Below are 72,089 nucleotides of genomic sequence, written 5' to 3'. Positions count from 1 at the left end.
TGTTAAAGGCTATACGGACGCAAGTTTCCAAACCGACAAAGATGATTTCAGATCACAGTCTGGGTTTGTCTTCTGCCTCAACGGAGGAGCAGTAAGCTGGAAAAGTGCTAAGCAAAGCACCATTGCGGATTCTACAACTGAAGCGGAGTACATTGCTGCACATGAAGCAGCAAAGGAAGCTATATGGCTAAGGAAGTTCATAGGAGAACTTGGTGTAGTCCCCTCCATTAAAGGACCAATAGCCCTGTATTGTGATAATAACGGAGCTATTGCACAGGCAAAAGAGCCTAGACACCACCAGAGAGTCAAGCATGTACTTCGTAGATTTCACCTTCTACGAGAGTTCGTTGAAAGAAAAGAAGTCGAGATAAGCAAAATTGGAACTGATGACAACATATCAGATCCATTAACTAAACCTCTGCCGCAAGCGAAGCACAACTCGCACACTGCAGCTATGGGAATCAAGCATATTGGAGAATGGCTTTGATGTCTCTGTTTAATGTTTTAAAGTTTTAGAGTTTAAATCTTTGTAAAACATTATTGGTTAATCATTCACAATAAATGAAAGGAATTCATTTTTCCATTTAATTTGTGGTTTATTAAATGATGAGTCCCTTCAACTTGACGATATATTCAAGATAGACTGTCAGGACCAGTCCTGTGACTAAGAAATGTCTATCAAGTGAACTTGAATGTCAAAGGTTGAAAATGGTCCCTAATCGGAGTTTTCTATAAAATTGGACGCATAGAAAACGTTAGACGATTAGAGTGCAAGATGACTAGTAGTTCTGTTTCTTGAACTATGTGGACATGGCAATGTCATAATCATTTGCATAGATACTTACTTTGGGAAGACTAGTATCGGACAAGACCTATGAAACTTTACTGTAAGAGATGAAAGTCTGTCATAAGTAAATTTCATTAAATTATTAGACACTAAATCCTCAATACCTGAGTGATTTGAGATTACTTGTTTGAGAACTGGTTGCTTTGACGTTGACCAACCGTCGCACCGTAAAAGGAGGCTATAAAGGCAACGCTCAGGTAATCACCTATCAAACGAAGTCTAATCTCAAGATCGCAAGATTGGGATTGTCCTCCCATAAATCGGGATGAGATGCTTAAAAGTTGTACAAGGCCACTCGGAGAGCTAGAAACTGTGAAATGCATGGCCGTGCTCGGATGAATCATAGGCTATGATTATCTGTTTATTTGATCAGTTGAACTCTGAAACCGAGGAACACCTCTGGACATAATAAGGATGACAACTCTTACCTTATGTTCAAGAGCAAGCATCGAGCGACAAAGGAATTAGGAAATGCACACTTGTCCCTAAGGACAAGTGGGAGACTGAAGGAAATAATGCCCTTGGTCCAAGTATGCATTCTATGTTAAGTCTAATAAATGCGGTTCAGTATTAATTAAACAAGTTAATAATTCAGTGAGATCAAGTGAGCTGAATGCCTAGCTAGAGGCCGCTTCAGTTCAAGTGGAATTAATGATATTAATCCACAGCTTACTCTTGACTGAACCCGTAGGGTCACACAAATAGTACGTAAACGGATCAAGTATTTAATGGCATTAAATACTCCATCTATGAATATTCGGAACCGACGGATCTTGGTTTCAGTGGGAGCTGAGATCGTCACAGGCAAGAAATGAATACTCCGGAAACGATGATATTGCCGGAAACGGAAATATGGATCGTATCGGAAATATGAATATTATCCAAGTCGTAGATGTTGCCGGAAACGGAAACATGGTACGTATCGGAAAATATTATTGGAAATGGAAATATTACCAGAATCGGAAATATTGCCGGAAACGGAAATATTGTCAGAATCGGAAATATTGCCGGAATCGGAAAATAATTCCGGAAACGGAAATATTAAATATTTGTTCGAAACGGAAATTAATTCCGGAATCGGAAATATTAAATATTGTTCGTATCGGAAATAGATTCCGGAAATGGAAATTTAATCGGAAGCGTATCGTACGAATTAGCATCGGACGAGGCTTGCCGGACGAAGGCCCAGCACGAAGCCGGGGCCATCGCCCAGCAAGCGTGCGCGCCACAAGCCCAGCCAAGGCAGCGCCCAGGCCTACCACAAGGCAGGCCCAGCGCGCGCCAAGGGCCACGGCTGCGTGGGCCGTGCTGCGCGGGCTGCTGCTCGCACGCGCATGGGCAGCCCTTGTGGCTGCCGTGTGTGTGTGAGTTTGTGCTCATGCATGATTCCTGAATCTGCAAGAGTCAGTGTATGATTAAATGTCTATTCCTAAATGGATAAATTAATTAAATAGAATTCATGTAGGATTCTAATTCCAATTAATTCGCATCCTACTAGGATTACGATTCCTTTTCCATAACTCTATAAATAAAGGCCTAGGGGTCATAATTTATACATAAGTTTCAAAGTATTCAAAAGTGAGTTTTTTGAGAGAAAATTAAAACACATCTTGCTCATAAAAGTGCCGAATTTTCTAGTACCTTAAGGGCGATTCTAGTTGGTCAATCTTAAGGCGGATCCGGACGTGCTGTGGACTATCTACGGAGGGACGACACTTGGAGTCCTAAAAGACTTGTTCTTGTTCGGTTCGGGCGCAGCTAGGGAAGGCACGCAACAAAGAGTATGCATCTAAATTATGCTATATGATTATGTGTAAATAATATGTTGTCCTGGGTTAATGGTTGTTTCCGCATGATCTATGTAAATGTCATATGTATCATAACCTAACAGTCTCTTCCTGCCGTACTTCTCCGTTGGGGTTTGGTTGTTTCTCTTGGTAAGTTTCGAACTTGGTTTGGTTTTTTAGGTTGTCCGTTGTTTTATTAGGGTTTGGCTGTCTGACTTTCTCGTTTTGTTCTTTCAGTTGGGTTGTTTGAGGGACTTTGCAGCTGTTGAGAGTGAATTTCCAGAATTAGGTACGGTTTCTGGCCTTACTTTCTCTTTTTGTCGGGTGTTTCTGTTTTTGCTTGCATGCGTTTTGAGTGGGGGTAGCCAAAACATGACTAGTAGGGTTGGGGTTGGTAATGTGATAAACCTGTCAGACACAAGTAGCGATTCTGGCATAGAATTAAATATGGACGGGAATACGGCCGGTAGTAACGCTAAGAATACTGGGTGGGGGATAAAATCGAACACGCCACCTACTTTTGCGCAGTTTATGGGTGGGAATCCTGTTACCGACCCTTTTATACCCATGACTGCGGCTCAGTTTACTCGCTCACAACAGTTACATGGCCTGCGGGCACGAATGGAGAGAGAGCTTAGGCCGAATGAGCATAACGTGCCGGCTGGGGAGCCGATTTTAGACGTAGATCCGATTTCGGTTAGGTACCATTTGCGGGATTATCGGGAATTTACTCAGCCTGGCGGCTCTGGTCTTGGGGAGTACGGTACTAACATCGGCAATATATATGTTTCTAGGGCCATGCCGTCAGACGCCGAACCGTCTACAAGTAATCGACGGGCCGGGAAGGAGCCTGCCGTCCATGATGCGGGTGAGGCTAATTCCGCCGGTAGTGGTGATGTGCCTTCCACCCCTGGCGACTCCATACTGGAGTCTTCTGAATCTGGGTCTCCTGGGTTAAGGGCGCCGCCCATTGCCGACTCTGATGAAGATGAGGAGGATGCTGCGATCTTGCAGCAAGTGTTTGAAGAAGAGGCCTTGGACGCCGATGTGAATTTCGAAGGTGAGGCCGCTGCGTTCTTGGTTCCGGCCCCTCCCCCTAATGATTCTGCTGCCCTCACCACTGAGATAGATGGTGACTTTGTAAAAGAGGCCATTGCCAACCGGCATTCTGAGGTTGGTGGTCGTTTTTTGGGTCTACCTGAGGGCTACAGGCTGACTGTGCCGAAAGAAGAGCAAACGGTGGCCGACTGCCCTGAAGGCCATGTCGTTGTGTACACGAAAATGTTCGACTATGGGTTGCGCTTTCCCTTGCACCCATTCATTGAGAAGGTTCTGCGGGCCTGGAATGTCGGCCTCGTTCAGTTATCGCCCATAGTTATTCGCAATCTGGTTGCGTACACCTGGCTGTTTTCATTCAAACAGTGGCCCTTGACCCTTAACCTTTTCAAAAAACTGCACTGGCTGAAGCGTGATGGGAAAGATACCGGCTGGTGGACGATCTTTACCAAGAGTCAGCGTCAGAATGTAAGTCCCCGACTTTCCAGCTGCAAGGACTGGAAGGACCACTTCTATTTCATGGCTGTTCCCGAAGACTACCCCCTTCGGCGTACTTTCTACCAGCCTAAACCTAGGATGGAACAATTTGACCAAGCCGACCTTGGGCCCCGAGAGCAACGTGCGTACGACAGGCAGCTGGTTGATTATGTCGACGTTGGGCTGTCTAAGCCTAAAACCTTGCCGGCTTTCTGGCTTCCTCCTGTCGGTTATATTCTTAGTCCTGCCGCACTGGGTGCAGTCGGTCTTGCACCTACACATCCCCTTGGTAAATGCAGTCGTTTGCTTGCGCTCTTTATCTGTTGTACTTGTTTATATTTCTTGGATCTCTGTTGTGTCATTTTGCGTTTGTTAAATTTTTCCCTAACTTCCTCGTTCTTTTTTCTCAGGGCACCACCTTTTAAACAAGGCTTCACTCGGCCTTGATAAGAACTGGAGGGTTGTTGAAAAGTGTCCGGCGGCGCCTGCTGAGAAGTATTACACTGTTGCTACCTTCTGCGCGAAAGCTTGTCGTGGTCGGCCAGCCAGCTTTGTGACTCCTTCTGCCGTTGTGAACCGAGGTGAGGTTCCTCGCGTTGTTCGAACAAAGGTTCCGGCAGCTGAACAAGCTACATCCTCCGTCCAAGACGAAATGACTACTGGCAGGTTTGCTTCTCTTCCTACCGGTCGTGGGGGACATGCTACTCGGAAGAGGTCTTCCAGCCAAGCGAAGGCCAATTCTCCCAAACGGTCGAAAAATGACGATGCGAAGACAACGTAGGAGAAGGTGAAAGACGTCTACTCCAGCGTCGACAAGCCCGTGCAGACATCTGGCGCTGGAACGAAGGTCGCTGAACAGCCTGCTCAGTCGGTTGAGATTTTGGATGTCGACCTGATTTCCAAACTGAACCGGAAGCAGGTGTTGAGCGATTTGATTAGCGATCCGATCCACCCTGTGCCTGTGTCGAGGCATAGTCCTTCCATGAACCGGTCTGCCAGTTTGGCCTCTAAGTATGGGGTTATAGTTCGTTCTGGGGGGTTTATTGAGGACAAAACTGTTGTGCTGTCTCCGGATACTCTTGCCGGCTTAGCTGTTGCTCCCGGTCATGCTGAAGAGCACTGGCAGCCGCAGAGTGATGTTCTGAGGGGTGAGTCTATCCTTTTTGACCGTCCCAAAGACGGAGGTACACTGGGCTACCGGTCTCTGCACCAAGTTGTTACACCCGCCGACGGTATGCCCCAGGAGATTGAGACGCCGGCTGCACAGTTGATGCATGACATGTACTCGGTATTTTACTTCCCTCTTTGACTTGCTTTTTAATACTTGCTTTTATTTTTATACTTGGTTTTATTTTCAGTTCTGAGCGATTTTTTCTTTCAGGTGACGCAATCTGCTACCGAGCTTGTGGAGTGCTATCGGAGTTATCAGCGTCGTTTAAAACGATCGCAAGCTGAGAAAGAGAAGCTTCAGACTGACCTTGCTGAATCGGTCAAGACTGGAGGTGACTGCCGGAAGGAGATTGCGAGACTTGAGCTGGATGTTATTGCCGCAGGCAAGAGGAAGGCTGAACTAGAGCTTCTTCCAGCCAAGTTGACGGCCGAAGAGCAGAAGACGGCTGAGCTGCAGATTAAGCTGGATGCGGCGCTGCAGGCAGCTCAGGATGCTGAAAAAGCTTCTAAGGATGATCGCAAGGTTGTGGCGCTGAAGGCTGTGCAGAAGTTTATGAAATCTGACTTCTACTGCAAGGAAATGAAGGGGCGCTACAATGGTGGGTGGACTGCAGCCCATCGTTGTGCCGCCAAAGCCTTAACGCTGACTGAGGCTGCCTGGGGTAAGGTGGAGGGATCCTATGAAGAGGGTGGCCATTTTGATCCGACTGGCATGGAGACCCAGACCTTCCCAGACATCGTTATTCAAAATGATGACCCTCGCCTTCTGCCAGACAGAGAGATTCCTGAGTCTGCTTACTGGAGTGATGCAGACGGCTCAGCTTGACGGTCTTGGCAGTCATCACCAGGCTCTTCCTGTGGCTCTTCCAACAGTTTTTTCAGGCCTCATACTTGCTAATGTCTGTTGGTAGTTTTTGAATATCATTTAGCGGATGTAATTTATAAACAATTTCCTTTTTTGGTACCTTTTAGCTGTTTGTGGCACTTTGTCTTTTGCCGTGTATTAACTGTTTCAAGAACGTTATTTTCGTCTTGACTACGCCGTCTGTGGCGTATGTTTGTGCCTTTTAGCAGCTACTCACTCCGCATTTAGTTATTTTTGGGTGGTGGTTGTCGTCCCTGTGTTTGTTTTAACATTTATGTGATGCACTTGATGGATTACTCGCTTGTTTTATTTTATTCAATTTGCCACGTAGTGGCGTCTTCTTGCCTTTGATTTTATTATATATCGCATCTTGCTTCTTTGTCGACTGGGCATTGTGTTCAACCTTTGCATTTGTTTATGTCGTATTTTGCATCATTGCTGACTGAGCCAATGTACTCAACCTTAGATTTCATTTATATCGTATCGTGCATCATTGCTGACTGAGCCAATGTGCTCAACCTTCGATTTAGTTTATATCGTATCTTGCATCATTGCTGACAGAGCCAATGTGCTCAACCTTAGATTTAGTTTATATCGTATCTTGCATCATTGCTGACTGAGTCAATGTGCTCAACCTTCGATTTAGTTTTTTGTCGTATCTTGCCCCATTGCTTATTGAGCCAATGTGCTCAACCTTTTATGTCGTTTTGTCGTATCTTGCCCCATTGCTGACTGAGCCAATGTGCTCAACCTTTTATGTCGTTTTGTCGTATCTTGCCCCATTGCTGACTGAGCCAATGTGCTCAACCTTTTATTTCGTTTTGTCGTATCTTGCCCCATTGCTGACTGAGCCAATGTGCTCAACCTTTTATGTCGTTTTGTCGTATCTTGCAACATTGCTGACTGAGCCAATGTGCTCAACCTTTTATTTCGTTTTGTCGTATCTTGCAACATTGCTGACTGAGCCAATGTGCTCAACCTTTTATTTCGTTTTGTTTATGCCGTATAGTTTACCTGGAATATACTTGTAGCTCATATATTAGATTTCAAAATATGGCACTGTCGGCCCTACTACATCATTTTTTCATACAACTTCATACATGGAATTTTCTTAAAGTATCTGCGTTCCATGAGTTCTTCAGCGGTGTTCCATCCATCTCCATTAGTCTGTATGATCCAGCTACCACTTCTTCCCATATCTGGTAGGGCCCTTCCCAATTTGCAGTCAGTTTTCCTTGTTTTTGAGCTTTGCCGGTTGCTGCCGTCCGGCGAAGTACAAGGTCGCCTACCTCTAGATTCCTATGTTTTACTCGCTTGTTGTAGGCCCTGCTCATTCTGTTCTTGTATGCAGCCGACTTAATTTCTGCCTGCAGTCTGACCTCTGGTAAGAAATCTAGCTGGGGTCTGAGTAAGCTGTCGTTTCCCTGTTCTTCATAATGCTGGATGCGGAAGGTGGGTAGTGCTACTTCAGCCGGTATGACTGCTTCTCATCTGAAGCATAGTTTGAAAGGGCTCTCTCCCGTTGCTTCTTTAACCGTCGTTCTGTTACCCCATAGAACCTCTGGGACTGTGTCTGCCCACTTGCCTTTGAACTCATCCAGCTTTTTCTTATGGGCTACGAGTATTTGTTTGTTTGCAGCCTCGGCTTGCCCGTTGCTCTGTGGGTGGCAGACTGACGCGTATGCGAACTTGATCCGGTAGTCTGCCAAGAATGCTCGTATAGGTTCGCAGTCGAACTGGCATCCATGGTCGAATACTATTGCTGTAGGTATTCCAAACCTTGTTATGATGTTTTTCCAGATGAACTTCCGTACCTGGTTGGATGTTATCTTTGCTACTGGCTCGGCCTCAATCCATTTTGTGAAGTAATCGACGGCAACAATCAAGAACTTCCTGCCTGCTGAGGCTGTTGTGAAGGGTCCTACAATATCCATTTCCCACTGGGCGAATGGAATTGGATTCAGAATGGGTATCAAGTCGTTTGTTGGCATACGTATTACTGGGGCAAACAGCTGGCATTTTTCACATTTCTTGACGTAGCTCTGTGCATCTTCGAGCATGGTTGGCCAGTAGTAACCTTGTCTTTGGAAGATCAAGGCGAGTGTTTTTCCTCCTACATGGTTTCCGCATATTCCTTCATGCATTTCTTCTATTAACCTTGCGGATTCGTATGCCGTCAAACACCGCAGCAGGGGGAGGCTGAATGCTCTTTTATAGAGTTGTCCCTGATATATAACGTACCAGCAGACGTCTTTTTTGATTTTCTTTGCCTCCCTGATATCGGCCGGGAGCACTTCAGTCGTCTTGTACGTCCAGATATCGTCGTACCACTCTTTGTTTGTTGTGATGACCATTATTTCTTTTCCTTTTTCTTCCGTACTCCTTCTGTGCATGATTTCTATCATTACTGATCGACTGAGCTCGATTGCTTTCGAACTGGCCAGTTTTGCTAGGCTGTCTGCGGCAGTGTTCAACGCTCTAGGGACCAACTTGATCTCAAAAGCCTTTAATTTCGCTGTCAGCGTCTTCAGTTTTTCTTGATACCGTCGCATTGATGGCTCTTTTGTTTCATACTCTCCCGAAAACTGATTTGCCACCAACTGAGAATCTGTTGTCATTACTATCCTCTTGGCATTTGCCAACAAACATAGTTGTACCCCTGCAATGGCTGCTTCATATTCTGCTTCGTTGTTCGAAGCTGCAAAAGTGAATCTGATTGCGACTTCGAACTTATTTCCTGTCGGAGAGGTCATGACAACGCCGGCTCCCGCTCCCGACTGAGCGGCTGACCCGTCCACTGATACTTCCCAGGATTCTGCTTTGGTTTCATCCTCTTGATAAGATGCTTCAACTACGAAGTCGGCCAAGGCTTGTGCTTTTATTGCATTGCGCGGGTGAAACTCAAGATTGTACTCCGACAACTCTATTGCCCATCGCAACAGCCTGCCGGCTGTATCCATTTTTTGCAAAGCCTTCTCTAGTGGGAAGTTCGTCAGGATTTGTATGGTATGTGCATCAAAATATGGTCTGAGCTTTCTGGCGGCTATCAGGACTGCATAGGCAATTTTCTCTATCAGCGAGTATCTCGCTTCTGCCGGATTCAAAATGTGGCTGACAAAGTATATCGGCTGCTGAACTTTGTCTTTTTCACTGATTAGTACGGCAGCAACGGTTTGGGCTGAAGCGGACACATACAACTGTAGCTTGTCGCCCTCTTCCGGCCTGGCTATCGTCGGCAAAGCACGAAGATGGTCTTTTACCTTCTCAAAGGCCCTTTCCTCGGTTTCTCCCCACCGGAATTTTCCGTTCTGCTTAAGAGTGTTAAAAAATGGGATCGACCTGTCGGCTGATTTGCTAACAAATCTTGTCAGAGCTGCCATTCTTCCTGTCAGCCTTTGTACATCTTTGATGCTTTTTGGTTGGGGCAGACTGAGTATTGCTTCTACCTTATCTGGGTTTGCGTCTATGCCTCTCTCGCTGACAAGGAAACCCAAGAATTTCCCCGATTTCACTCCGAACACACATTTCTTGGGGTTCAGCTTCATTTGGTAACGGCGTAGAGTTTCAAACGTTTCCCTGAGGTCGTCTAAATGGTCGGTCTCCAATTTGCTTTTCACTATGGAGTCGTCGACGTATACTTCAATGTTGCGGCCCTTTTGGTTTGCGAACACTCTGTCGACCAGTTTTTGGTACGTTGCCCCAGCGTTCTTTAACCCAAACGGCATAGCCTTGTAACAGAATACTCCCCCCTCAGTGATGAATGCTGCTTTTCTCCTGTCGGCCTTTGCAAGGCTGACTTGGTGGTACCCGGAAAATGTGTCAAGGAAACTGAGCAGCGCATGGCCAGATGTGGAGTCGACTAGCCTGTCGATTCTTGGCAGTGGGTAGCAGTCCTTCGGGCATGCTCTATTAAGGTTTGTGAAATCTACGCACATTCTCCACGAGCCGTTTGACTTCTGAACCATTACGATGTTGGCCAACCACTCTGGGTAGTCGCATGGTTCAATAAATCCTGCTGCTAGCAACTTTTCTACCTCTTCCTGTATTGCTTGATTTTTTGCTGTTGAGAAGTTTCTTTTCTTTTGTTTTACCGGCCTGACTGCTCTGTCGACATTCAGTCGGTGCTCGATTACATCTGGGCTTATTCCTGGCATTTCGTATGCGGAAAATGCGAACACATCCGCGTGTTCTCTCAACAGATCGATCATGTTTACCCGCAACTGGGGGTCAATGTCAGTTCCTATCTTCACTGTTCTGCCAGTTTCTCCTTCTACCAGCTCGACTTCTTCCGACTCTCCTCCGGCCTCTACCCTAGGTAGAGTAGCCCCCTTTTCGATGCTTTCGATTGTGGGTGACTCCATTTTCTGCCTTTTCTCCTTCTTGGGCAACAGAGATTGCTCGCCCTCCGATTTTGGGGTTTGGCCTTTTGCCGGTCTTTTCATTGCTGCCTTTCTCGTTATATTCCTGGATGGGGTCAGTCGGCCTGGTGTTTTTAATGCCGTCAAGTAGCATGATCTTGCTGACTCTTGACTGCCTCGGATTCTCTCAGCCTTCTCAAAGTTAGACATGTATATCATGGTTAGATGGTATGTTGATACCACTGCCTGTGCATCGTGGATGAATGGCCGGCCCACTATGACGTTGTATGCGGCCGGCACTTTGATTACTAAGAAGTCTACCATTAGGTCCCTTGCGGTCCTTCCCTCTCCAATCTGCACTGGTAGCCTGATGCTACCTTCCGGGAAGACCGTGGCTCCGGAGAATCCTATCACAGGATTGTTGACTCGTGTGAGCTCTTTCTCGTCTATTTTCAGCTGAACGAAGGCTTCCCAAAAGATAATGTTCGCTAAACTCCCTCCATCCACCAGTATTCGTTTCACTGGGAAGTTTCTATTTCGAGGCCCAAAACCAGTGGGTCGTCGTGAGGGTATATAATTCCGCGACAGTCGGCTGGGGTGAATGAGATATTTGGCATGACTTGGGGTGCCGGCATTTTCTGGTGCTATGGTAGTTTATCAGGTGGCGGTGTTCGCCCAAACTTCTGCCGGCTCCACTGATTGTTCCTCCATGGCACGGTCCTCCGGATATGACCCATACTGTCGGCCCCTTCTGGCCATTGTTTCTAGCCTCCCCACTCCGACTGGTTTCTGGTGCCTTCTGCTCTATTCGGAGTGGTGTTTGGGTGGATGGTAATCTGTTGTTTGTGCTATTGCCTTGCCGGCTGTTATTCTGTTGGTTGTTGTTGTTCTGTCGGGCTTTATATTGTGTCAGGTAGCCTCTCCTGATCATATCCTCGATGTTATCCTTCAAGTCTCTGCAGTCTTCCGTATAGTGTCCACAGTCATCATGGAATGCACAGTACTTCGACTGTGGTCTGGGTTTGTCGCTCATTGGTGGAGGCCTCTTCCAGTTTTCGTTCTTGTTGACATTGTAAATTGCGGCTCTTGGGGCGTTCAATGGGGTGTATTCATGGAATGTGGGGTATATGCTGGTTGACTGTTTCTGGTAATCTCTCCCTCTTGGGTCCTTCCTCTGTTCATCCTTTCTAAACCCCCTGTACTGACTTTGCTGCGCCGGCTGAACCGGCCTTGGTGCGACATTTCTAGTCTGTGCCGACTGATAGTGATTTGGGATTGTCATCAGCTCGTCGCTTTTGATGTATTCGTGGGCCTTCATCAGTGCACCTCCCAGATCGGTGAAGGATTTCCTTCCCAAGTATTTTTTGAACTCGCAGTGGTTCATTCCTCTCATCAGGGCCACCACAGCTATCTCTTGTTGCAAGTTTGGTATGCTGGTGGACTCGTTGTTGAATCTGGTGAGGTAATCTCTTAAGGACTCTCCGCTTCTTTGGGTGACTGCCATCAGTTCTCCCGATGTTTTCTTTCTCTGTTGCCGACTGATGAACCGTAGCATGAACTCTGCTTCTAACTGTCGGTAATTATATACCGACCCCTTTGGTAGTCCCTTATACCAGCCGGATGCCACTCCCAGCAGCGTTGAGGGAAATACCTTGCACCACATGGCGTCGGAATCTATATACAGCATCATATGTTGCTCAAATGTGTTGCAATGGACCTCCGGATCTGTGGATCCGTCATACTTGCAGAGTGGGAACTTCAATTTCTCCATTGGTTCCTCCAGAATGTCCGCGCACAGGGGCGAGTTTGCAGGTTGGATGGTGTAACGGCGCGGCGCGTATCTCTGGGGTGCTTCTCTTGTCTCTTCGATGACCATGGGTTCTGGCCGACTGCGCAGAGCAATCGCCTGGTTTGTATTGGGGTGTTGTTCTTTTTGCATTAGGATCTGTTCTCCGAATAGGTTTCTTATCGGCAGTCTCTTCCGTTTTTCGCCGACTGGTGTTTCCGTAGCCTGGTGTGTGACTGTCCTGGGTGCGGGTTCTGTGTTTGCTTTTCTCGCTGGCTTCAGGGCCGACAACGCGGCCATCACCGCTCTTGCCGTAGCCAATTGTTCCTCTGAGAACTGACTGGCGAGTTCAGACGACATTTGTGTATCATCCTGGGCTGGGCTTTCGGGCTCTCCGTCTGAGTCGTCGTCCTCGACTGAGTATCCCAGGACATGTAAGGGTGTTGCTGCAGTCGTAGTTTTGCTGACTACCGACTGGCTCCCTAGCTGGGGGGTGGGTTGGTCATTGACGGGTGTTATTATTGGCTCTGCTGAGAACAGCGTGGGTTTCAATGGGGTTGTTTTTTTTGTCGTCTGTGTACTCTGTGGGTTTGTTTTCGAGGCCTGCTTTTTGCTTCTCTTGTACGAATCCGACTGCGTACTCTCCATTCTCAAGGGTGATTTTTGATGATCCGGGGTTTTTTTTTTTTTTGTGTGCCTGGCTGTGGGTTCTGTTTACAAGTGGGGGTCCCCTCCTTCTAGCGCCAATTGTTCCGGTAGCGGACTTGGAACAGGAAAGGGGTGACTGACTTCCGACTGAGATTACTGACTGGATCCTGCACAGTGAAACCGTTAACTAGCCTCGGGGGTGATCCGAGAATTACCCCTCCGATGCTTAAGTCAGATTATGCTGATAGCTCTGTAATAAATGCTTATAAGAATGATTGGGGTGGAATCGCGTACCTTTGGCATTGATGGGGTCCGTATATATAGACGGGTTACTTGTACGGAGGACCCGGGTTATTACCCGTTGGTTCCGGGTCCTCTCTTTCGGCTCTGATAGGTAGATGATGTCAGAGCAATGCCGACTGGGATTGTAAACCCTGGATACCGACTGCACCTTTGGTGCCTCTTGTGAGTATATTTCCATGATACAGCTGTTATGGGCTGTCCTACCGGTATGCCGGTAGGGCTACCCGTACAAATATGGTATTGTATTCTTCTAGGAAACTAACTAGCTAACTAATTTCAATTCATGACACCAATTAAGTAATCGTGTATTATATTATTCTTTCTCAAAGAACAATTATGGTAGTAAGATTCAAATCTCAGCTCCTTGCAGCTTGAAAGTCTTGTGTCATCTTCTCACATCCCCTTATCAAATTTTGTTTCAGGTTTTAAGGCAGTTGAGCCAAATTTCTCAGGAGATTTCTCAACCAAATGTCTATGTCTTTGGAAGGCGTCCAACAGCCTTACGTGCTCTCATCCAGAGGCTAAGAAAGTAGTTTCCTGAACATCTAACACTATCTTAAGGGAATATTATGCTTAATTAAGTGCTTATAAGTTTGTTTCTACAAATTTGTTTCACAGGGGTTTTATTGAAGTGGTTAATGGATTTATGGGTGAAGGATGGTCAATGATGGACAGTGGCGGAATGATGATACGTAATTCTTCTAGTTAATTCATTCCCTGGCAACATGATGGGTGAAAATCAATTCTACCCATTATGGATGCTAAATTTGTTTTTTTTGGAAATTTATGGATGCTATTTATGGAGGTAAATATGTACTACAGGTTTTAGACAATAATATTATGGATGTTATTACCCAGTGTTTGGGCTCCCAATTGATTCTCAATTGGGCCACTAAGTCTAAAGCCCAATGGCTCTAAACAACAGCATCAAACCTACCAATGGCTAGTCAGCCATCCATTAAGGCCCAAGGCCCAATAGCAATAAATGACCTATGGGCATTTATTATGCAAACACTATAAATAGGCCGCCAAGGCTCACACCTCAAGGTACGTCCAATTTATCGCCTTAAGACTACTCTTCTAGAGAACTTCTCTCTAGAATCCGAGCATCGTTCTTACTTAGGCATCGGAGGGGCTTTCCTCGGAAACACCCCCGAGGCTAGTGACTTTGCTCTTGTGCAGGTGAGTTCGGACTCAACTCATCCAATCAAGCAAGATCTTCAACACACACGAAAGGGCCTTCATTAGAAGCCCATTGTTTCCATCTTTACAACACCGGATCAATTTGGCGCCGTCTGTGGGGAAGAACACTTCAAAGCCTTTGAAAGACATTAACCACCTCTTTCTGCAAAATGGTTAATGATGTTGCCAACAACAATGATGACGATATGATAGTGCGGTCAGATTCGGAATCTGACGAAGAGGAGCACCCTCAATCGGTGGCGAGGTCACAGCCAAGCAGAGCTACGACCGCCACAAACGCAGGACCTCCGATTCCAACTAGGGAAGAGCTCGCTGCGGCCATGACCATCATGCAAAACTTCCTCTTCAATGAGAAGCAGCAAGGATTGGCAAAAGACCGCAGAGAGGAGAGGAGGACCAGGCGAAGGCTGAACGAACCGCCCAGTGCAGAGGTGTCCAGACCCGAACGAGAGCTCCCTCCCTTGACAGGAACACACCTGACGTCGAGATGGATGGAAAGCACGTGGGACACCCAAAAAAGGGCACAACAACAACCAGACTGGTTTGCAAGACCATCGCCTACTCCAACAGCTCTCCAAAGCGAATCGACTACTCATAACACTCGGATCCGAAGCTCGGTGCTCAGCAGGTTGAGGCCCTCGGTCCACTCAAGGTTAAGACCTTCGATCCATACGAGACTCGGGGTAGGCGAATCAAGCAGATCTGGCGAACGACCCGAGGTCAGTAGCCGAGAAAGAAGAAGAGACAGGAGGCATGATCGAACCCCTAGCCCCCATCGTACGCCCGAACGTTCTAATCACAGAACCTCGGCGAACGAAGGCATCAGGGCTAGACTCGGGAAAAGAATCATGACTCCCACGTCATCCCCTTTCTCGGACGAGCTGATCATGGAAGAAATTCCGAAGGTGAGGCTGCCAGCACACCTGACATATAGCGGAATCGCAGATCCGAGGGATCATGTCATCTCCTACGAACAACAAATGTTCTTGAGCCCCTACTCCGAAGCATGTTGGTGTAAATATTTCCCAACCACGCTAACCGGAGTGGCGGGAGAGTGGTTTAGATCGCTGCCGAAGGGATCGATCAAAAGCTGGAAGAAGCTGAAAAAGAGATTCTACACACAGTTCGTGAGCAACAATCGCCCCGAGCGAACCACAGCAGAACTGACCTCAATCCAACAAGAAAGAGACGAAAGTCTAAGAGAATTCATGGCCAGATTCATGAAGGAATCAACAAACATACCAAACTTGCAGCCAGACGTGGCCATCTTCGCCTTGAAGCACGCGCTCCAGGAAGGGAAATTCCGTGATAAGCTCTCGATGAAAAACCCCTCCAAAGTAGCCGACGTGCTCCAAATGGCTGATGCATTCATCAGAACTGAAGAGTTCAACAAAGCTGCTGCAAGGTTGAAAGGATCGTCGGATCCGAGAGACACGAAAAATGTCCAGAGCAAGCCCGAGGGCAGCTCAAGGAAAGGGAAGGAGAAAGTAGGAGTTAGAGAAATGAGCCCGAAGAAAGACGGGAGAAGGGGTGAACTTCAACCCAAGTACGCTAACTACACTCCACTAACTCTGCCCCGAAAGGAAATCTTTAGCCTCAACAGAAATGATGAAAAGTGGAAACTACCTGGGAAGCTCAAGTCCAACCCAGCTCGGAGAAACAAGAACAAATGGTGCGAGTTTCATGATGACTTCGGTCACCACACCGAAGAATGCAACTCGCTGAAAGACAACATTGAGGACCTCGTTCGCCGAGGTTATCTGAAGCAATACTTGTTAGACCGAAGGGAGGAAAAAGAAAAAGCCGCAAGTGGCAAACAACACGAGCAACCCCAGAAAAGGGTCTACGAAGCAACAGGGCACAAGAAGAATGACATCCTAGTGGTGTTCGGGGGACAGAAGTCTGGCCAGGCCAGCAAGAAACACCTAAGAGCTCTCACCCATCGAGTCAACTTCAGCGCAGTGGGAGACAACCAACCACGCCCCCCGAACATGACCTTCACTGCCGATGATTGCTTCGGAGTCCAGTACAAACATGACGATCCTTTAGTCATTTCCATGGACCTCGATAACCACAACGTACACCGAGTGTTGGTCGACGGAGGAAGTGCCGTCAACATCATCTTCAGAAACTGCTTCGAGCAACTGATCCTCGAGGAGTCAGGGGAAGCATTGACGAAAGTCAGTTACCCCCTGATCGGATTCAACGGATCCGCAGCTATCCCTCGAGGAAAGATCACCCTACCAGTCACAGTGGGCGAAGGTCAAGCAGCAAAAACCCTTCAGGACGAACTTTTGGTGATGGACTGCGACTCCGTATACAACGTAATCATGGGAAGAACCATGATTCACAAGATGCAAGCAGTCCCCTCCACATACCATCAGCTGATGATATGCGTCTCAGACGCAGGATTCGCCGAACGAATTAGAGGTGATCAAGAGGTTGCAAGAAGAACCTGCCACACCGCCGTCCGAAAGCCCAAATTAGGAGACGGTTCCGAGGCGGAGAAAGATGCTCCAGGAGAGGAGAACGAGGCAAAAAGGAGAAAGGCAGGCACGAGCAGCTTATCTCCCGCAGAGGTCGATGCCCGTCCCGAAACCCTATCTCCCGAACCAGATCAAGAAATGGAGGATATCTTCCTCGAGGAGGGTTCAGACAGGAGCGTCCGAATAGGCAAGAGCCTAAGCTCGGGGCTCCGAATCGATTTGATCCAACTGCTCAGGGATCACAAAGACATTTTCGCATGGTCAGCAGCAGATATGCCAGGGATAAATCCAAAGCTGATTTGTCACAAGCTGGACGTCAACGCTGAAGCTCGGCCGATCAAACAAAAGAAGAGGAATTACTCCTCGGAGAAAAACAGAGCCATTGCCGAAGAGGTAAAAAAGTTGCAGGAAGCCGGATTCATCGAGCCATGCATGTACCCAAAATGGTTGGCCAACGTGGTGATGGTCAAGAAAGAAAACGGCTCTTTGCGAATGTGCGTGGATTTCACAGATCTGAACCGAGCCTGCCCCAAAGACTGCTATCCCCTGCCGAGGATAGATCAATTGTTTGACTCCACCAGCGGCCATGCACTGCTCAGCTTCATGGATGCCTTTTCAGGTTACCATCAAGTGTTCATGCACCCCGACGACAGGGCAAAGACAGCATTCATCACGAGCGCAGGAGTGTTCAACTACAAAATGATGCCCTTCGGCTTGAAAAATGCCGGCGCTACCTACCAGAGGCTAGTTGATCACGTCTTCACCGACCAGAAAGGGAGGAACGTCGAGGTCTATGTGGATGACTCCATCGTAAAAAGCATTAAGGAGGAAGACCATGTCAAAGACTTGGCAGAGACCTTCGGAAATCTGAGGAAATACAGCATGAAGCTGAACCTAAAAAAATGTGTCTTCGGGGTGAAATCAGGGAAGTTCCTCGGATTCAGGGTGAGCGAAAGAGGAATCGATGCGAACCAGGACAAAGTCCAAGCAGCATTGGATCTACCCGAGCCGAGGACCAAGAGAGACGTGCAGAGGCTAACCGGCAGGTTAGCCGCACTAACAAGGTTCATATCAAAAGCCTCGGACAAGGGAGCCCCTTTCTTCAAAGCACTAAAACCAAAGAGCCTCCCCGGGGGAGAAGAAGAACCAGTCAAGAAAAAGGGGGTCCCGAGGAAGGTGGACCTCGAGCTGATATGGGAGCAGGAGCAAAAAGAGGCTTTTCAGCAACTCAGAGCCCACCTAGCTCAACTGCCGACACTGGCCAGACCAAAGGAGGGGGAAACCCTGTATCTATATGTCGCAGTCAGCCCTGGAACCGTCAGCGCAGTGCTTCTTCGGGAAGAAGAGAAGAAGCAACAGCCAATCTACTTCACCAGCCGAACACTCACAGGCGCCGAAACTCGGTACCCGCTCATCGAGAAAGTTGCATATGCAGTGGTGGTAGCTGCACGAAAACTGAGGCCATACTTCGACTCCCATCAGATCACAGTACTGACCGACCAACCACTCGAGAAAGTACTCGACAAAATAGAGAGGTCAGGAAGATTGGCTGCCTGGGCCTTCGAACTATCAGAGTTCGGCATCAAATATCAGCCGAGGACCGCCATCAAGGCACAGGCGTTGGCAGACTTCTTGGCCGAGTGCTCATACCAAGAAATGCTGGATGATACGAAAAGCACTTGGGAGGTCTTCACTGACGGATCTTCCACAGTAAACGGCCCAGGAGCAGGAGTTGTATTAATCCCCCCAACGGGGAAAAGCATAGAGTATGCATTGAAGTTCGGATTAAAAGCAACTAACAACGAGGCCGAATATGAGGCCGCAATCGCAGGGATAGAGCTTTGCTTATCCCTGGAGGCCGAGCATGTTTGCCTCAAAACTGATTCCCAGCTTGTAGCCAACCAGATCCGAGGGGAGTATGAGGCCAAGTGGCCCAGCATGACAGCTTACTTAGCGAAAATTAAATCCTTAACGACAAAGTTAAGATCCTTTGAAGTCATTCTCATCCCCCGAGGACAAAACACGCAAGCAAACGCACTGTCAAAGCTCGCAAGCTCAACACTCATCGACCTAAACAGGTCGGTCCACGTGGAAGTTCACAAAGAGAGAAGCATTGACTTGCCACTCCCCATAGTATGCAGTTTACGTACCGAACCCAGCTGGATGGACGCAGTAATTGCATACAAAGAAAGGGGAGAACTTCCCGAAGATAAGCTACAGGCGAGAAAGCTGAAAAGATTCAACAAGTGGTTCATCATCGACGCCGAAGGAGAGCTCATGAGGAAATCATTCTCCGCTCCACTGCTAAAATGTGTGGGTCCAGCAGACGCTGACTATATCGTAAGAGAAATCCACCTCGGAATATACGGAAACCACATCGGAGGCAGGACATTGGCACACAAAGCCCTTCGGGCCGGATTTTGGTGGCCCACTATGGTTTCCGAGGCAAAGCAGATGGCAAGGAAATGCTAGAAATGCCAAAAGTTCGCACCAGCTATCCATCAACCAGCTCAAACCTTACAATCAACACTATATCCCTTACCATTCGCACAGTGGGGGTTAGACATCATTGGTCCCTTCCCCTCAGCTACGAACCAGAAAAAGTGGTTGATTGTAGGAGTAGACTATTTTAGCAAATGGATCGAAGCCGAAGCTGTCTCCTCCATCACCGAACCTCAGGTCCGCAAGTTCATATGGCAGAACATCATCACAAGGTTCGGCATACCAAGACTGATGGTCTTTGACCACGGGAAACAGTTCGACAACACCCCGCTGCAAAAATAGTGCAAACAGTTCAGCATACACCTAGCTTACTCGGCAGTTTGCCACCCACAAAGAAACGGGCAAGCTGAAGCTGCAAACAAACTCATCCTCAACGCACTCAAGAAAAGAGTCGAGGATGACAAAAACAAGTGGCTGGAAGAGCTACCCGGAACGTTATGGTCCCTTCGGACCACCGAGAAAGAAGCTACTGGGAAAACACCGTTCCACCTTGTATACGGATCCGAGGCTGTCATCCCTGTGGAAATCGGAACAGAAAGCTTGAGGATCCAGGCATACAACAGGTATGATGGACTCCAAGGAGAAAGCAACAACCAACTTCTGTCTGAAGCTCTCGACCTACTAGATGAAGCTCGGAACGATGCAAGGACACTCAACGCAGCTTATTTGCAGAGGGTCAACAAGCATTACAATCGAAGAGTCAACGCCAGACCCCTAAAAGTCGGCGATCTAGTACTCAAAAACGCCGCCTCGGTTCAGAAAGGACGGATCCATGGCAAACTCTCAGCCACCTGGGAAGGACAATACATCATCCATTCCGAAAAAAGGCCAGGCACGTTTATGCTGAAACAGTTAGATGGAACAATCTTGAAGAACCATTGGAATACCGATGTTCTCAAGAATTATTTTGTATGATCTCTGTCTGTAAACCAAGTAAGTTGTTTAAATGAGAAGAGGAAAGCCGTTTGGCGCCATGTGTTTCATTCAACCTATCTCTATATTTCAAATTCATTGTCCTTTTATATATACATCCAGCCTCGGATCTGATCAATCCGAGACTAAAAGCAGGTTGACTTTGCCCATTCCTTGATAAAATGCAAGAAATGACCAAATCATACACTTCGGGGAATCGTCCAGAATCCTCGGATTCGCGATACCCAGATAAACCTTGTTCGCAACAAACAGTCGCTCGAATCAAGTTATAAAACTTCGGCTCAGATCCACGGATCGCCAAAGTCATAACTAAGAGGCAGACTAGGGATCTCTTGCCCCGGTTTCCGAACCACAAGAGATCGGAAGAACAATTCAGATCTCTGAGCAGATCGACGGATTTGAAGAGTCTGGAAATTAAAGAGTCTCTTAGCAGATCTACGGATTTGAAGAACTCGCAAGACTAAAGAGTCTCTTAGCAGATCTACGGATTTGAAGACCTCGCAAGATTAAAGAGTCTCTTAGCAGATCTACGGATTTGAAGAACTCGCAAAATTAAAGAGTCTCTTAGCAGATCTACGGATTTGAAGAACTCGCAAAATTAAAGAGTCTCTTAGCAGATCTACGGATTTGAAGAACTCACAAAACTGAAGAGTCTCTTAGTAGATCTACAGGTCAAAGGATCCCTCAGCAAGTCCACAAAGAAAAGCTCGAGAGTTACAAGTTCAAAGGCAGACTTAAAACTTCGGAAAGCACAAATTTTTTTTTGAAAAGAGACAGCCAAGTAACGAACATTCATTTTTTATTCAATATTCGGGGGAAGTACAAATACATCAAACCAACTCGGGACACACCCAAGGACCCTCAAAAATTGAAAAGAAAATGAAACAGTTAAAATCGGCAGCCATCAACAGATAATACCGGCCTACCGAAGTACTAAAAAGCAAAAAGAAACAAGTACAATGCAGCGCCGAGGCAAAAGGGGGAAAGGCAAGCACACATTCGGAAGTCCTCAACTGGAACCGACCGACTCTGAAGAAGACGACTGCCCGAATCCCTAACTCTTGGGAGTCTCAGGAGCAGCCCCTAGGGGAGCATCCTTCGAAGAATCCCCGGCAGTAGTGTCACCTTCGGAATCCGCCTTCTGGGCCAGAGCCACTGCAAGAGCAGCTTGGCGTTCGGCTTCAGCTTCGTCTCGGTCAGCCTGGCATTCCACCAAGTGATCCTGGGCCCGCATCCAGAGAGGAACTTTCTCATTCCAAGGGAAATGAGGCATGTGCTTCGCAAACATGCGCCGAGCACCCAGGATACCATTCCAATACTGCTCTCTACACTGATCAGCAGTATAGAGGTCAGCTCGCTCTTGCTCCAACTTCCGAATGGTCTCATCCTTCTCTCGGATCGTCAGCTTAAGAACAGGCACCTTGTCAGCTTGGTTCTGAATCATCTCCCGATTCTTGACGAACTGCTGAAGCCTCACCTCCGCATCCTTACTCTCTTATCAGCCGCCTCAAATTTAGACGTCATCTCCTTGAGAAGTCTGTCTTTTTCTTCAAGTTCGCACGCAAACTTGGCGGCCATATCCTTCTTCTCCTTGTCGAAGGAAGCTATTTTTTCAGCATCCTCTTCGACTCGGAAGGTAAGCTTACCAACCTCGGCCCCGATCTGCTCAGCGGTAGCTCTAGCCTCGCGACTGTACTTAAGGTACAACTGCTTGACTTCCACAAGCTCGGAGAGGAGCTGCCCAGCCTTCTGGTCCAAGATAGGAATATCACGAGCATAAGCCTCCTGATATCTCCTCAATTGTCTCTCCTCAACCAAGCTACACTCGGAAGCGATCGAGGACCAGAAAACAGCCTGGGAGCAAAAGAAAGATGAGAAAGAGTAGGAGAAACATAAGCCAAAGACACAAATCAAAGAGCAAACCAACACTTACCTCATTCAGGTAGTACTGGGCCATCATAGCCGGATTCCTCTCTTCATCTCCAGGAACCCTCCACTGCGGATTGGCCCGAAGAAGATTCTCCCGAGCAGCTTCGGGACCCACTAAAGATCCCACATGAGCCAGGGGATTCTCTCCCAAAACCGGAGCCCTAGCAAACCGAGCCATCGCCTCCCTTACTTCCTCGGGGATCCGTTTCAGCGGAACATCCGAGCAAGGGTCAGCATGGATCAACCTGTCCAGGGCCGAAGTCGAAGTTAACCCCAAAGTTGAATGACGCCTTTTTCTCGTCAGACCCTGTTCGGGCTACTCCTCTTCAGCAGAGAGAAGATCCTTCTCAGCCTCGGGAATCTCAACATCGGGGCCTGTGAGATCCACCATCTCCTTATCTGGACTTCTTTCTCTTTCGAGAGGAACGTCAGCAGATTCCTTCTTCTCCTCGGCCACGATAGGGACATCCGAGCCAGGAACAGAGTCGTTTTCAATCGCCTCCACCACCTTGGTGATATCCTGGACCTCGATCCCTAAAGCAGTAGACGGCTTCAGCGGAGAAGGGATGGTATCTTCCTCGGCCAGCGGTTGATCCACGGGTGGTAGTTCCGCAACCACCACGCTTTTTAACTTCTGCCCTGGCAAGGGCATGAAGTGAAGAAGGTTCTTAGGAGGAGGCATGTCTTCCGAAGCCGTTTCCTACCAAACAAGCGTTCAAAGATCAGCTTCGGAAAAAAAAAAAAAAAAAAAAAAAAAAAAAAAAAAAAAAACGGACTACAAGAAAGGTCCTAAGTCAGAGCAAATACCTTCTCCGAGGACTGAGAAACCTTCGCCTTCTTCAGATGCGCAGAAGACTTCAGAAGAGTGCTACCCTTCCTTTTTCTTTGATCCTAAGAAAAGGAGACAAAGGATAAGTAAATTCAGAAGAAGATAAAGGAAAATGAAGGAAAAAGGCGAAGTACCCGGTTCCTAGATAAAGAGATATCTATCCGAGCCGGGGATGAAACCGAAGGAACGGCACGCGGCATAGCGTCAGTCCCAGGACCCTAGAAAGATGGTCCAGGACCAAGACGTTAGCCGACGGCCAACCAAAGAGAAAGAAAAGACAAACAAAAACCGAGCCGATAGAAACACTCACCGGATCCGAAGTTGTCCTCAAAACAGGAAGCACGACCTTCACTGGAACAGCTTCGGGAGAGGAGGCAGAATCCCACGGATCAGCTCGAACTTCGGATATCCGAGCAACACCCGAAGGAGAAAACACGTAATCCTTCAGGCGAGGATTACGAGGATTCTCTTTCCCGAACTTGTAATCAGGAGCCGAGTCGTGAATAGTTTTCAGATCCAAAGAAATGCCCAAAATCTCAGGATCAAGGCAGCTAAAGCCGTACTCTGCAAAAACAAAGTACAAAACGAATCAGTAAAACGAAGGAAAAAAGAGGAGGACAAACTCACTGAAACACGGTCCCAGCCGAAAGACACCTACCCCTGTCAAAAATCCTGCTGAGACCGGCGACAGCAAGAATGTCCTCCCGCAAGATGTAGTTAAGGTTCGGGAGCCAGCTAGACGGCAGTTTATAATTATCCTCCCGAGCCAAGAACCACTGGAGGAGATCCACGTAGTGTTGATGGTTCCGATCCGGAGCAGCCACGCCCCCCATGTCAGGATCAGGAGTCACAAACCACTTTGGAGGGCGATAAAAATTGGGGTGCTTCGGATCCGTCGGCACGCGAACAAGCAACCACTCCGTCTTCCATTTATGGTCAGAGCTAAGGTAAGGGTATGCCGTAATATAGTTCGGCTCCCCTCTCCTTCGGGACTTTTTGTTGATGATGGTCCACCAACCATACCCATCACCCTTGGAAGCATGGTTGAAAGACAGATCGTGGAGATCCCGAAAAACGGAGACAGAGCAGGGAAAGTTAACGAAGTCGCACACCCATCTAAATCCGATGATGTGCCTCATAGACTTGGGTGTAAGTTGGGCCAAACTGATGTTGTACGACACCAAGAGCTCGGAAATGAACGGATCCAAGGGAAAGCGGAGACCGTTCTCCAAGTGATGAGTGTACACAGAGATGAACCCCCTCGGTGGATGAGTCACCCGAGGACGCTCCTGATCGGGAAGTTCACACCAGTACCCCAAGGCGTGCTGGATTCCGTATAGCTCCTCGGCCCTCTGATGGTAGTTCCCCAGCTTCGCCTCCACTAACCAGTCACCACTGACCGATTTCTCCAACGGACCATCGATCTTGGTGGTCTCATGCAAGATCGGGGCATACTTGCCCTTCGGATCAGCTTCAGTCCAATGAACTGGAAACTCAGGGTAAGGACGGCGTACACCCGAAGAACCAGCTTTCTTACCAGAAGTAGCGCGTTCAGACACGCCAGACCCGCCAACAGCACCATCTTTGGAAGCGTCCCAACCAGTCGAACGTTTCTCCATCGGCCTCTCCGAAGGCCAACCCCTTGAAGTTTTCTGTACCCTTCCCGAAGGCACATCCTCCCTCTCACTAGAGGAGCCAACGACGAACTTACTTTTGCCCTTATTCTTTGCCATGGTCGCGAATTCTCGGTCTAGGGTTTAGATTGAGGAGTAGAAGAAAGAACGAAGAAGTAAGGAGAATTCAGAAACAAATTACCTTTTTCCGAAGCGGAATTCGCCGACAAAACGAACGACACAAGTTCCCGAAGTCTAAAGCTGGCTGAATTTCGTAGATCTGAAGAAACTCGAAAACTGCGATCACCGGAAAAAGAGAGGAAGTTTGTCTAAAAGAGAGAGAAAGTAAAGTTGAAGGAAGTTTAGCGCCCAGTATTTATAGAAAAGGGAAGCGTATCAACTTCTTTTCAACCCACGATCTCCACGACACAATGCAAATCCCAACACTTGTCATCAATGCAAATCATCCCTTTTCAAAAAAGAGAGGGAACTTTTGGACTTCTGACAACTGGAAACCCACCCATTTAATTCTAAATGGACCGGGTCTGGGGGGCATGTTGTTTGGGCTCCCAATTGATTCTCAATTGGGCCACTAAGTCTAAAGCCCAATGGCTCTAAACAACAGCATCAAACCTACCAATGGCTAGTCAGCCATCCATTAAGGCCCAAGGCCCAATAGCAATAAATGACCTATGGGCATTTATTATGCAAACACTATAAATAGGCCGCCAAGGCTCACACCTCAAGGTACGTCCAATTTATCGCCTTAAGACTACTCTTCTAGAGAACTTCTCTCTAGAATCCGAGCATCGTTCTTACTTAGGCATCGGAGGGGCTTTCCTCGGAAACACCCCCGAGGCTAGTGACTTTGCTCTTGTGCAGGTGAGTTCGGACTCAACTCATTCAATCAAGCAAGATCTTCAACACACACGAAAGGGCCTTCATTAGAAGCCCATTGTTTCCATCTTTACAACACCGGAACACCTAGTACCACCATTGTATTACTACATTAATTTTTTTTTTTTGAAAAATAAATTGACTATTTGTAACGCGCCTTATTAAGGAAAGTTACAAATAATGCCTTTGAAAACCCCTTTTAGAACACTCATACAACAAAATGTTACGACTAAGAAACTTTTTGTAGCGCGCGTGAAACGCCGAGCGGTGTAATTAATGTGTTTTTGCACCGTTTTTGTTGGTTGCGAAAAAAAAGACCATTATTTGTAGCCCTCACAATTGTAGCACTCAAAAACACTGTTAAAAAGCCTTATTTACTCGGGTTACAAATGACATTTTTTTTTCCTACTAGTGTTCTTTGGTATCACCGCTTGAGGTTCTTACTTCGGTAATAACTCAAATAATGGAAGTTAGGCTACACTAATGACGTACAATTGGGAAATAAAGCAGGGCATTGCTACATTAATTGTAGGGTCATCTAGTTTGTTTTACCTCCTTTCAATGCCGGAACTTAATGGTTATTTTGTTCCATCATCATCATACCTAAACACAGAAAGACTCACATTCAAATTATACAAAAACAATGTTTGTTTGTTTATTTGAATGAAATTGTCATTTTAAGGGAGAGTCATAAATGCTTGATTAAAATAAACAACTCTTTAACAATAAAAAATAACTAGGTTCAAATCAATCTCTTGATTTGAGTTCCACTAATCTTTGACATTGTTGCTTAGACCATATCAACAAAGTAACATTCTTAAACTCCATTTTGATGGACTTTTGAAAGTTGGGTGATTTCTAGATCATGAACACAAGCTAGTCTTACTTGTTGAAAGTAAAAAAATGAACTATTATTAGAACACACCTAGACAATAGAGTTCAAATCTAAAGAAAGATTTTTCACCAGGGTTTGAGTGCATAAGCCGGTAAAAGCAGAGGATCAACATAACAACAACACTCACAAAACTAGCAACGATAACAATTGGAGCAGCAGTGAGCAACCACAAATGCAGCGGCATCAGTGGCCCACGCCAGCCATGGCTCCATTGTGCAGAGGATTGAAGTAGGGAAAGCAGAGGAGAGCAAGGGAAGCATCACGTCTTCACAACCAAGACGCTTAGCAATCCGTCGACAACCAAGACGACGAGAGGTTGAGCGTCGCATCACCGCAATGAGAGGAGAGAGAAACCCAATTAAGAGAAAGTTAGGTTTTTCTTAAATTTGGGGGTTTTTAATAAAATTCAACTTAATCAAATAGAAGGAACTGGATAATTTACCAATGAAAACATTTGATGAAGGAATCACGACCACTGTCGTCGGTGGTGGGGTAGCAATAGAGCTCACCATGCATGCAACGTAGAGGGAGGAGAGGAAGTGAGCGTCGTAGACAACCACCTCGACAGCACCGGCGAGGAGGGGAGGTAGCGGGTTTGACGGTGCGATGGTGATTGGTGTTAAGGAACAAGAGGAGATAGTGACGGCTGAGGAGGAGAGTGAGAGGCGTGAGTGAGTGAGGGAATGAAGAGAGGAGTGAGTTCTAAGAGTTTCTAGAATGAGTTTTGGAATTCAAACTAGTTAGTGGCCGGGCGTTGCCCCGAATTTTATTGTTTTTGTTATTTGGTTTTAGTCCGGTTGTTGATTGTTTTCTTTGCAAACCTTTATGTATTTTTCTATTTAATTTGTTGCCAATATTACAAAATATCCTCCAAATATATGAAGGTTTCCAGAATAGTTCCTAAGATCAAATACTTTATTTTGCAAGTCTTACTTGATTGGTACTACGTATAAAACATTGTTTTTTCTAATTCACTTATAAACATAAGAAATTTCTTAAAGCGTCAATTATTATAAATTAAATATATTTTTAGAAAAACACACCATTGATTATCTAAAAAAATAGTACAACAATTAACTTTTTTTACGTATGATCTGATTAATTAAAAAAGATTACGTAATTTTTTTATAATAGGTTATTATTCAAATATATATTGGGCATTAAAGTTTTAATACTTATAAGAATGACTTTTGTCTTTTTCATTACTTTAGAGTCACACGTTATATCATTGTATAGATGGTTAGAACTTTACATTATGAATTATGAATTAGAGGTCATGGGTTCGAACATTGATAATAACATTTTTGGTGATAATAAATTTGAGTAATGAAACGCGCGCATGACATGACACATCATTATTTCCCTTGCCAAATCACAGTGACACATGACAACGTGACATTTCTTGCATTGGAGATTTAATAATAGTATAGATAGATGGGGTTGATATTGATGACCCATCAAAACATTTGGCAACATTGGAATTTGATGGAAATTCTCATAAGGAAAAGAGAGGAACACCTATCTTAATTAGCAAATTGATTTCTATAATTAAATTTTATATTTGAAGCTTAATATTAACTAATCTTGATCTAATTAAGCCCCTTACACAAATCATTTAGAGATTTATTTATTTAGGAAAAATAAAAATAATTTATTAAAAATAATATATAGTCACTAGTTTGATGGAAATATAATTCTTAGTCTTATACAAACATTTCTTTATTTTCAACAATTTATTTTAGAAACAAAGTCTCAACTCTTTAGACGTTAGATAAAATCTCAATTTTTTTTCTTCGTCTTGTGATAAAACTTGAAAATTCTTTCAAATGCTAATTTTAAGATATAACGATAACAAACTTTTAAATTTCCTTGCTAAGTTGATAACACAAAACCTTAAATCTCGATTTAGTTTTAGAAAGAGAATTTTAAGTGCGATTTTAAGAAGATAATTATTTCTAGCACGAGATCAAAAGTTGTTTAAAATCTGAGCTATTACACTCAATAAAATTATCACTTAAAAAAAACTTACTCCCTCCGTCTCTTTTTGTTTTTTACTTTTGACATTTTTCACGCGTTTTAACGATTAATTAATTTGCATCGAGATTCCTCAATTTTTTTTATTTAAACAAGATAAATTACGTTTATTTATAATGTTTTCACTTTTATCAAAATTCTGATATTGGAAATGAAGAAAATTTAATGTCCCAATGGAAAAGTGTGAGAGATTAAATGATCCAATGAATTTAATTGGTTAAAATAATAATTGGACACAAATTTTGATAGAATACTAAGTCATTTATGTGATAATATAAAAGGAAATGTAAAGAACATTTTGAAATACCCAAAAAGAAAAACGTAAAAAACAAAAAGAGACAGAGGGAGTACTTAACAACCATTATGTAATTGTTCACTCATTAAATGGGCTCAACAATCAGTTAAAACAAATAAATAAAACAAGTGAAAGTAAAACGTAAACGTTGGATGGTAGATGTACATAAAAGTTAGTACTCCGTAGTATGATTAAACTAGTTTTGAAGCCCGTGCGATGCACGGGTTTGTCAATTTTCGTACATCTTTTCAAACTGGAGCATAAATATTTTCTTAAGATCGATTTAAAATATTACACTCATAGAAAAAATGAACTTATAAAATGATTAGTTCATGGGACAACTCCAGTAAGATTATTATTTCAACCAATCAAATTCATTGGGTCATTTAATTTCTCACATTTTTCCATTACGGCATTAAATTTTTCTCATTTCCCAATATCAGAATGTTGATAAAAGTGAAAACATTATAAATAAACGTAATTTATCTCGTTTAAATAAAAAAGTTGAGGAATTTTAGTGCAAATTAATTATTCGTTAAAACGCGTAAAAAATAACAAACATAAAAAAAACAAAAAGAGACGGAGGGAGTACTTTGTAGTTAAGAGTAATAAGAGTAATTACTGATATTCTTCTGATTTATTTGTTACTTCTAAAGTGAGATGTCATTGAAATCCTCTTTATATTAGGCGTCCGCTTAAGCTCACACCTATTTCTTTCCTTGCTTAAAGAGACCTAGGCGAGTCAACACAACCATAATGTCCATAAATAAAAGACATCACCAAAATACTATGGCATTGGAAAAATTAACTACTGAACATTGCACTTTTCAGGCAAAACAAAAAAATGCATGTATTCACATGTTTGTTGTAATCTCTTATCTTTTATCACATTCATAAGATAATAAAATATATTTATACGTTGAAATCTACCTCTTATCAATTTATCATATTAAGTGGTTTGTTGAAATCTGCCTCTTATCATATTAAGTGGTTTGAAGCTCATTTGTCTCCGACGAAAACTTTATTATCAGTTTCTAAATACGACAGGACTCGTTATAATGTAAAAGTGATGAATTTTATGAAACGGAGGGAGAAGTATAATAGCATGGAGTAATTGTTTTAAACATCAAGCGTACATCGGTACATTCTTGTGTGTATCCATTAATAAATGAAGCTTTACGTACAATACAATTAGTGAATTAGGACATTTTTACAGAAGATTACAAATCAATCCCATTTACATTGAATCGTATTCATACGCTTCAAGTTGTACTTCTTAATCAAAATCTCATCAATCCTCCTAACCAGAATCCTCCTAACCAAGAAGCTCTCAACCAGATAACACCCCACATCGTGTAAAACACACAAATCCTGACACAACCGCACGGGGTTCGCTTATATCATGGCTTTGGTACCATAAAAATACCATCTTCCTACGACAACAACATGAGGTGGTAGAGAATAAGGAGGAGGATAAAGAAATAGAGGGATATATATACAAAAAGCTGGTAGAAATAGGATAAATTTTGTTGGAATCTAATCTTTATCATAAGCTAAAATATTTGTTAATATAATATATACATATATGGCCGTAGGATTGGTGCTAACATTCCAACAAATTTGTTTGGTGCCAGAACTCTAACATAATATACGAAAAGGTAGACGCAGGATTTGGTGCCTAACATTTTCACGAAATTTAATTATGGCAGGGCTCTAATATATTATTTAATTTTATTTTTTGATAAACCTAAAATATTAGTGTGTGATGACATAGAAATCCTACGTGGACGCTCTAAATACTCTCCAAAAAAAACTCCCCTTTATTTATATATATTAGATTAAGTAACGTAAAATAAAGAGAAAACACGCGTCCATAAAATGATCAAATCCTCACCATCATCTGACTCTTTTCTGTTTCTTCCTGGGTCACCAAACCCTTCTTCTCTTGTCATAAAACCCAACCTCATCTCTGCAAACCCAAAATTAACACAACTTCATTTTTCTCGATCTTCAATTTCTACCCAAAAAAAATAAAAAAAATGAGGGGTGCAATTGCAAAACTTCAATCTCCAGTAAATTTGAAGTTGACAATCTTCACTTTTCTCTGTTTTTTCTTTGTTTTTTTAATCGTACATTCATCTTTCTCTTCTTCTTCTTCTCCTTCATCATCAGATAGCATAATGTCGTATGTGAAAACCCAGAATTGCCCCTCAAATTGCAACAAAATCCCACCCTCTTTATCCGACGCAATTATCCACTACGCGACGTCCAACATAACTCCCCAACAGACGGCCAAAGAAATCTCCGTCACCGACCGTATCCTCCGCCGTAAATCCCCGTCTAATTTCCTCGTATTCGGGCTGGGTTACGACAGCCCAATGTGGGCCTCCTTAAACCACGGGGGTAGAACCGTCTTTTTAGAAGAGAATCAAGGATGGATCACTCAAATCAAGAAGGAATTCCCCACCCTCGAATCGTACCTAGCCACGTACGACACTAAAGTACGTCACGCGGAGGAGCTGATGACGAAAGCTGCCACGATGGAAGCATGTTCGAGTGTGGTAGACCCCAGGGAAAGCAAATGTGACTTGGCTTTAAAGAGTTTACCAAAGGAGATATACGAGGTAGAGTGGGATTTAATTATGGTGGATGCGCCCACAGGATACCACGATGAGGCTCCCGGTAGGATGAGCGCGATTTACACCGCTGGTTTGATGGGGAGGAATAGAGAGAATGGTGAGACGGATGTATTTGTTCATGATGTAGATCGGGTTGTAGAGGATAAATTCTCAATGGAGTTTTTGTGTCAAGGTTACATGGTAGAACAACAAGGGAGGTTAAGGCATTTTACTATTCCTAGTCATAAGGCTCGCCTTGGTAGGCCTTTTTGCCCTCCGACTAAACCAACTTAAATTTGGATTATATTTTTCGAGATTAATAATTAAGCTCTTAATTCTCTTCCTACCTTAATACATTCTCATGTTTTAACTATGTTACCGTGGAATCATGGATTAATTAGTTGTATTGCTATGCGTTCTATGTTGACCGTGTATTATATATTTCCTCCGTTTGTTTTTACTCGCAACATTAGTTACTTTCACGCATGTCAATGCACAACTTTGATCATTAATATCTGTAAATCTCTTTAAGCAAAATTAAAAAAAATTGATACTTTAAAAATACACATTGGGTTAAATCTAACAAAGTTCAAACGTTACGAGTATTTAAAAACGGAAGAATTATATGATTAATTTGTGGTTTTGGTGATAATTAGACATGCATGGTTTGGTGGCGTGGTACTTAATAAATTAGAATTTGGTGGCATATCAACAACGTCGAAGCCCTAGGGTTCTATTTGGGTTTGACGTAAAATATTTTCAGAAAAAATATTTTTTCAAGGAGAATACTCTTTCAAACTAGTTTTCCTTTATTTAGTTTGGAAAAGACTGAACCTTAAAGTCAGTCATAATTGCACTCATTAGTGTTTACTCTTGACTAATTAGAAGAAACTAAGTAACTAACGTAATTGAAGGAACCAAATTGGGTGAGTCTACTGTGTTCTTGTCAGAATGTTATCTAACGCCAAATTTCATTCAGCGTGTCCTTTTTCTAATTTTGACAAACTAACTAAGCACAATATGGACTATTTGTCTACCGCTACAATCTAATAACAAAAGCAATCAATTGAACATTTTTATAAGGGGCCAGTTGAAGAATTAAGAAATATAGTATACTTTATACAACGGTTTTTTTTAATCAAATACCCTCGAATTTTGGCATTATTCACCAAATATCCATCAACTTTCAATAATATATAAAATACCTCTATTTCCAAATTTAATGTTGGAAATAATGCAAAGAAAGAATTTTACCATTTGTGAAAATGTCCCTCATTGATAGAAATTAAAAGTATGGTTTTCAAGGGAAGTATTTAAAGTAAAGGGGATTGTCCCACATGGGAAGAAAATGAACTCTTCCTTTTGTTTAAATATAGGGAAGGAATGTTTATACTTTGAAGTGCTTCCCCTAGTGGTTTGGGCTAGAAAGGGAATCCCCACACGCGCGCCGCCGCCGTTCGTCCGGCCGGTTCGTGGCACGTGCGGGTGTGGTGGGGCTTCCTTTTTGGGCCATGTCGTAACTGACGGTCCAGTTATTATGAGACCGTTCCTTGATTTTCAGGTTAATTGCATGATCAATTCTGATTGGCAGTTACAAGTGTTTAATTGCCCAGTTTAATTCTAATTTCGGTTACAAAACCTTGCTTGCTTTATAATCAGTTTTTGGGGGATCAGTTTTGAATACACCGAAAAATTCCAATTCTCTTCTCCTATTCTTCTGAGCATATTATGAGTTCCTAGTTCGTTTTATTCGAGTGCACGTTAAAACGAATTGCTGTGTAAAATCTTGGGGGGCAACGCCTATTACGATTGCACCATAGTCGGGGCGAATTTTGCTTCTAAGACAGTGTTTGCATAACACGTCACAGCTTTATATACATTAAATATTCGGCCCACATTTCATTCACATTTTCGGATTTTACAGTATAATTTCCTACACTTAATACTCCCTCCGTTCTTGTTTATTAGGGTCCCTTATGGAACATTGAACAATCCACTAAAAGGAAACCTTGTATGTGAATCTCTAAAGAATCTCAACTATGTGGAAAAATTAAGAAAATATTGTTAGGTGAAATGTTTAATGTTGTTAATTAGAAAATAAAGGGACCACTTGCATATTAATTTGGGACAAAAAGAAAATTACAATTATAATATAAGGGTAAAAGGGGAATAATTGTTGAACAAATAAGGAAAGATTCTAGAAGGGAATAATAAAAAAAGAAACACTCCAATACGGAAAGGGGACTAATAAACAAGAACGGGTGGAGTAAACGAAGTACCCCTATTTCAATACTTAATACACCAAATATCCTTAATGACGTCATCAACCTATAATCAATCAATTAACGTTTAATCAACGCACCTAATCCCTAATTAACACCCATAATCAACCTACAAACCTAATTAATCCATTACCCATCCATTAACCCACGAGATGGGAAACAAAAGAAAACAAAAGTTTTTGTTCGATGAAAGACTCCTCAAGATGGTTGGTACGCTCTCAATTCAGACGGTGCAGCTAAGGGTTGTCCTGGCCCTACAGGAGGTGGTGCTATTATCAGGGACCATGCTGGAGTGTTGATCTCAGCCATTACGGCTAACTTTGGCAATTGTTCCTCCTTCAAGGCCGAATTTATGGCTCTTACTAATAAAGGATTGGAATTAGCGAAGGAGCTGCAAATTAAGCACTTGGTGGTACAATTAGATAACCTTGCGTGTGTTCAAGTGCTTCAGAATAATGAGGCTGGCAGAGGAGAGTGTGCTCACTACATAAATTATTGCAATCAGATGATATGGAACATGGGATGGCAAGTGAAGGTGATACATGTCTATCGTGAAGGCAATCGGGCGGCGGATTGGTTAGCCAATCAAAGTGTGGTCCAAGAGACCAACCTCACTGTATTAGAAAACACTCCTTGTGCTTTATTTCGTATCTTAGATGAGGATATTATAGGGGTAGCTTTACCTCGACTCGTTCCTCCGTAGGTGTTCTGGTTTTTGTTTTCTGTTGTTTTTTGCTTGTGTTTTTCTTTTCTTTTGAATAAAAAAAATAAAAAATAACCCACCACCTATTTTTCTTTTCTTTCTCCTCTTCCTGGTCATAAAGCTCCCCTTGGTAGGCCTTTTTGCCCTCCTACTAAACCAAAAAAAACTTGGATTAAATTTTCAAGATTAATAATTAAGTTCTTAATTCTCCTCCTACCTTGATACATTCTCATGTTTTAACTATGTTTTTGACAAAATGATTAAGCCGTGTCACAATGATAACATGCCATGCTTATGTGTTATGATTTAAATGAGAACCTAAAATATTTAACTTAACCTATTATACATGTTACAAAAAAAGGTATGAAAATCATAATATTCTAATTTGTTTCACTCTTTATATCGACTACCTTATTTACATATTCTCATAGTAAATTTTTTGCATTGGTAGTACAAATATTCTTATCTCGCATAGCCTATGTGGCGTCTATACAATTAAACCCCGACACGTAAGATTGCTACAACTTTTTAGTTGTCGCAACTTGCAACCTTTATCATCAACCTACAGTGGATTAATTAGTTGTATTGTTATGTGTTATATGTTGATCATGTATTATATGTATCATTAATTCGAGGTTTTGGTGATACCTAATCATGCATGGTTAGGTGATGTAGTACTAAATAAACTAACTTTTGAGCCCTTTCAATGAATATAATGGACAATTATATAATGGTGGTTAAACGGTATTTTAAGTGCTAATTTTGTTAAGGGCCTGTGATTTTAGTGGGAATATATGATTTATATAGAGCTGGAATTTAAAAGTTGAAAAAAAATATGAATTAAATGGTGAATTGATGAGGAAGATGAAATGAAAAGGTGTTAAACCTGTAAAATACTTCGTATATATTACAAATAACAAAAGGAAAAAAATGAAAAAAAAATAACAAATTAATTAATGATGAAAGATGGGGATTACACTTATCAGCTAATATTGCATGGTCTTCCTTTTTATAGACTAGGTATAGATTAAGTAGAACCAATTTTGTGGCCCATGTGACGCAAGTTATTTATTTTTTTAATCATACTAGTGTAAGGCCTGGACAATGCCCCGATTGCTACTTTGAACATGTAACTGAAATTCAAGATTCTTTTTAAGCTCAATATTTGACCAAAATACATGTAGTCCATAAAAGTGAAAAGTTTCATTAAGTTCACCAATTACAAATGTACACTACATCATTTATCATGCCAAGTAATTTTTCAATTAGATCATCTTACAATTTGTTTTATTTATTTTATGATGAAACTAAGTGCTTCAAATTAATAAAGACCAAATTAGATATATGAATAATTTAATAAAGACCAAAAAATGGCCAAAGTTGTAGTGTGAAACTATGAATAGTTTAAAAAACAAATGTTGCGATATTTCCGAAACGGAGAAAGTATATTATTTTATTTATATAGGATTTGGTTCCAGGTTAGGTTTTCACTTCAACTCCATTTCTGTTGGGGTTTTTGTTGCTTTTCGAGAGGTTCTCGTGTTCTTTCCAAAATGGATTTCAATTTATTTTTTTCAAGAAAGCACGGTTCTGTATACTTATAAATCCACGTTCAATTTACTATCAAGTTTATAAGTCCAACTTTTCTGCATTAACTATAAACTTTCCGATGTTCTATATCCTATAAATTCACCTACAGTTTAGTATCAAGTTTAAGTCGGAGAAAAATTTGGATCACTATCAGGTACTTGGTCTGCCTTCTGCGGAATCATTCGACTGTACAAAGTTAAGCGAAGCCGAGATCAAGACGACGATTGGTTAGATAATGCCTTGAATCGGTCAAGCCCCTTACTATAACGCCCCAGCATGGGTTATCTGTTTTGGGCCTATTTTCTGGGTTTTTCCGCATTTGTCTAGAGAGTACTATATAAATTCTTTAGGTCATAACCTAGCCGTATTTTTCAGTAATCTGTAATCTTCAAAGATCAATAAAACTTTCCTCCCCTCTGCCTGTGGACATAGCTAACACATTGTTAGTGAACCACGTTAAATCTCTGCGTTCTTTAAATACGTTATTTAATCTTTCTTTGCATCCGTTATAACAAATTGGTATCACAAGAAAGATCTTGAGTCCTTACCAAATCTTGGACTTGCGACAATTGTAGTTGCTTTGTGGAAGGCTTAATTTAAAGGTTTCAACTGGTGTCACTACTCTTTAGTCATTAGCAATAGCATTAGGAGTTCCTTAGTTTATATGCAAGAAGAAATAGATTTAGGATTAAGCAATGCGGTCGGCACTTGGCAAAAAATAATTGAGTACCACAAGGGAAAGTGCAAATTAACTAGAGCTTTATAGACAAAAAAAACTACATAGGGTTTATAGAGATTTATGTTGGAAATAATGCAAAGAAAGAGTATTACCATATTGTGAAAATGTCCCACATTGGTAGAAATGAAAATGAGGTTTTTCAAGTGGAGTATTTAAAGAAAATGACTTTGTCCCACATGGAAAGAAAACAAGCTTTTCCCTTTGTTTAAATATAGGGAAGTAATGTTTATACTTTGAAGTACTTCCCCAAGTGTTGTGGGCTAGAAGGGGGAATCCCCACGCGCGCCGCCGCCGCCCGTCCGGCCTGTTCGGTTCGTGGCACGTGCGTGGTGTGGTGGGACGGCCCTTGATTTTCGCTTCCGTTTTAATTACTCAAATCAATTCTGATTTTCAGTTATCAAAAGTTTTATTACATGATCAATTCTGATCAGCGGTTACAGGTGCTTTAATTACCCAATTAAATGTTAATTTTCGGTTACAAAATCTTAGTGGCTTTATAATCAGTTTGGGGATCAGTTTTGAAAGTACACCGAAAATCAAACTCTCTCTACTCCTATTCTGAGCATTATTGTGAGTTCCATGTTTCTCCTTAGTTGAGTGCACATTTTGGAGAGACGCTGTGTAAAATCTTGGGGGGCAACGCCTTTTCCGATTGCACCATAGTCGGGGCGAATTTTGCTTCTAAGACAGTGTTTCGTAACACGTCACAGCTTTATTTACATCAAATATTCGGCCCACATTTTATTAACATTTTCGGATTTTACAGTCTTATTTCCTACAATTTAGAAGCAAAATTTTTCCAACTGTGAAATCTGATTATGGATTCTTCTCTAATCAAAACTCTTCCTGATCTCTCCAAATTGGAACCTCTTGATGGTACCAATTACAAACGATGGGCACAAAAATTACTGATCTTTTTCGAACAATTGGAGGTTGACTATGTTCTGGTTCAAGATTGTCCTCAACGTCCTCTCACCGAGACATCTGATGCTGCCACTGCCATACCAAATGTTGATGAACAGATCGCCAAGTATGAGAAGCACAACAAGTTCGTTAGAGGTCACCTTCTCAGTCATATGGGTAACTCTCTTTTTGATCTTTTCATCAATAACAAATCTGCTAAATCTGTTTGGGAGACCTTGGAAAAGAAATATGGTACAGATGATGCTGGAAAAAAGAAGTATGCTACGGGAAAGTGGCTACAGTTCAAGATCGTTGATGACAAGCCAATCATGGATCAAGTCCATGAGTACGAGAATCTGGTTGCTGACATTCTGGCAGAAGGTATGAAGATGTGTGAAGTGCTGCAAGCCAATGTTCTGATCGAGAAGCTTCCTGATTCATGGTCCAATTACCGCAATCATCTCAAGCACAAGAAGAAAGATATGTCCCTTGAAGAATTGGTTAGCCACATGAAGATCGAAGAAGCCAACCGGTTGAAGGATAAGGATTCTTCTCCTTATGAACTTTCTGTTAAAGCTAACATTGTGGAATCTTCTTTCCCAAAATCTGACAGGTTTAATAAACAAAACAAGAATTCTGGAAACTTCAAGAAGAAGAATCAGAATTCAAAACAACTTGGTGTTCAAGGCAAGAAAGGTGGAGACTTCAAGAAAAATGGGAAGTCAGAGAAAGGATCTGGTGGTTGTTATGTTTGTGGTAAGTCAGGCCATAAGGCTTGGCAATGCTATAACCGTAAGGATGTTACAAGCAATGGCCAGAAACCGGATCAAACAAAGAATCAAGCTCATGTTGCAGAAGATACTAATGAAATTATTGCTGCTGTAATTTCTGAAATTAATTTAGTTGATAATAAAACTGAATGGATTGTTGATACAGGTGCAACTAAGCACTTTTGTTCAGACAAGGAACTGTTTGCAGAATTCAAAGAAGCTACGGGAGGTGAACAAGTCTTTATGGGAAATTCAAGCAGTTCCGAGGTACTTGGCAAAGGAAAAATACTCCTAAAGCTGAATTCTGGAAAATCTTTGTCCTTGCAAAATGTACTGTATGTCCCTTCTCTTCGCAGGAACTTAATTTCTGGTGCTCTCCTTAACAAAGCTGGGGTGAAACTTGTTTTTGAGGGTGATAAACTTGTTTTATCTCGTAATGGGGAATTTGTGGGGAAGGGATATTTGTCTGGTGGTTTATTTATTTTGGAGACTATTTCTGTTGTTGAATTTATGAATAAGAATTCTACTTCTGCTTACTTGCTTGAGTCTGTTGACCTTTGGCATGGTAGACTAGGACATGTCAATTATGGTTCTCTAAAACGCTTGCAAACAATGTCTCTAATTCCTAATCTGAATAGTAATGGTCATAATAAGTGTGAAATTTGTGTTGAAGCTAAACATTCTAGAACTCACTTTAAACCAGTTACTTCTAGACAAACTGAATTGCTTGAATTAATTCACTCGGACTTAGCTGATTTTAAAAATACCCAAAGCAGAGGCGGCAAACGGTATTATATCACCTTTGTAGATGACCATTCTAGATATACCAAAGTGTATCTTTTAAAGACCAAATATGAGGCGGAACAAAAGTTCCTAATTTATAAAGCAGAAGTTGAAAATCAATTAGACCGTAAGATTAAAAGGTTTAGGTCTGATAGAGGTGGTGAGTATGGTACAACCTTTTTAAAGGAACTTTGTGAGCAAAATGGAATTATTCATGAATTTAGTGCTCCCTATACTCCCCAACAAAACGGCATTGCTGAAAGGAAAAATAGAACCCTTAAGGAAATGATGAATGCAATGTTGATTAGTTCTGGCTTACCTGATAACATGTGGGGGGAGGCCGTACTTTCTGCTAATTATGTGTTGAACAAAGTACCCCATAAGAAGTTAGACAAAACCCCTTATGAATTGTGGAAAGGTCATGGACCCAACCTAAAATACTTGAAAGTGTGGGGGTGTTTAGCTAAAGTTGGTTTACCTTCCTTTAAACGGGAAAACATTGGTCCAAAAACTTTTGATGCAGTGTTTGTTGGTTATGCTGAAAATAGTGCAGCTTATAGGTTCATGTGTTTGAGTGATAGGTCAATGTGTGAATCTAGAGATGCTGAATTTTTTGAGCATATTTTCCCTTTAAAGAATAATGTTGTTTCACATAACAATTCCCATGATGCTTCACATGATGTTTCTAATTCTGTTCCATCTTCTTCCTCTATACCTTCATCTTCTCCTATTGTTCAAACTGATGTTGTAGAACCTAGGAAAAGTAAAAGGCGTCGAACTGAAACTAGCTATGGTCCTGACTTTTTGACTGTGTTTTTGTCTGAACTCAATAATGTGGATGAAATAGATGAGTTGGTTGTATTTCTTCACTTGTTTGATGATGAGCCTAAAACCTTTGATGAGGCCATGAGTTCAATTGATGCTAGTTTTTGGAAAGAGGCGGTTAATAGTGAAATAGAATCCATTATGTCTAATCATACTTGGGAATTAGTTGAATTACCTAAAGGTAGTAAAGCCATTGGTTGTAAATGGATTTTTAAAAGAAAAAGAAAAACTGATGGTGCAGTTGACAGGTACAAAGCAAGACTTGTAATTAAAGGTTTCACACAAAAATTTGGTGTTGATTTCTTTTATACTTACTCATCAGTAACTAAGATCGCCACTATTCGTGCTTTACTTGCTTTAGCTTCAAGTTATAAGTTAATTGTGCATCAAATGGATGTAAAAACTGCTTTCTTGAATGGCGACTTAGAAGAAGAAATTTATATGGTTCAGCCTCCTGGTTTTGTAGTTCCAGGACAGGAACATAAAGTTTGTAAGTTAAAGAAGTCTTTATATGGTTTGAAACAAGCTCCAAAACAATGGTACGAAAAGTTTCATAAAACTATTTTAAGTTTTGGATTTATTGTGAACCGTGCTGATGCTTGTGTGTACTCAAAAATGTTTGGTTCTGATTGTGTTATTGTCTGCCTATATGTAGATGACATGTTGATTTTTGGTACACATATTGATGCTATTAATGAAACCAAAAGGTTTTTATCCTCTCAATTCGAAATGAAAGACATGGGTGAAACTGATGTGATATTGGGTGTTAAAGTCACCAAAACTAGTAATGGTTTCTCTTTGTCTCAATCTCACTATGTGGAAAAAGTGTTAAAGAAATTTAACAGTTTTGATGTTGTGCCAGTTAAAACTCCTTATGATTCTAGCATACACTTGAAAAAGAATAAGGGCAATAGTGTGTCTCAATCTGAATATGCTAAAATAATTGGGAGTTTAATGTTTCTCATGAATTACACTCGGCCTGACATAGCCTATGCAGTTAGTAGACTTAGTCGATATACCCATAACCCCGGTAGAGACCATTGGAATGCTCTTAGGAGGTTGTTAAAGTACCTTAGGGGCACGATGGATTGGGGTTTGCATTATGTTGGATTTCCTGCTGTTTTAGAAGGTTATTGTGATGCAAACTGGGTATCTGATAATGATGAGGTAAGTTCCACTAGTGGATATGTTTTTACTTTATGTGGAGCAGCTATCTCTTGGAAGTCTTCTAAACAGACTTGTATTGCCCGGTCAACTATGGAGTCCGAATTTATTGCATTGGACTTGGCCGGGCAAGAGGCGGAGTGGTTGAGAAATTTATTGGCCGATATTCCATTGTGGGGGCGTCCTGCTCCACCTGTATCTCTACATTGTAATTCTCAAGCTGCTATTTGTGTTGCTAAAAACAGCGCTTATAATGGCAAAAAGAGACATATTCATGTGAGGCATGTATCTGTGAGAACACTAATAGAGAGTGGTGTAATTACTATGGAATTTGTGACATCTGAGAGGAATATAGCAGATCCTTTAACCAAGGGACTAAATAGAAGATTAGTCCTTGATACGTCGAGGGGAATGGGGCTTAAGCCCGTTAGTTGAGAAATTCATGGTGGACACCCGACCTTGTTCACACAAGGTTTCTTGTGGTCTAACGAAGCCATGGAAAGACTCATTCTTGTACACTTCCCATTCCTATGACTTGAACATATTTATCATAAGGTTAAGCTTTGTAGCTTTCAATGAAACTCATATCCCAGAATCTGGGTGGTCCTAATGAGAAGGACTTGATGAGTTCACCGTATGTGTATTGAGAGGTTGAGCAATAGCTCTTAATGATTTCATATCCCAGGATATGGGTGGTCTATGTGATAGACTTGATGAAATCACCTACTTGAGTGTGAAGGTTTGGCCACCTTCTATGAAAAACTTGGGCTAGTTTTTCTAGAGCACTCATAAGCATCCCAAGTATAATGGCCGTTGTTGATTGTCTATCGCGGAACTCATAATAATCTAAGGTATGGTATGTGTTATTGGGTTTTATTTCTTGGTTGGGATAGTTCCAGATTTGTTCACTTTCTCAATAAAGGGATTGCCTAATCTTCACTATGTGTTGGTTCAATCGAAAGACACCAACATTTAAGTATCAAACCTTCCATAAAAATGCTCAGAATTCTTTTTCTTGTTTTTCAAATGGGTCTTTGCATTTGTGGGGGATTGTTGGAAATAATGCAAAGAAAGAGTATTACCATATTGTGAAAATGTCCCACATTGGTAGAAATGAAAAGGAGGCTTTTCAAGTGGAGTATTTAAAGAAAATGACTTTGTCCCACATGGAAAGAAAACAAGCTTTCCCTTTGTTTAAATATAGGGAAGTAATGTTTATACTTTGAAGTACTTCCCCAAGTGTTGTGGGCTAGAAGGGGGAATCCCCACGCGCGCTGCCGCCGCCCGTCCGGCCGGTTCGGTTCGTGGCACGTGCGCGGTGTGGTGGGACGTCCCTTGATTTTCGCTTCCGTTTTAATTACTCAAATCAATTCTGATTTTCAGTTATCAAAAGTTTTATTACATGATCAATTCTGATCAGCGGTTACAGGTGCTTTAATTACCCAATTAAATGTTAATTTTCGGTTACAAAATCTTAGTGGCTTTATAATCAGTTTGGGGATCAGTTTTGAAAGTACACCGAAAATCAAACTCTCTCTACTCCTATTTTGAGCATTATTGTGAGTTCCATGTTTCTCCTTAGTTGAGTGCACATTTTGGAGAGACGCTGTGTAAAATCTTGGGGGGCAACGCCTTTTCCGATTGCACCATAGTCGGGGCGAATTTTGCTTCTAAGACAGTGTTTCGTAACACGTCACAGCTTTATTTACATCAAATATTCGGCCCACATTTTATTAACATTTTCGGATTTTACAGTCTTATTTCCTACAATTTATATGTAATTTCTAATATTATTTAAATAAGAAATCCTTGATGTGAGATGATTGTATACTACGTAGTCTCTTTAATTATTTATTTGTCATGTCTTGTACTGGTTATTTTTTTAATCAATCCTATATATAATGAGTTCCCTTGATGTAAGATTTGACGATCGTCAATTAAGGAGAGATATTTGAACAATAGTCGGAGCAATTGACGAAGAAGGAATTGGGTTACTTGACGAGAGTTATTTTTCCTTTAGTTGAAATGTATGTTGTAATCATTGTAGCTTTACACTTCTTACTATCAATTAATACAAACTTTTAGGAAAGACGGTCTAACGGTTAGACCACTTTTATGCATGCACTTTAACTAATTAGTTAACTGCTGAAACCAATTAGGTAAGTTTAAAATTTAATTAGTTAAGCAACGAAACCAGTTAGTTATGCAACCGAATCTTTTAGTTAAGCACTGAACCAATTAGTTAAACGATGAAACCGATTAGTTAAGCAATGAGATCGATTAGTTAAGATTTTATGAGTTTTAGTTATTAATAAGTTTGGTCGAAAATAATAACTATTCGATTAATAAATTTAACTATTTGTATTTATACCTTAACTATTTTGTTATTCAATTAGTTATAATTTTATTACTTTTAGTTATGTTTTATACTAGTTTAGTTAGTACCAAAAAAAATGGTCTAACCGTTAGACGGTCTTACACAAAAGCTTTTGATCAATTAAATCGTATAATTGAGTCGAATATTTTTTATACACTCACAAGATACGATTAGGAACATTCGTTTGACAGGCTCAAATAATTCTACAATCTGAAACATTCAACAATCATATCCAGCACCTACGTCCATGCCTCAATCAGATTTTATGAAGGAACAATTGTAAATGAAGTGAAAAAGGAGAAAATTTCTGGAAAATAAAATTAACAAGTGATGCGCTCAAAGATTCATCACTTAGGTGGTTAATTTACAAGTGTTCCGGTGTTGTAAAGGTGGAAACAATGGGCTTCGAATGAAGGCCCTTTCGTATGTGTTGAAGATCTTGCTTGTTTGAATGAGTAGAGTCCGAATTCACCTGCACAAGAGCAAAGTCACTAGCCTCGGGGGTGTTTCCGAGGAAAGCCCCTCCGATGCCTAAGTAAGAACGATGCTCGGATTCTAGAGAGAAGTTCTCTAGAAGAGTAGTCTTAAGGCGATAAATTGGACGTACCTTGAGGTGTGAGCCTTGGCGGCCTATTTATAGTGTTTGCATAATAAATGCCCATAGGTCATTTATTGCTTTTGGGCCTTGGGCCTTGATGGATGGCTGACTAGCCATTGGTAGGTTTGATGCTGTTTGTTTAGAGCCATTGGGCTTTGGACTTAGTGGCCCAATTGAGAATCAATTGGGAGCCCAAACAACATGCCCCCCAGACCCGGTCCATTTAGAATTAAATGGGTGGGTTTCCAGTTGTCAGAAGTCCAAAAGTTCCCTCTCTTTTTTTTGAAAAGGGATGATTTGCATTGATGACAAGTGTTGGGAGTTGTATTGTGTCGTGGAGATCGTGGCTTGAGGAAGTTGATGCGCCCCCTTTCTTTTCTATAAATACTGGGTGCTTTGCTCCTTTCGAACTTTTTACTCTTTCTTTCAAACCCATTCTCTCTCTAAATTCCGGCTATCGCAGTTTTTAAGTTTCTTCAGATCTACGAAATTCGGCCAGCTTTAGACTTCGGGAACTTGTGTTGTTCGTTTTATCGGCGAATTCCGCTTCGGAAAAAGGTAATTTGTTTCTGAATTCTCCTTTCTTCTTCGTTCTTCCTTCTACCCCTCAATCTAAACCCTAGACCGAGAATTCGCGAACATGGCAAAGAATAGGGGCAAAAGCAAGTTCGTCGTTGGCTCCTCTAGTGAGAGGGAGAACGTGCCTTCGGGGAGGTTACCGAAAACTTCGAGGGGTCGGCCTTCGGCGAGGCCGGTGGAGAGGCGTTCGATTGGTTGGGATGCTTCCGAAGATGATGTAGTTGGTGGGTCTAGCGTGTCTGAACGCGCAACTTCTGGTGAGAAAGCTGGTTCTTCGGGTGTTCGTCGTCGTTACCCCGAGTTTCCAGTTCATTGGACGGAAGCTGATCCGAAGGGCAGGTATGCCTCAATTTTGCACGAGACCACCAAGATCGACGGTCCGTTGGAGAAATCAGTCAGTGGTGACTGGTTGGTGGAAGCGAAGTTGGGGAATTATCATCGGAAGGCCGAGGAGCTATACGGAATTCAGCACGCCTTGGGGTACTGGTGCGAGCTTCCTGAACAGGAGCGTCCTCGGGTGACTCATCCACCGAGAGGGTTCATTTCCGTGTACACTCATCATTTGGAGAATGGTCTCCGCTTTCCTTTGGATTCGTTCGTATCCGAGCTTTTGGTGTCGTACAACATTAGTTTGGCCCAGCTCACACCCAAATCTATGAGGCACATAATCGGATTTAGATGGGTGTGTGACTTTGTCAATTTCCCTTGCTCTGTCGCTGTTTTTCGGGATCTTCACGATCTGGTTCTCAATCATGCTTCCAAGGGTGATGGGTATGGTTGGTGGACCATCGTCAACAAAAAATCCCGAAAGAGGGGGGAGCCGAACTATATTACGGCGTACCCTTACCTTAGCTCTGACCACAATTGGAAGACGGAGTGGTTGCTCGTTCGTGTGCCGACAGATCCGAAGCATCCCAATTTTTATCGTCCTCCGAAGTGGTTCGTGGCTCCTGATCCTGATATGAGGGGTGTGGCAGCTCCGGATCGGAATCATCGCCACTATGTGGATCTCCTCCAGTGGTTCTTGGCTCTAGAGGATAATTATCGACTGCCGTCTAGCTGGCTCCCGAACCTTAATTACATTTTGCGGGAGGACATTCTTGCTGTTGCCGGTCTCAGCAGGATTTTTGACAGGGGTAGGTGTCTTTCGGCTGAGACCGTTTTTTCAGTGAGTTTGTCCTTCTCTTTCCTGTTTCGTTTTGCTGACATATTTTGTGCTTCGTTTTTGCAGAGTACGGCTTTAGCTGCATTGATCCTAAGAAGTTGGGCATTTCTTTGGATTTGAAGACTATTCACGACCCGGCTCCTGAGTACAAGTTCGGAAAAGATAATCCTCGTAATCCTCGCCTGAAGGATTACGTGTTGTCTCCTTCGGGGGTTGCTCGGATATCCGAAGTTCGAGCTGATCCGTGGGATTCTGCCTCCTCTATTGAAGCTGTTCCTGCGAAGGTTGTGCTTCCTGTGTTGAAGACAACTTCGGACCCGGTGAGTGTTCGTTTATAGGCTCGACTTTCTGTTTGTCTTTTTCTTTTTGGTTGGCCGTCGGCTAACGTCTTGGTCCTGGACCATCTTTTTAGGGTCCTGGGACTGACGCTGTGCCGCGTGCCGTTCCTTCGGTTTCATCTCCGGCTCGGATAGATATCTCTTTATCTAGGAACTGGGTACTTCACGCTTTTTTCTTTATTTCTTCCTTTTTCTTCTTTTACATTTGTTGACCCTTGGTCTCCCCTTTTTAGGATCAACGCAAAAGGAAGGGTAGCACTCTTTTGAGGCCTTCCACGCATCCGAAGAAAGCCAAGGCTTCTCAGTCCTCGGAGAAGGTATTTGTTCTGACTTGGAGTTTTTTGTAGTCCGTTCTCCCTTTTTCCGAAACTGATCTTTGAACTCTTGCTATGTAGGAAGCGGTTTCGGAAGTTATGCCTCCTCCTAAGAATCTTCTTCACTTCATGCCCTTGCCAGGGCAGAAGTTAAAGAGTGTGGTGGTTGCTGAACCGCCGCCCGTGGACCAGCCGCTGATCGAGGAAGATATCATCCCCTCTCCACTGAAGCCATCTGCTGCTTTGGGGATCGAAATCCAGGATATCACCGAGGTGATGGAGGCGATTGAAGCCGATTTTGTTCCTGGCTCGGATGTCCCTGAGGTAGCTGAGGAGAAGAAGGAGTCTGCTGATCTTCCCTTCGAAAGAGAGAAGAGTCCAGACAAGGAGATGGTAGATCTCTCGGGCCCCGAAGCTGCGGTTCCCGAGGTTCAGAAAGAGGTTCCTTCTGCTGGAGAGGAGGAGCAGCCCGAGCAAGGTCTGACGAGGAAGAGGCGCCACTCAACTTTGGGTTCTACTTCTACCTCGGCCTTGGATAGGCTGATCCATGCTGATCCCTGTTCGGATGTTCCGTTGAAACGGATTCCCGAAGAAGTGAGGGAGGCGATGGCTCGGTATGCCAGGGCTCCGATTTTGGGAGAGGACCCCTTGGCTCACGTGGGATCCTTGGTGGGCCCCGAAGCTGCTCGGGAGAATCTTCTTCGTGCTAAACCGCAGTGGAGGGTTCCTGGGGCTGAAGAGAGGAATCCGGCTATGATGGCCCAGTATTATCTGAACGAGGTAATTGCTGGATTTTTTTCTCTTTGAGTTGTGTTTTTTTGTTTTATGCTTTTCCTACTTTTGCTCATCTTTCCCTCGTTCCCAGGCTGTTTTCTGGTCCTCGTTCGCTTCCGAGTGCAGCTCGGTTGAGGAGAAACAATTGAGGAAATATCGTGAGGCTTATGCTCGTGATATTCCCGTTTTGGACCAGAAGGCTGGGCAACTCCTCTCCGAGCTTACGGAAGTCAAGCAGCTATACCTTCAGTATAGTCGCGAGGCTAGAGAGTCTGTTGAGAAGATCGGGGCCGAGGTTGGCAAGCTCATCTTCCGAGTTGAAGAGGATGCTGAGAAGATCGCTTCCTTTGCTGAGGAAAAGAAGGATATGGCCGCTGAGTTCGCTAGCGAACTTGCAGAAAAAGATAGACTCTTCCAGGAGATGAAGTCTAAATTTGAAGCGGCCGATAAGGAGAGTAAAGAGGCAGAGTTGAGGCTCTGCCATTTTGTCAAGCATCGGGAGCTGATCCAGCAGCAAGCAGATAAGGTGCCTGTTCTTCGGCTGAAGCTCCAGGAAAAAGACGACTACATTCGGAGGTTGGAGCAAGAGCGAGTTGATCTCTATACTGCTGATCAGTGTAGAGAGCAATACTGGAACGGTATCCTGGGTGCTCGGCGCATGTTTGCGAAGCACATGCCCCATTTCCCTTGGAACGAGAAAGTTCCCCTCTGGATGCAGGCCGAGGATCACTTGGTGGAATGCCAAGCTGATCGAGACGAAGCTGAAGCTGAACGCCAAGCTGCTCTTGCAGAGGCTCGGGCCCAGAAGGCGACTTCCGAGGGTGATACTACTGCTGGGGGTTCTTCGAAGGATGCTCGCCTAGGTGCTGCTCCTGAGACTCCCAAGAGTTAGGGATTCGGGCAGTCGTCTTCTTCAGAGTCGGTCGGTTCCAGTTGAGGACTTCCGAATATGTGCTTGCCTTTCCCCCTTTTGCCTCGGCGCTGCGTTGTCCTCATTTCTTTTTGTTTTCTTAGTACTTCGGTAGGCCGGTATTGTCTGTTGATGGCTGCCGATTTTAACTGTTTCATTTTGTTTTCAATTTTTGAGGGTCCTCGGGTATGTACCGAGTTTATTTGATGTATTTGTACTTCCCCCAAATATTGAATGAAAAATGAATGTTTGTTACTTGGCTGCTTCTTTTCAATTTTGTACTTTCGCAATTTTAAGTCTTTGAATCCGTAGACTCTCCGAGCTCTTCTTTCTGAAGACTTGCTACAGACCCTTTGATCTTGCGAGCTCTTCCAATCCGTAGATCTGCTAAGAGACTTTTTAACTTTGCGAGTTCTTCAAATCCGTAGATCTGCTAAGAGACTCTTTAATTTTGCGAGTTCTTCAAATCCGTAGATCTGCTAAGAGAGTCTTTAATTTTGCGAGTTCTTCAAATCCGTAGATCTGCTAAGAGACTCTTTAATTTTGCGAGTTCTTCAAATCCGTAGATCTGCTAAGAGACTCTTTAATTTTGCGAGTTCTTCAAATCCGTAGATCTGCTAAGAGACTCTTTAATTTCCAGACTCTTCAAATCCGTCGATCTGCTAAGAGGTCTGGATTGTTCTTCCGATCTCTTGTGGTTCGGAAACCTGGGCAAGAGATCGCTAGTCTGCCTCTTAGTTATGACTTCGGCGATCCGTGGATCTGAGCCGGAGTTTTATAACTTGATTTGAGCGACTGTTTGTTGCGAACAAGTTTTATCTGGGTATCGCGAATCCGAGGATTCTGGACGATTCCCTGAAGTGTATGATTTGGTCATTTCTTGCATTTTATCAAGGAATGGGCAAAGTCAACCTGTTTTTAGTCTCGGATTGATCAGATCCGAGGCTGCATGTATATATATATAGGGACAATAAATATAGAGATAAGTTTAATGAAACACATGGTGCCGATGGCTTTCCTCTTCTCATTAAACAACTTACTTGGTTTACAGACAGAGATCATACAAAATATTTCTTGAGAACATCGGTATTCCAATGGTTCTTCAAAATTGTTCCATCTAACTGTTTCAGCATAAACGTGCCTGGCCTTTTTTCGGAATGGATGATGTATGGTCCTTCCCAAGTGGCTGAGAGTTTGCCATGGATCCGTCCTTTCTGAACCGAGGCGGCGTTTCTGAGTACTAGATCACCGATTTTTAGGGGTCTGGCGTTGACTCTTCGGTTGTAATGCTTGTTGACCCTCTGCAAATAGGCTGCGTTGAGTGTCCTTGCATCGTTCCGAGCTTCGTCCAGTAGATCGAGAGCTTCGGACAGAAGTTGGTTGTTGCTTTCTCCTTGGAGCCCATCATACCTGTTGTATGCCTGGATCCTCAGGCTTTCTGTTCCGATTTCCACAGGGATGACAACTTCGGATCCATATACAAGGTGGAACGGTGTTTGCCCGGTAGCTTCTTTCTCAGTGGTCCGAAGGGACCATAGCGTTCCGGGTAGCTCTTCTAACCATTTGTTTTTGTCATCCTCGACTCTTTTCTTGAGTGCATTGAGGATGAGTTTGTTAGCAGCTTCGGCTTGCCCGTTGCTTTGTGGGTGGCAAACTGCCGAGTAAGCTAGGTGTATGCCGAACTGTTTGCACCATTTTTGCAACGGGGTGTTGTCGAACTGTTTCCCGTGGTCGAAGACCATCAGTCTTGGTATGCCGAACCTTGTGATGATGTTCTGCCATATGAACTTGCGGACCTGAGGTTCGGTGATGGAGGAGACAGCTTCAGCTTCGATCCATTTGCTAAAATAGTCGACTCCTACAATCAACCACTTCTTCTGGTTCGTAGCTGAGGGGAAGGGACCAATGATGTCTAACCCCCACTGTGCGAATGGTAAGGGATACAGTGTTGATTGTAGGGTTTGAGCTGGTTGATGGATGGCTGGTGCGAACTTTTGGCATTTCTCGCATTTCCTTGCCATCTGCTTTGCCTCGGAAACCATAGTGGGCCACCAGTATCCGGCCCGAAGGGCTTTATGTGCCAATGTCCTGCCTCCGATGTGGTTTCCGCATATCCCGAGGTGGATTTCTCTTAGGATGTAGTCAGCGACTGTTGGACCCACACATTTTAGCAGCGGAGCGGAGAATGATTTCCTCATGAGCTCTCCTTCGGCGCTGATGATGAACCACTTATTGAATCTTTTCAGTTTTCTCGCCTGCAGCTTATCCTCGGGAAGTTCTCCCCTTTCTTTGTATGCAACTACTGCGTCCATCCAGCTGGGTTCGGTACGTAAACTGCATACTGTGGTGGGTAGCAAGTCAATGCTTCTCTCTTGGTGAACTTCCACGTGGACCGACCTGTTTAGGTCGATGAGTGTTGAGCTCGCGAGTTTTGACAGTGCGTCTGCTTGCGTGTTTTGTCCTCGGGGGATAAGAATGACTTCAAAGGATCTTAACTTTGACGTTAAGGATTTAATTTTTGCTAAGTAAGCTGTCATGCTGGGCCACTTGGCCTCATACTCCCCTCGGATTTGGTTGGCTACAAGCTGGGAATCAGTTTTGAGGCAAACATGCTCGGCCTCCAGGGATAAGCAAAGCTCTATCCCTGCGATTGCGGCCTCATATTCGGCCTCGTTGTTAGTTGCTTTGAAGCCGAACTTTAATGCATACTCTATGCTTTTCCCCGTCGGGGGGATTAGTACAACTCCTTCTCCTGAGCCGTTTATTGTGGAAGATCCGTCAGTGAAGACCTCCCAAGTGCTTTTCGTATCATCCAGCATTTCCTGGTATGAGCACTCGGCCAAGAAGTCTGCCAACGCTTGTGCTTTGATTGCTGTCCTCGGCTGATATTTGATGCCGAACTCTGATAGTTCGAAGGCCCAGGCAGCCAATCTTCCTGACCTCTCTATTTTGTCGAGTACTTTCTCGAGCGGTTGGTCAGTTAGTACTGTGATCTGGTGGGAGTCGAAGTATGGCCTCAGTTTTCGTGCAGCTGCCACTACTGCATATGCGACTTTCTCGATGAGCGGGTATCGAGTTTCGGCCCCTGTGAGTGTTTGGCTGGTGAAGTAGATTGGCTGTTGCTTCTTCTCTTCTTCCCGAAGAAGCACTGCGCTGACGGTTCCAGGGCTGACTGCGACATATAGGTATAGGGTTTCCCCCTTCTTTGGTCTGGCCAGTGTCGGCAGTTGAGCTAGGTGGGCTCTGAGTTGCTGAAAAGCTTCTTTTTGCTCCTGTTCCCATATCAGTTCGGGATCCACCTTCCTCGGGACCCCCTTTTTCTTGACTGGTTCTGCTTCTCCCCCGGGGAGGTTCTTTGGTTTCAGTGCTTTGAAGAAGGGGGCTCTCTTGTCCGAGGCTTTTGATATGAACCTTGTTAGTGCGGCTAACCTGCCGGTTAGCCTCTGCACATCTCTTTTGGTCTTCGGCTCGGGTAAATCCAATGCCGCTTGGACTTTGTCTGGGTTCGCGTCAATTCCTCTTTCGCTCACCATGAATCCAAGGAACTTCCCTGACTTCACCCCGAAGACGCATTTTTTTGGGTTCAGCTTCATGCTGTATTTCCTCAGATTTCCGAAGGTCTCTGCCAAGTCTTTGACATGGTCTTCCTCCTTGATGCTTTTTACGATGGAGTCATCCACATAGACCTCCACATTCCTCCCTTTCTGGTCGGCGAAGACGTGATCAACTAGCCTCTGGTAGGTGGCTCCGGCATTTTTCAAGCCGAAAGGCATCATTTTGTAGTTGAACACTCCTGCGCTTGTGATGAATGCTGTCTTTGCCCTGTCGTCGGGGTGCATGAACACTTGGTGGTAGCCTGAAAAGGCATCCATGAAGCTGAGCAGTGCATGGCCGCTGGTGGAGTCAACCAATTGATCTATCCTTGGCAGGGGATAGCAGTCTTTGGGGCAGGCTCGGTTCAGATCTGTGAAATCCACGCACATTCGCCAGGAGCCGTTCGCTTTTTTGACCATCACCACGTTGGCCAGCCATTTCGGATACATGCATGGTTCGATGAATCCGGCCTCTTGCAACTTTTTCACCTCCTCGGCGATGGCTTTGTTTTTCTCCGAGGAGTAGTTCCTCTTTTTTTGCTTGACTGGCCGAGCTTCAGCGTTGACGTCCAGCTTGTGACAAATCAGCTTCGGATTTATCCCTGGCATATCTGCTGCTGACCATGCAAAGATGTCTTTGTGATCCCTGAGTAGTCGGATCAAATCGATTCGGAGCCCCGAGCTTAGGCCCTTGCCTATTCGGACGCTCCTGTCTGAATTATCTTCGAGGAAGATATCCTCCATTTCTTGATCTGGTTCAGGAGATAGGGTTTCGGGGCGGGCATCAACTTCTGCGGGAGATAGGCTGCTCGTGCTTGCTCTTCTCCTTTTTGCCTCGCTTTCCTCTCCTGTAGCTCCTTTTTCTTCCTCGGGGCCGTCCCCTAGTTTGGGCTTTCGGACAGCAGTGTGGCAGGTTCTTCTTGCGACCTCTTGATCGCCTCTAATTCGCTCGGCGAACCCTGCGTCCGAGACGTATATCATCAGCTGATGGTATGTGGAGGGGACTGCTTGCATCTTGTGGATCATGGTTCTTCCCATGATTACGTTGTATACGGAATCGCAATCCATCACCAAAAATTCGTCCCGAAGGGTTTTTGCTGCTTGGCCTTCTCCCACCGTGACTGGCAGGGTGATATTTCCTCGAGGGATAGCTGCGAATCCGTTGAATCCGATCAGAGGATAACTGACTTTCGTCAGTGCTTCCTCTGATTCTTCGAGGATCAGCTGCTCGAAGCAGTTTCTGAAGATGATATTGACGGCACTTCCTCCGTCGACTAACACTCGATGTACGTTGTGGTTATTGAGGTCCATGGAAATGACTAGAGGATCGTCATGTTTGTATTGGACTCCGAAGCAATCATCAGCGGTGAAGGTCATGTTCGGGGGGTGTGGCTGGTTGTCTCCCACCGCGCTGAAGTTGACCCGATGGGAGAGGGCTCTTAGGTGTTTCTTGCTGGCCTGGCCAGACTTCTGCCCTCCGAACACCACTAGGATGTCGTTTTTCTTGTGTCCTGTTGCTTCGTAGACCCTCTTCTGGGGTTGCTCATGTTGTTTGCCATTGGCGACCTTTTCTTTTTCCTCTCTTCGGTCTAACAAGTACTGTTTCAGGTAGCCTCGGCGAACGAGGTCCTCAATGTTGTCTTTCAGCGAGTTGCATTCTTCGGTGTGGTGACCGAAGTCATCATGAAACTCGCACCATTTGTTCTTGTTTCTCCGAGCTGGGTTGGACTTGAGCTTCCCAGGTAGTTTCCACTTTTCATCATTTCTGTTGAGGCTAAAGATTTCTTTTCGGGGCAGAGTCAGTGGAGTGTAGTTAGTGTATTTGGGTTGAAGTTCACCCCTTCTCCCGTCTTTCTTCGGGCTCATCTCTCTAGCTCCTACTTTCTCCTTCCCTTTCCTTGAGCCGCCCTCGGGCTTGCTCTGGGTATTCTTTGTGTCTCTCGGATCCGACGATCCTTTCAATCTTGCAGCGGCCTTGTTGAACTCTTCGGTTCTGATGAACGCATCAGCCATTTGGAGCACGTCAGCTATTCTGGAGGGGTTCTTCATTGAGAGTTCGTCACGGAACTTTCCTTCCTGGAGCGCGTGCTTCAAGGCGAAGATGGCCACGTCTGGCTGCAAGTTTGGTATGTTTGTTGATTCCTTCATGAATCTGGCCATGAATTCTCTTAGACTTTCGTCTCTTTCTTGTTGGATTGAGGTCAGTTCTGCTGTGGTTCGCTCGGGGCGATTGTTGCTCACGAACTGTGTGCAGAATCTCTTTTTCAGCTTTTTCCAGCTCTTGATCGATCCCTTCGGCAGCGATCTAAACCACTCTCCCGCCACTCCGGTTAGCGTGGTTGGGAAATATTTACACCAACATGCTTCGGAGTAGGGACTCAGGAACATTTGCTGCTCGTAGGAGATGACATGATCCCTCGGATCTGTGATTCCGCTATAGGTTAGTTGTGCTGGCAGTCTTACCTTCGGTATTTCTTCCATGATCAGCTCGTCCGAGAAAGGGGATGACGTGGGAGTCATGATTCTTTTCCCGAGCCTAGCCCTGATGCCTTCGTTTGCTGAGGTTCTGTGATTAGAACGTTCGGGCGTACGATGGGGGCTAGGGGTTCGATCATGCCTCCTGTCTCTTCTTCTTTCTCGGCTACTGACCTCGGGTCGTTCGCCAGATCTGCTTGGTTCGCCTACCCCGAGTCTCGTATGGATCGAAGGTCTTAACCTCGAGTGGACCGAGGGCCTCAACCTGCTGAGCACCGAGCTTCGGACCCGAGTGTCACGAGTAGTCGATTCGCTTTGGAGAGCTGTTGGAGTAGGCGATGGTCTTGCAAACCAATCTGGTTGTTGTTGTGCCCTTTTTTGGGTGTCCCACGTGCTTTCCATCCATCTCGACGTCAGGTGTGTTCCTGTCAAGGGGAGGAGCTCTCTTTCGGGTCTGGACACTTCTACACTGGGCTGTTCGTTCAGCCTTCGCCTGGTCCTCCTCTCCTCTCTGCGGTCTTTCGCCAATCCTTGCTGCTTCTCATTGAAGAGGAAGTTTTGCATGATGGTCATGGCCGCAGTGAGCTCTTCCCTAGTTGGAATCGGAGGTCCCGCGTTTGTGGCGGTCGTAGCTCTGCTTGGCTGTGACCTCGCCATCGATTGAGGGTGCTCCTCTTGGTCAGATTCTGAATCTGACCGCACTATCATATCGTCATCATTGTTGTTAATAGCATCATTAACCATTTTCGCGGAAAGAGGTGATTGATGTCTTTCAAAGGCTTTGAAGTGTTCTTCCCCACAGACGGCGCCAAATTGTTCCGGTGTTGTAAAGGTGGAAACAATGGGCTTCGAATGAAGGCCTTTTCGTATGTGTTGAAGATCTTGCTTGTTTGAATGAGTAGAGTCCGAATTCACCTGCACAAGAGCAAAGTCACTAGCCTCGGGGGTGTTTCCGAGGAAAGCCCCTCCGATGCCTAAGTAAGAACGATGCTCGGATTCTAGAGAGAAGTTCTCTAGAAGAGTAGTCTTAAGGCGATAAATTGGACGTACCTTGAGGTGTGAGCCTTGGCGGCCTATTTATAGTGTTTGCATAATAAATGCCCATAGGTCATTTATTGCTTTTGGGCCTTGGGCCTTGATGGATGGCTGACTAGCCATTGGTAGGTTTGATGCTGTTTGTTTAGAGCCATTGGGCTTTGGACTTAGTGGCCCAATTGAAAATCAATTGGGAGCCCAAACAACAAGTATTTATATTACTATTATGTACACTTTTATTGATGTAATTCATGTACGTAGGGAATCAATCTTTGATTAAACTACCATGTACTTAAAAGTTGGACCATTGAGCATTACTATAATTTTTTTTTATCAAACTTTGTTCAATTCAAGACACGTCATTCATTCTAGCAAAAAATTTCAGAAAATAACAAAAGCTGTAAATTTCGTTTTACTATACCCATACTATAGATATTTTTTTTTTATTTTTTTTATCAAACTTTGTTATTTTCTGAAATAAATAACTGAATTACTATAAATTTACTATAAATTAATTGAAGGAACACTGTTATTTACTATAAAATTAGTATAATTTAATTTTATCAAACTTTGTTCAATTCAAGACATTTTCAAAATGTTTGATTATACAGCGCGTCTCCTGTGAGACCAGTCACACCATCAACTTGATGGTGTGACGAGCGCGAAACCAATAGCATACCTCCCCTAAAACTATATAAGAAATAAGTAACAGATCTAAACTATAGAAGTAACATACCTAAACTAAAAAAGTACCTCCTCTAAAATTATATATATATATAAAAAAAAAGTAACATGTCTAAACTATAGAAGTAACATACCTAAACTAAAAAAGTACCTCCCCTAAAACTATTATGTATAAAAAAAAGTAACATGTCTAAACTATAGAAATAACATACCTAAACTAAAAAAGTACCTCATCTAAAATTATAGAAAAAAGTAACATGTCTAAACTATAGAAGTAACATACCTAAACTAAAAAAATACCTCCTCTAAAATTATTAAAAGAAAAAAGTAACATGTCTAAACTATAGAAGTAACATACCTAAATTCGCAAGGGTAAACTGGTCTCACCATCAGTTGATGGTGAGGACAGTCTCATATAATTAAGAATTTGGGTTGATCATATCGTACTGCCATTTTTTTGATGGGTTTGCTTCCATAGGTTTAAATTATATGAAGATCTTAGATGTTGCTTTATTCTATCTTTATCATGATTTCCAATAATATATTGTTATGTTAATTTTACTATGGTATATTGTTTCGTAATTGTAGGCAAAAATGAAAACCTATGTAGTTTCTTTATGTGTTCTATTTGTCATGTGAGACCTTTTTTTTAAAATAAATATCAATATACATATATATTTTCAGATTTGACGATCGTCATTTGAGGAGAGGTATTTTAACAATAGTTGGAGCAATTGGCAAAGAAGGAATTCGGTTATTTGACGAGAGGTATTTTTCCTTATCTGAAATTATGTATTTTGATCGTAGTTTTACACCCATGATTGTCTATTAAAATCATATAAGTTCAACATTTTTCATAAACTCATAAGATATGATTGAGATATGAGATATCCAAGAAATAATTAATAATTGGTTAGATGCTTTTGAACATACCATATTAAAACATTTGAAAGAAACCGATACTTGATGTCATGTTCCGTTTACTTTTGGACTTTACTTTAAGTACAATGGTGTACTATTTGCTATTCCAAAGTTAGTTATTTTCTTACATTTAAAACCGTACAATATTTGTACAGTGATCTGTTAATAAGGATAATGATCTATTTGGAGGAAATAATCCCCTTGGTCCAAGTATGCATATAATGTTAAGTCTAATAAATGCGGTTCAGTATTAATTAACAAGTTAATAATTCAGTGAGATCAAGTGAGCTGAATGCCTAGCTAGAGGCCGCTTCAGTTCAAGTGGAATTAATAATATTAATCCACAGCTTACTCTTGACTGAACCCGTAGGATCACACAAATAGTATGTAAACGGATCAAGTATTTAATGGCATTAAATACTCCATCTATGGATATTCGGAATCGACGGATCTTGGTTTCAGTGGGAGCTAAGATCGTCAAAGGCAAGCAAATGAATACTCCGGAAACGATGATATTGCCGGAAACGGAAATATGGATCGTATCGGAAATATAAATATTATACAAGTCGTAGATGTTGCCGGAAACGGAAACATGGTACGTATCGGAAAATATTAATGGAAATGGAAATATTGCCGGAATCGGAAATATTGCCGGAAACGGAAATATTGTCAGAATCGGAAATATTATCGGAATCGGAAAATAATTCCGGAAACGGAAATATTAAATATTTGTTCGAAACGGAAATTAATTCCGGAATCGGAAATATTAAATATTGTTCGTATCGGAAATGAATTCCGGAATCGGGAATTTAATCGGAAAGCGTATCGTACGAATTAACATCGGACGAGGCTTGCTAGACGAACGCCCAGCACGAGGCTAGGCCAACGCCTAGCAAGCCACATGCCAAGTGCTCGACCAGGCCCAGCGCAAGGCCAGGCCCAGCCGAGCACTGGCAGGCGCGCACGAAGCTCATGGGCTGCGAGGCCGCATGCGCTGTGCGCTCGGCGTGGGCCGCAAGGCCTGCGTACGGGCGTGCATGCGTGTGCGTGTGCTCGTGTTCGTAACGAATCCTAATCCTATCGGAATTCGTGCATTGATTAAATCCTAATCCTAAAAGATTAAATTTATTATTTAGAGTTCTATTAGGATTCTAATTAATAAATTTATATCCTAGTAGGATTATAATTCCTTTCCATAAACTCTATAAATAAGGGCCTACGGTCACATATTTAACAGATGATTTTGAAGTATTCAAAGGTAAGATTTTAAGCAAAAAATCAGCCAAACACTTGCAACCCAAAATAGCCGAAAATCCTAAGTAACCTTAAGGGTGATTCTAGTTGGTCAAGCTTAAGGCGGATCCGGACGTGCTGCGGACTATCTACGGAGGGACGACACTTGGAGTCCCAAAGACTTGTTCTTGTTCGGTTCGGGCGCAGCTAGGGAGGGCACGCTACAAAGTGTATGCATCTGAATTATGCTAAAAGATTATGTGTAAATAATATGTTTCCTGGCTTTATGGTTTTTTCGCATGATTTATGTTTATTCATATGTATCATAACCTAACAGTGGTATCACGAGGCTCTTATTATTTTCATAATCTAAATTGCATGAACATTATTAAATTTTACAAATTTGCAAAGAATTAAAGGGGTGATTAATTTTCGTAATTAATTGCAAATTGCGTTTATTTAATTATATGTACGCAGTTTTTCGGCAGTTTCTTCGTTACTCATCCAAATCGAGTGATTTTTGTGTCAATTCCGCATGTAAAAGGCATTCTAAAATTTTGACAAAAATAATAATTTTCGGCCGAACCCAGAATTCCCAAATTCGAAGCCTAACAATGACTTTTCGGAGGTTTTAGTTTTTCGAACGCAAAAGTTTGTAAATTTAAGATGTTAAATTAAGTATTTGCGATTCTTGTTGATAAATCTTGAGTTTTTGATTGACCTACTGTATATGTTTAACAATTATGAATGCCTAGACTTGTTAATTATACAACCTAATTTGTAATTATGATTAATTTGTTGAAATTTGAATAATTTAGAATTGATTTGTTTTTCATAATTAATTAATAATTTAATTAGGTATCCATGATTAAAATCCACCATAAAAATTGTTTTTATGTTAAATTTTAAATTTTTATGACCTATATTTGAATCCATGTTAATCGAAAATTATTTGATTAATAAATTTTCGATTTTTAGCCCTAAAATAATGAAATTAATATGATTTACTAATTTGTCGTTAATTTTAAATTAAAAATTTTAAATTTTTATGAAAACGCTCTTGAATGTTGCACGCACAAAGCAATGGAAGCTACGTGTTACCCTTAAGGGGTGTTGTATAGTGCGGGCACGCGACGACGAGCAAGGGAGCTCGTCGCCCTGTTAGGTTATGATACATATGACAATTCATAAATCATGCGGAAAAACCATAAAGCCAGGAAAGCATATTATATTCACATAATCATTTAGCATAGAATTGATGCATACATGTTGTAGCGTGCCTTCCCTAGCTGCGCCCGAACCGAACAAGAACAAGTCTTTAGGACTCCAAATGTCGTCCCTCCGTAGGTAGTCCACAGTACGTCCGGATCCGCCTCAAGTTAGACCAACTAGAATCGCCCTTAAGGTTACTAGGAATTTCGGCTAGTGTTTGCAAGTGTATGGTTAATTTTATTTCAAAAACTTACCCTTTGAATACTTCAATCGTTCCTGCAAATAATGACCCTAGGCCCTTATTTATAGAGGTATGGAAAAGGAACTGGAATCTTATTAGGATACTAATTAGTTAAACTAGAATCCTAGTAGGACTCTAATTAATTAACTTTATCCTTTTAGGATTAGGAATTTAATCATCAAACAAATCCTACACAATTTAGGTTTCGTATGTGAACCCAAACTCTACACGAGCATGACACACGAGCGTGCAGGCCATGCCCGCGCACAGCCCACACGGCCGCTCGGCCCACGCGAGCAGCAGCACAGCTCGCAGCCCATCGCTGCGCGCACTGCGCGCGCTGCCATGGCCTGCTGGGCCTGGCGTGGCCTTGGCTGTTCGTGTGGCGCGCTTGGCTTGCTGGGCGATGGCCTGGCTTCGTGCTGGGCCCTCGTTCGGCAGGCCTCGTCCGATGCTTATTCGTACGATACGCTTCCGATTAAATTCCTGGTTCCGGAATTCATTTCCGATACGAACAATATTTAATATTTCCGATTCCGGAATCAATTTCCGTTTCGAACAAATATTTAATATTTCCGTTTCCGGAATTATTTTCCGATTCCGATAATATTTTCGATTCTGACAATATTTCCGTTTCCGGCAATATTTCCGATTCTGGCAATATTTCCATTTCCGATAATATTTTCCGATACGTACCATGTTTCCGTTTCCGGCAACATCTACGACTTGGATAATATTTATATTTCCGATACGATCCATATTTCCGTTTCCGGCAATATCATCGTTTCCGGAGTATTCATTTCTTGCTTGTGACGATCTCAGCTCCCACTGAAACCAAGATCCGTCGATTCCGAATATCCATAGATAGAGTATTTAATTCCATTAAATACTTGATCCGTTTACGTACTATTTGTGTGACCCTACGGGTTCAGTCAAGAGTAAGCTGTGGATTAATATCATTAATTCCACTTGAACTGAAGCGGCCTCTAGCTAGGCATTCAGCTCACTTGATCTCACTGAATTATTAACTTGTTAATTAATACTGAACCGCACTTATTAGACTTAACATAGAATGCATACTTGGACCAAGAGCATTATTTCCTTCAGTCTCCCACTTGTCCTTAGGGACAAGTGTGCATTTCCTAATTCCTTTGTCGCTCGATGCTTGCTCTTGAACATAAGGTAAGAGTTGTCATCCTTATTATGTCAGGAGGTGTTCCTCGGTTTCAGAGTTCAACTGATCAAATAAACAGATAATCATAGCCTATGATTCATCCGAGCACGGCCATGCATTTCACAGTTTCTAGCTCTCCGAGTGGCTTTGTACAACTTTTAAGCATCTCATCCCGATTTATGGGAGGACAATCCCAATCTTGCGATCTTGAGATTAGACTTCGTTTGATAGGTGATTACCTGAGCGTTGCCTTTATAGCCTCCTTTTACGGTGTGACGGTTGGTCAACGTCAAAGCAACCAGTTCTCAAACAAGTAATCTCAAATCACTCAGGTATTGAGGATTTAGTGTCTAATAATTTTAATGAAATTTACTTATGACAAATTTTCATCTCTTACAGTAAAGTTTCATAGGTCTTGTCCGATACTAGTCTTCCCAAAGTAAGTATCTATTCAAATGATTATGACATTGCCATGTCCACATAGTTCAAGAAACAGAACTACTAGTCATCTTGCATTCTAATTGTCTAACGTTTTCTATGCGTCCAATTTTATAGAAAACTCCGACTAGGGACCATTTTCAACCTTTGACATTCAAGTTCACTTGATAGACATTTCTTAGTCACAGGACTGGTCCTGACAATCTATCTTGAATATATCGCCAAATTGAAGGGACTCATCATTTAATAAACCACAAATTAAATGGAAAAATGAATTCTCTTCATTTATTGTGAATGATTAACCAATAATGTTTTACAAAGATTTAAACTCTAAAACTTTAAAACATTAAACAAGGATATCAAAGCCATTCTCCAATATGCTTGATTCCCATAGCTGCAGTGTGCGAGTTGTGCTTCGCCTGCGGCAGAGGTTTTGTCAATGGATCTGATATGTTGTCATCAGTTCCAATTTTGCTTATTTCGACTTCCTTTCTTTCAACGAACTCTCGTAGAAGGTGAAATCTACGAAGTACATGCTTGACTCTCTGGTGGTGTCTAGGCTCCTTTGCCTGTGCAATAGCTCCGTTATTATCACAATACAGGGCTATTGGTCCTTTAATGGAGGGGACTACACCAAGTTCACCTATGAACTTCCTTAGCCATATAGCTTCCTTTTCTGCTTCATGTGCAGCAATGTACTCCGCTTCAGTTGTAGAATCCGCAATGGTGCTTTGCTTAGCACTTTTCCAGCTTACTGCACCTCCATTGAGGCAGAAGACAAACCCAGACTGTGATCTGAAATCATCTTTGTCGGTTTGGAAACTTGCGTCCGTATAGCCTTTAACAATTAATTCATCATCTCCACCATAGGCCAGGAAGTCATCTTTGTGCCTTTTCAGGTACTTCAGAATATTCTTGGCAGCAGTCCAATGCGCCTCTCCTGGGTCTGACTGGTATCTGCTCGTAGCACTGAGTGCGTACGCAACATCCGGGCGTGTACATATCATAGCATACATTATTGAACCAATCAATGATGCATATGGAATCCCATTCATTCTTCTACGCTCATCAAGTGTTTTTGGGCACCGAGTCTTGCTTAGAGTTATTCCATGAGACATGGGTAGGTAGCCTCGCTTGGAGTCTGCCATCTTGAACCTATCAAGCACCTTATTGATATAAGTGCTTTGACTAAGTCCAATCATCTTTTTAGATCTATCTCTGTAAATCTTGATGCCCAATATGTACTGTGCTTCTCCTAGATCTTTCATCGAAAAACATTTCCCAAGCCAAATCTTGACAGAGTTCAACATAGGAATGTCATTTCCGATAAGTAATATGTCGTCGACATATAATACCAGGAAAGCAATTTTGCTCCCACTGACCTTCTTGTATACACAAGATGTCTGCGTTCTTGATGAAACCAAAGTCACTTACTGCTTCATCAAATCGTATATTCCAGCTCCTGGATGCCTGCTTCAATCCATAGATTGATTTCTTTAGCTTGCATACCTTTTTAGCATTCTTTGGATCCTCAAAACCTTCAGGCTGTGTCGTAAACACAGTTTCTGTTAAAACGTCGTTTAAGAAAGCAGTTTTGACATCCATCTGCCATATTTCGTAATCGTAATATGCAGCGATTGCTAACATTATCCGAATAGACTTTAGCATTGCAACTGGTGAAAAGGTTTCATCGTAATCCACACCGTGGACTTGCCTGTAACCTTTTGCAACCAATCTAGCTTTGAAAACTTCAAGTTTCCCATCCTTTTCCTTTTTCAGTTTGAAAACCCATTTGCTTCCAATGGCTTGGTAGCCATCTGGCAAATCGACCAAATCCCATACTTGGTTTTCAGACATGGAGTCTAATTCAGATTGCATGGCTTCTTGCCATTGCTTGGAGCTAGGGCTCGTCATAGCTTGTTTGTAAGTCGCAGGTTCATCACTTTCAAGTAATAGAACGTCATAGCTCTCGTTCGTCAAAATACCTAAGTACCTTTCCGGTTGAGATCTATATCTTTGCGATCTACGCGGGGTAACATTTCTAGATTGACCATGATTCTCACCAGATTCTTCTAAAGATCTCTGAGTTTCATCCTGAATGTCACCTTGAGCATTCTCTAGAGTTTGTTGTTCGACTCGAATTTCTTCGAGGTCTACTTTTCTCCCACTTGTCATTTTGGAAATGTGATCTTTCTCCAAAAAGACACCATCTCGAGCAACAAACACCTTGTTCTCAGATGTATTGTAGAAGTAATACCCCTTTGTTTCCTTTGGATAGCCCACAAGGATACATTTGTCAGATTTTGGATGAAGTTTGTCTGAAATTAATCGTTTGACGTATACTTCACATCCCCAAATCTTAAGAAAAGACACATTTGGAGGCTTTCCAAACCATAACTCATATGGAGTCTTTTTGACAGCTTTAGACGGAGCTCTATTTATAGTGAGTGCAGCTGTATTTAGTGCATGTCCCCAAAATTCTAATGGAAGTTTGGCCTGACCCATCATTGACCTGACCATGTCTAGCAAGGTTCTGTTCCTCCGTTCCGACACACCGTTCCATTGTGGTGTTCCAGGAGGAGTCAATTCTGATAGAATTCCACATTCTTTCAGATGGTCATCAAATTCATAGCTCAGATATTCACCGCCTCTGTCAGACCGCAGTGCCTTAATCTTCTTGCCTAATTGATTCTCTACTTCACTCTGAAATTCCTTGAATTTGTCAAAGGATTCAGACTTATGCTTCATTAGGTAGACATAACCATATCTACTGAAGTCATCAGTGAAAGTGATAAAGTAGCTGAAACCACCTCTAGCATTTGTACTCATTGGTCCACATACATCTGTATGGATTAAACCCAATAGTTCATTTTCTCTTTCTCCAACTTTAGAGAAATGATGCTTTGTCATTTTGCCAAGTAAACATGATATGCATTTACCATAATCCTCTAAGTCAAATGGTTCTAGAATTCCTTCCTTTTGAAGTCTTTCTAAGCGTTTCAAGTTTATATGGCCTAATCGACAATGCCACAGATAGGTGAGATCTGAATCATCCTTTTTGGCCTTTTTGGTATTTATGTTATAAACTTGTTTGTCGTGATCTAATAAATAAAGTCCATTGACTAATCTAGCAGATCCATAAAACATCTCTTTAAAATAAAACGAACAACTATTGTCTTTTATTAAAAAGGAAAATCCCTTAGCATCTAAGCAAGAAACTGAAATGATGTTTTTAGTAAGACTTGGAACATGGAAACATTCTTCCAGTTCCAAAACTAGCCCGGAGGGCAACGACAAATAATAAGTTCCTACAGCTAATGCAGCAATCTGTGCTCCATTTCCCACTCGTAGGTCGACTTCACCCTTGCTTAACTTTCTACTTCTTCTTAGTCCCTGTGGATTGGAACATAAGTGTGAGCCACAACCTGTATCTAATACCCAAGAAGTTGAATTAGCAAGTATACAGTCTATAACGAAAATACCTGAAGATGGAACAACTGTTCCGTTCTTCTGATCTTCCTTTAGCTTTGGACATTCTCTTTTGTAATGGCCTATTCCATCACAATAAAGACAGCTTGATGTGGACTTGTCCTGCTTTGATTTAGCATTGCCCTTGGACTTTCCACTTTTCTTGAACGGTCTCCTTCTAGCCTTGAGTAAATCTTTGGCTTCACAGTCCAGTATTATTTCAGCCTTTCTGACAAGGTGAACAAATTCTGCAACTGTTTCTTCTCTTGGTTCACTTAGGTATAGTTGCTTGAAGCGACCAAACCCACTGTGTAGTGAATTGAGCAAGATAGAGACTGCCATCCTTTCGCTTACTGGTGTTCCTAGTAGACTTAGGCGATCAAAGTATGAACGCATAAGATCCACATGGAACCTCAGTGGGACGCCTACCCTCTGTTTAGTGCGAAGGAGCTGAACATGTGTTTCTTGGACTTCCATCCTATAACACCTGTTGGGAGAACTAACCTTTAGACCAGACATTGATTCAATCAACTCATGGACGTTCAGGTCCCCGTCCTCCGTGCTTCCACAACAGATATCCCTCAGATTCTTGATGAGCGTAAAAGGTTCATAGGCTACAAACCTTCTAGCCCAATCATCAGGGATATTGTTCAGCATGAGACTCATAACCTTTTTGAGATCCGCATCCCAAGCGAAAAATCTCTCAGGGGTCATGTCTCTGGCATAGTAGCTTGCCATGGGATGTGATAGTACATACTCAAGTCCATTGACTCTGACTATTTCAACTAGCTTAGCTTCCCATTCAAGAAAATTTGCCAGGTTCAGCTTGACCATAAGCTCAGAACCCATGATGATGTTTTGATTGTGTTTTTCCATAGTTAAAACTACAATTGAAAAGAATAAACAAATAAATAACCATTCACAGTTTCTCTTAATAAACTTAAATTCTAGCATACATGCATAATTCAATGTTCATTAAGCATTTTATTCAAGTTATGTGTTCCGGTAGGTGTGAATAAAATGATTCCAAGATCCTAAAATCATTGAAGAACTAAGCACAGTTTGTCGACTTAATCCTAAAACATCTTAGGTAAGCAAAAGCCTTTTGCTAATAGTCTAGAAACTATTCTTGGTTGATAGGTACGTCTAAGAACTTATTAGGTAAACCTATCGATTTTGCCACGACATAAAAGGACTCCTTACTTATATCGTTGAGTTTCACCAAAACTAACATGTACTCACAATTATTTGTGTACCTTGCCCCTTTAGGACCAATAAGTAACACCTCGCTGAGCGAAAACTATTACTAGATTGATTTAAAGGATATCCAAGCAAGTGTATATTTTGGCATGGCACCTTTTAACTCAATTTTTAAGTTTGGAACTTAAGGCTCTTACTATGTTGGTTAGATTTTAAGTGAACTAAAATCCTTAATCATGCAACATAATCAAGCTTTGATCTCATGCATTTTAAGACATATTTAAAAGCAATAAATAACTTAAAACATGCATAAGATAAATGTGATCTAGCTAGTATGGCCCGACTTCATCTTGAAGCTTTAACTTCAAAGTCCGTCTTGAAAATCTCCGTGGGAGGCACCATTTTCTTCAAATAGGATAAGCTATAATTAAAACTAATTACAACTATTTGATGGTACGCAGACCATATTTGAATTGAAAAACAACTTTGGTACTTTAGACCAATTACATTCAAATTAATGGTACGCAGACCATATTTTCTATCCTATTTGGGCCATACTAGTCACTTCATAACCTGCAAAACAGTACATATACAATATATACCATTCACCCATTCATTATCATGAATGGCCCACATAGCTGGTTAGTAAAACACATTATGCATCACATAAACATTTGCAGCAATTAATCAAGGGCACCAATAATCTACAAATTATTCAGTCCTTATTAATTCTAATCAAGTTGTTTTAACCTTAAGGATTTGTAGACCTAATCAAGAGTTTATCACTAAAAAGGGCTCCCACTTAAACCAATAAATTCATATGCTTTACTAATTTTAAACATAAAAATGTATTTCTAGTCTAACCGGAAACATACAAATTTAATTAAAATTTAAAGCTCATATAAATTTATAATTGAATCCATAAATTTAATTTAATTTCAGTGGTATTTAAATTAATTCATGATTTTAATTTTAGTAAAATAATTAGAATAAATAAAATTTATTATAATTACAATATTCAAAATTAAAATCCAAGAAAATAATTTAAATTATTAATTTTAAAATTAATTAAAATTACGTAAACTGAAAATCTCAAATTAAAATTTCAAAACGATCTAATCGCAACGCAACAACCCCACGCAACGCACGCCCATGGGCCACACGCACACAGCCATCGCTGGCCATGTGCGCGCAGCCCATGCGCTGCGTCGCATCGCTGCTGCTACCCATCGCAAGGCATCAATCGAACATGCGAGCCAGTGCTCGCTGCGCGCGCCAGCGCTCGACGCAACAAGCATGCTGCCGCAGCCCATCGCTGGGCGCAGCGCTCGTCGCTCGTCGCAACAAGCAAGCTGCTAGCCATCGCTGGGCGCAGCGCTCGTCGCACGTCGCAACAAGCACCCTGCACGCCATCGCTGGGCGCAGCGCTCGTCGCACGTCGCAACAAGCACGCTGCACGCCATCGCTGGGCGCAGCGCTCGTCGCACGTCGCAACAAGCACGCTGCACACCATCGCTGGGCGCAGCGCTCGTCGCACGCGCATGCGAGGCAGTGCGCTGTGGCGCAGCTCGCTTGCTGCCCACACGCGACTGCTCGTGCCTTGCTCTCGCCCTTGCCCATGCGCCCATCGCACACAGCCCACGACACAAGGTAGGGCTGCTGCCTTGTGCTCGTGCACCATACCCTTGCTCGCTGCATTCGTACCGCATGGGCGACGAGCTCCCTTGCTCGTCGTCGCATGCCCGCACTATACAACACCTCTTAAGGGTAACACGTAGCGTCCATTGCTTTGTGCGTGCAAGTTATATGAGAGAATCGCATAAAAAATTAAAAATTTATATTCAAAATTAATGACAAATTAATAAATAATATTAATTTCATAATTTTAGGGCGAAAAATCAAAAATTTATTATTTAATTGATTTCCGATTTACATGGATTCAAGTCCAGGTCATAAAAATTTAAAATTTAACATAAATTTACAATTTTTATGGTGGTTTTTAATCATAGGTATCTAATTAAATTATAACTAATTATGAAAATCAAATTAATTCTAAATTATTCCAATTTTCAACAAATTAATCATAATTACAAATTAGATTGCATAATTAACAAGGCTAGGCATTCAGACTTGTTAAACATATACAGTAGGTCAATCAAAAATTCAAGATTTATCAACAAGAATCGCAAATATTTAATTTAACATCTTAATTTACGAAATTTTGCATTCGAAAAACTAAAACCTCCGAAAAGTCATAGCGAGGCTTCGAATTTGAGAATTCTGGGTTCGGCCGAAATATATTATTTTTGTCAAAATTTTAGAATGCCTTTTACATGCGGAATTGACACAAAAATCACTCGATTTGGATGAGTAACGAAGAAACTGCCGAAAAACTGCGTACGTATAATTAAATAAACGCAATTTGCAATTAATTAACAATTACGAAAATTAATCACCCCTTTTAATTCTTGCAAATTTGTAATATTTAACCATGTTCATGCAATTTAGATTATGAAAATAATAAGAGGCTCGTGATACCAATGTTAGGTTATGATACATATGACAATTCATAAATCATGCGGAAAAACCATAAAGCCAGGAAAGCATATTATATTCACATAATCATTTAGCATAGAATTGATGCATACATGTTGTACCGTGCCTTCCCTAGCTGCGCCCGAACCGAACAAGAACAAGTCTTTAGGACTCCAAATGTCGTCCCTCCGTAGATAGTCCACAGTACGTCCGGATCCGCCTCAAGTTAGACCAACTAGAATCGCCCTTAAGGTTACTAGGAATTTCGGCTAGTGTTTGCAAGTGTATGGTTAATTTTATTTCAAAAACTTACCCTTTGAATACTTCAATCGTTCCTGCAAATAATGACCCTAGGCCCTTATTTATAGAGGTATGGAAAAGGAACTGGAATCTTATTAGGATACTAATTAGTTAAACTAGAATCCTAGTAGGACTCTAATTAATTAACTTTATCCTTTTAGGATTAGGAATTTAATCATCAAACAAATCCTACACAATTTAGGTTTCGTATGTGAACACAAACTCTACACGAGCATGACCCACGAGCGTGCAGGCCATGCCCGCGCACAGCCCACACGGCCTCTCGGCCCACGCGAGCCGTAAGCCCACGCGAGCAGCAGCACAGCTCGCAGCCCATCGCTGCGCGCGCTGCCATGGCCTGCTGGGCCTGGCCTTGCGCTGGGCCTGGCCTTGCGCTGGGCCTGGCCTTGCGCTGGGCCTGGCGTGGCCTTGGCTGTTTGTGTGGCGCGCTTGGCTTGCTGGGCGATGGCCTGGCTTCGTGCTGGGCCCTCGTCCGGCAGGCCTCGTCCGATGCTTATTCGTACGATACGCTTCCGATTAAATTCCCGGTTCCAAAATTCATTTCCGATACGAACAATATTTAATATTTCCGATTCCGGAATCAATATCCGTTTCGAACAAATATTTAATATTTCCGTTTCCGGAATTATTTTCCGATTCCGATAATATTTCCGATTCTGACAATATTTCCGTTTCCGGCAATATTTCCGATTCTGGCAATATTTCCATTTCCGATAATATTTTCCGATACGTACCATGTTTCCGTTTCCGGCAACATCTACGACTTGGATAATATTTATATTTCCGATACGATCCATATTTCCGTTTCCGGCAATATCATCGTTTCCGGAGTATTCATTTCTTGCTTGTGACGATCTCAGCTCCCACTGAAACCAAGATCCGTCGATTCCGAATATCCATAGATAGAGTATTTAATGCCATTAAATACTTGATCCGTTTACGTACTATTTGTGTGACCCTACGGGTTCAGTAAAGAGTAAGCTGTGGATTAATATCATTACTTCCACTTGAACTGAAGTGGCCTCTAGCTAGGCATTCAGCTCACTTGATCTCACTGAATTATTAACTTGTTAATTAATACTGAACCGCACTTATTAGACTTAACATAGAATGCATACTTGGACCAAGGGCATTATTTCCTTCACGCCCGTGCGGTACGAATGCAGCGAGCAGCATAGCATAGCGCGCGCGCGAAGCAAAGGTGCTGGCCGTGTGTGATATGCGATGGGCGTGGGCGAGGGCAAGGCAAGCGAGCAGTTGCGTGTGGGCAGCAAGCGAGCTGCGCCACAGTGCGCAGTGCCTCGCGCATGCAAGCAAAGCTCGCACAGCGAGCGATGGCTCGCGTGCAAGCGAGCGGTGCCTTGCGAGGGTGAGCAGCAGCAGACACGACACAGCACAGAGGCTGCGCGCATCGTGGCTAGCGATGGCTGCGTGTGCATGTGGCCTATGGCTGTGCGTTGCGTGGTGATGTGCGTACCTTTTGCAGTGACCAATCGTGCACACGATGGGGCTTGGGCGCAAGCCCAAGTGCTCGTCGTGTTACGATTAAATCATTTTAAATTTTAATTTGAGATTTTCAGTTCGAGTAATTTTAATTAATTTTAAAATTAATAATTTAAATTGTTTTCTTGGATTTTAATTTTGAATATTATAATTATTATAAATTTTAATTTATTCTAATTATTTTACTAAAATTAAAAACTTTGAATTAATTTAAATTCGACTGAAAATAAATTAAATAAGTGGATTCAAACATAAATTTATATGAGCTTTAAATTTTAATTAAATTTGTATGTTTCCGGTTAGACTAGAAATACATTTTTATGTTTAAAATTAGTAAAGCATATGAATTTATTGGTTTAAGTGGGAGCATTTTTAGTCATAAACTCTTGATTAGGTATACAAATCCTTTAAGGTTAAACAACTTGATTAGAATTAATAAGGACTGAATAATTGGTAGATTATTGGTGCCCTTAATTAATTGCTGCAAATATTTATGTGATGCATACAATGTGTTTTAACTAACCAATTATATGGGCCATTCATGATAATGAATGGATGAATGGTATATATTGTATATGTACTGTTTTGCAGGTTATGAAGTGACTAGTATGGCCCAAATAGGATAGAAAATATGGTCTGCGTACCATTAATTTGAATGTAATTGGTCTAAAGCACCAAATTTATTTTTCAATTTAAATATGGTCTGCGTACCATCAAATAGTTGTAATTAGTTTAATTATAGCTTATCCTATTTGAAGAAAATGACGCCTCCCACGGTGAAATTCAAGACGGAGTTTCCAGTCCATTTTCAAGACGGACTTTGAAGTTGAAGCTTCAAGATGAAGTCGGGCCATACTAGATCACATTTACCTTATGCATGCTTTAAGTTATTTATTGCTTTTAAATATGTCTTAAATATGCATGAGATCGAAACTTGATTATGTTGCATGATTAAGGATTTTAGTTCACTTAAAATCTAACCAACATAGTAAGAGCCTTAAGTTCCAAACTTAAAATTGAGTTAAAAGGTGCCATGCCAAAATAACACTTACTTGGATATCATTTACATCGATCTTAGTAATAGTTTTCCGCCATAGCGAGGTGTTACTTATCGATACTAAAGGGGTAAGGTACACAAATAATTGTGAGTACATGTTAGTTTTGGTGAAACTCAACGATATAAGTAAGGAGTCCTTTTATGCCGTGGCAAAATCGACAGGTTTACATAATAAGTTCTTAGACGTACCTATCAACCAAGAGTAGTTTCTAGACTATTAGCAAAAGGCTTTTGCTTACCTAAAAGATTTTAGAATTGAGTATAAATACATAATGTGCTTAATTCTTCAATGGATTTTAGGATCTTGGAATCTTTTTATTCACACCTGCCGGAACACATAACTTGAATAAAATGCTTAATAAACATTGAATTATGCATGTATGCTAGAATTTAAGTTTATTAAGAGAAATTGTGAATGATTATTTATTTGTTTATTCTTTTTCAATTATAGTTTTAATTATGGAAAACAACAATTCATTCAACATTCGATCAATTCTCGAAAAGGAGAAGTTGAGCGGGAAAAACTTCCTTGACTGGCAACGGAACTTGCAAATAGTTCTTATGCTGGAAGAAAAGGAGTATGTACTAGAAGAGGCGATGCCCGAAGCCGCAGGCGAAGGGGTCACTCAGGCAGCCCTCAATCGTTGGATTGAT

The 72,089-nt window shown here is 42.4% G+C and overlaps 1 protein-coding gene across 1 annotated transcript; it reads left to right on the top strand.

The window, feature by feature from the left end:
* Positions 1 to 30,794: 30,794 nt before the first annotated feature.
* LOC110779207 (glucuronoxylan 4-O-methyltransferase 3-like) lies at positions 30,795 to 31,909 on the top strand. The gene has a single exon (XM_021983744.2). It carries the CDS (start codon positions 30,953 to 30,955, stop codon positions 31,823 to 31,825), a length of 873 nt encoding a protein of 290 aa, XP_021839436.1. The 5' UTR covers positions 30,795 to 30,952; the 3' UTR covers positions 31,826 to 31,909.
* The last annotated feature ends 40,180 nt before the right edge of the window (positions 31,910 to 72,089 follow it).

Source organism: Spinacia oleracea, chromosome 3 (assembly GCF_020520425.1).
Source record: "Spinacia oleracea cultivar Varoflay chromosome 3, BTI_SOV_V1, whole genome shotgun sequence".
NCBI lineage: Eukaryota > Viridiplantae > Streptophyta > Magnoliopsida > Caryophyllales > Amaranthaceae > Spinacia > Spinacia oleracea.
This window is presented reverse-complemented; position numbering and strand designations above follow the sequence as displayed.

Excerpts from the sequence above, each read along its gene's own strand:
- LOC110779207 (XM_021983744.2), top strand. The coding sequence starts at position 30,953 with ATGAGGGGTGCAATTGCAAAACTTCAATCTCCAGTAAATTTGAAGTTG.